The sequence below is a fragment of the Pelodiscus sinensis genome, chromosome 7 (genome assembly GCF_052426305.1).
Source record: "Pelodiscus sinensis isolate ZL-2025 chromosome 7, ASM5242630v1, whole genome shotgun sequence".
Classification (NCBI taxonomy): Eukaryota; Metazoa; Chordata; order Testudines; family Trionychidae; genus Pelodiscus; species Pelodiscus sinensis.
Window position 1 is genome coordinate 54,700,158 of NC_143058.1, and position 72,089 is coordinate 54,772,246.

Genomic DNA, 72,089 nt, shown 5'->3' on the forward strand with positions numbered 1-72,089 from the left:
TAACATTAACCAGGACGTTAAGTGAGGACTTACTTTATGTTATTGCAGTTCTGGTGCTCTTTAACTTGTTACAAGGGATTTATGGTTTTTACATTAATAGTGCATTAGGGATTATTTGCCCCAATAAAAAGATGCCTTGTTTTGGAAATAATACTGTGCGTGTCAATCAGGGATCCCTGTAAGCTGAGCACTTGGAAGGCCGCCCAGGAGATATTCAAATATCACCCAGGTGATTAGCAGAGTACCCACTGCCTCCCACAGCTGGCCGCATGTGTTTCTACTGGTGGAGCACATCTGCACATGTTGGTGCTAACAAAATTTACTCTGCACATAGATGGAAAAAATTAGAGGGAACGTTGTTGTCAATCATTTATTGGAAGGCTATATCCATGTCCTCCAACTATTGTTTTAGCTACCCTGGAGACCATACCTGAGAAAAAGACCCATTAAGGGAGTGATAGGTGGCTTTTCAGGGAAACATGGTGCAAATAGTATGACATGCCTTCCCTTGATGTATGGATTTATGGCTATATGAAAATGGTGTTAAACACAAAATGCAATTAAACATTATTTGTAGGTGTACTAGCCAATTATGGCAGCAAGAGGAACCGTTTAAGTTAGTAGTAACCTCAGAGGGCTCATTGAAAGTGCAGAGACAGCTGGCATAAACTGAAGGAAGATGAAATAGCCAGAAAGCACAGAAGTTCACAAAGGTCCAACGAGCATCAGAGAGAACTGGCAATGGCTGAAGTGATGTGAAAACAAGCTTTAAAGTCTGCACAAGCAGCAGACTGTGCCAGGAATGCCTGAAAGAGCCTCAGAGGGTGCTCTTGGCAGTAACTATAAAGCATTGCAGGAGGCTTCAAATCTGGAAGTGCTGAAGATTTTCAATCTAATACTAAATTCTGATGATAAGGAATGATGTCCTGCCACACACAACCTCCAGTAAAATTCTCTTTAAAGTCCTACATTTTAAATGGAAAGAGATTGAGCACTCATGTATCTGTGAAAACAAACAAGTCCTGCTTTAGTTCAGTCTTGCCTGGCCAAAAGTCATTATGAACAGCCAGATCAGTTATCTACAAAAGTTAACAAAATGAAATGCAACCCTTATCTTACTCAGTGACACTTAACTATATAGGAGAAAAATCAGTAAGCTATATGTGATTCTAATTAAATAAAACAACGTGGCTAATATGTAGATGTATCTGCCTTTGCCCGGATAGATTTAGAATAGTGTAATGGTACTATAAGTGGTAACAGTCTAAACTTTTCAAATTTATCAGAATTTCCATAAAGAAAATGGAATGGAATTTTATTTGCCTATTCCCCTCCCCCTTTTATTGATCAACTTTAATCATTAGCTCTAAAATGTTAATGGATATTAGAGAGCCTTCTTATTCTGAAATAGAAAGGAATCCATTTTGTTTGCAACTCAAAAGAGTGTTGTGGAAATAGAGCAGGAATGGGGAACCTCCAGCCCACAGGCTGCATCCATCCTGTTGCTTAATTTCATCCGGCCAATGTTTTAGCTCTGCACCATGGCCCAGAAGTCCCAGCATGTCCCTGTGGCCCCTAGGTGCAGCGGAGATCAGGGGAGCTTTGCGTGCTGCTCCCTGGTGACACCCAAGACGTTTTAACTGGGCACACAACATACCAAAATACATGCTTCGCAGATATGTAGACATGCTTTTTAAAAATGCATCTCTCAGTGCTTTTGGTAAGAAAGCTTCTTACATCCCACATCCTCCAGCACTTAGTTTTGTGTCAGGCTTGCCAAGACTGAGCCCCAGCACCTTTGGACTTGGTAGTTCGTAACTTCAGCACTTCTGGGCTTGCTGAATCAGTTATGAACGTTACAAAAAAATTGCGCGTGCCCCAGCACATCTTTCACTGCCAAGTAAACACTGGCATCCTCCCCATAGACCTACCTCTTACACAGCCGACATGCAAGATGGCCCATAGGAGCTCTTTTAGGACCATTAAAATGTTTTCTGTAACTCTATATTACAATGATTAAATTATTGCTTTCAGTAAACAAAGTTATAGACTTTGCTCATCTGCAGTTCAGTCCTGCTAGCACTGAAGTCAATGGCAATCAGGCAAATGCATAGTCACATAGAATTAAATGGACCCCTGAGCACAATACCTTTTCATTAAAGTATTTAATAATGCTATAGATTAGTAAAACTAGGCCATCTTTACACTACAGAATTTATAGCAGTGCAGCTGGTACACCACTGTTGCACTGCTGGTGCATACGCTTTAAGCTAACAGCAGAAACCTCAATTTAATTACTCCAGCTCCCAGTTACAATTGTAGCTAGTCAATGGGAGAAACTCTCCCACCAACATAATGCTGTCTACACTGGGGATTAGGTGAACGTAGCTTACATTGCTCAGGGGGTAGCTTATTCACACCTCTGAGTGTCAAAGTTATACTGATGTAAACTGTAGTGCAGACATGGTCTACAGCTCTGAGAGGATAAAAGACTTTTCAGGACGGTTATAAGGTTAATGGCTGGATGGGAAATGAACTCAGGATCCGTTACCTCCAAAGACACAGCACTGTAAAGTACCAGTCTGAACCAGGCTACAGTGCTGGGACCCTTATGGAGATGGCTTACATAGAGCTCTGGGAGATCAGTCTCCCAGCACTGATGCCATGGCCTCACTTTCAGTTTAAAGCACTGCACTTTTAAGTGTAGATAAAGCCTACTGTGGCCTTTATTGACACAAGACTGATTTGTGCTGAAAGGTGGGAAGTCACATAGATGCGAATCAGGATGCCAGTGTGTTTGTTTAATGACCTATCAAGTTTGCATCAGACCTAAGGGTGGGATTCCCAATTTTGTTTCAACAAATTGTATTTCTTTTTAAAGCTGTAGCACAGCTGAATTAGCCACAACCAAGGGACAGCAAAATACCAACCATCTGTTTACCATTTCATCTGTTTACCATTCTATGAGCACCCCTTCTGTTTACCCCTGATATTTTCTGAGGAATATATACATCTAGTTTGACTTATTTAAAATAAAAACTTAAAGCCTTTTCAAAGAAGATTATTGCACAAGTAAATTCTGCAGGATGATCAAGTGCCTCTGGCTTCTGGATACTCCAAATATGAAATATCCACTTCAGTGGAACAGATGCAAAAGAACATGAACATAAGTTTACTTAGAATAAAATTATTGTTGTAATCAGCTAGTAGCTATCATTACTAAAGTGAAACTAAGATATTGACACTTGAGGTTAAACACTATGGGGATATAGTCTAGCATATGAAGTGCAAATTTAAAATAGGCTATTTGTTTATGTCTTGCTCTTTAAGGGTTTCACTTAGTTTAAAAGTATTTATTTGCACAAGCACGTCAAAGAGAAAGGATACAAAATATATCTGTAGGAGTTTATAAATTAGAGTTATACATTGACTAGGGCCTTGAGAGTTAATTTAACTATTTAATGCAAAGTAAATGTGAAGATGGACAGGCTGGTTTTTCAGATTGAATTGGCTATAGAAAACTGAATTATATATTAACACCTTGTACAGGCAGGATAAAATATTTAATTTGTAAAAAACAGATCAGTTTTAATTCAGTTATTTCTCCTATATATTCAGATAAACTTATTTTGACTATATGGGAAGATTTCAGGTTGTAAACTAAAATACACAAAATTATTTATGATGGAATAAGACCAACCTTAGGGCTTTATGTTGTACCGGCTATACACCAGTACTCACACGGCTTGCATCTGACTTTACACAAATAGAAAATTATGTCAATCTCCTGATTAGGGAAAAAGGGTCAAACACTTCTAAGTAGTCCCATTGAGGTCACTGAATTGAGCAGGATTGGTTCCAGGTCTTCGCTTAAAAAAAAAAAAAAAAAAAAAAAAAACACCACTTGCTCCCAGGAGCTAGATGTTTATTTCAACCATTGTCAGTAGAAGTAGAGAATTTATTTTGGACAGAGATGTGTAGTCATTTACTCTAGAATTTATAGCATGAGAAATTAAAGAGGATAAAGGATCCGATGTAGATCCAAGATTAAGGAGCCATAGTCTTCCCATGTGTATATAAAGTAATTTATTTTAATAAAAAATTAAGTGCTTTGATAGCATAGGAATTATCAGAGTAAGACATATTAGGCCTGATTCTAATCACATTTATGCCAGTTATGCTACAGTTTAGTTCTACCGACTTCATTGGAATTGCTTTTTATATCTATCAATGCAACTGAAAGCACAATCAGTCCCATTGAATTTGATCAGTGCAAAAGCTATGGTAAAATAATACAGTTAAAGAAAACCCACAGAACAAGGCCATCTTCATGAACATCCCACTGGTAGGCTCATCATGGGAGAAAATAAAAAGGAAACTTGCAATATTTATGTATGCTCTAAAATAATATGCAATGAGACCTTTCCCATGGTGAAAGTTCTACTGTGATTTGAAATATGGTATTGATAACACAGAAAGGGAATCGGTAATGCTATTTTTTTTAACAACGAAACGTGCTGCTAGTTGGTCATTTCCATGAGAAAACTGGGGAATAATATATTCCCTTTTCCATATGTATAACTTTTCTATTACTCTACAGGAAAAGAAATTTTAAAATTCGTCTTAGCCATATACGGGACAGGACTTAAATAAAATAAAGAATGTCCAGTTTGACTAACAGCCACACCATCAGGGGCGTATCCACCTGCACATATACTAACATGTAACACATACCATCATGTGCCAGCAATGACCCTCTGCCATGGACTTTGGCCAAACCAGACAGTCTCTGCATCAAATAAGAAACCGATACAAAACAGACAAAGAAAGGTAACCTACAAAATATAGCAGGAGAACACTAACCTCCTTAGACACTTAGTAACAGATTTAAAGCTGTCATCCCTTTAATAAAAAAACCTTCAAACTCAAAGAGAAACAGCCAAGCTGCAATTCATTTACAAATTGAACACAAAAGTTAGGATTGAATATGGATTTAGAATGGTTCTCTCACTACAAAGGCAATTTTCCCCCTCTTGGTATTCACACCTCCCCCATTGACTGCTGGGAATGAGCCATATCCATCCTGACTGAATAGGCTTCCATAACACTGGTCCTACATCTAGTAAGTAACACCCTTTATTTGATATATACTAGATTCGCTGCTACTTGGCCATTTTAATGAGAAAACTGAGGAATAAAATATTATATGTATTATAATAATAATATATGTATGCCAGTACATAGCTCTATAAAACTACCTCTGTGATTTCCACGCCATGCATCTGACAAAGTGGTTTTTACTCACTAAAGTTTATGCCCAAATAAAGCTGCTGGTCTTTTAAAGGTGCCACAGAACTCCTCATTTTTCTTAAGGATACAGAGTAACATGGCTACCCCTCTGAGGCGTGTCACTTACTTTAATGAGACTCTTGTAACCCCAGTATAGCATTGACATTGCTTTCCATGAGCATTAGATCAGGCCCCATATTAGGCTGCAGTGCTGAAACAGGCCCTGTTGAAAGATATTTACACAAACCACAGATTTTGGCCAGTCAGTCAAATTGTTAACTGGCCTCTTGACAAAGGGGTAGACAAGATTCGCTATTTGAATGGGATGTTGGGCAGCCCTGCGTGGCCACCAACAGGTTTCTGGGTCTGACTCCTATCTCTCTACAACCCCTTCATGTGTGCATCTCAGATGGCCATTGGGGCCTCAGGGCTGGCAAAGGTAAGAAAAACAGAATTCATCTTTATATCAGAATATTTATAATTGTTTATATAGCTGAAAATTCCTCACTGTGGCAATACATATTTTGCATTATTATTATGTCAAATGCTAGCAGTATGCTGGGCTTCGTACTACGTCATGGGCTTACCTCATAATTCTCCTCATGAAATCTTTGATAATGATTAGTTCAGAAGAGAGGGAACTATAATTTGAGTACTGGCACAAGAATATTAATAACCATAAAAGCAAAATAAAGTTAGATTGAAAAAGCTATTCACTCATGTGATGACTAACTCATAAAAGAAATATTCTAATGAAGTACATTCAGGCACTTTGGAATTAGTTGCATATGTTTTCCATTTAATCATGGATATACAGTCTTTAGATGTAAAACAGCATTACAAACGGTGTGCTGCTCTCCTACAGAGGGCAAAATGTAAGAAAAGACCTATGTTTATTTGTTACAGTTAAGGGAGTATGATTTTTCCACATGAATAATCATAAAAATGGGTAAGGGAAAAAAACTATTAGCTTGCAAAGTAACCTATGTATATGCGAGATAAAAACAGAACTACCACTAAAGAGCATTTCTTCGTCAGGATAGACCTCCTGACAGTGTAGGTAAAGGAAACTTGTATCATACAACTGCCTGAAATACACCTGGTCTACAGAGCAACTGAGAATTTCTGAGGCATTATGTAAATTTATTATAAAGCCAAATTCAGCCTAATGAAAGTAATTATAAGATAATTCATAATTCAAAGAGAAGACATTAGCACTAAGCAGAGAATTTTTTGGTCAGGTTTTCCAGGTTATTCAATTGGGGGGGGGGGGGGGCGGCGGAGAGACATGCAGGAAAAGCAATCCAAATTAACTAAACCTGAAAATTTGAAGTAGGTTAAATGAATACCTAGAGAGGAGATTTTTGCTTTTGCAGATTCAGACTAACACAGCTACCCCTCTGATACTGAAGTAGGTTAGTTAAACCCCTCTATCAAACTCCCTCTTTCATGGCCTTAATTCAGTTTATATATTAAGTCACTTCTATTCACACAGGGTTTTAATACATAGTGGTACAAGAGGGCTGGTAGAGTCCAGGATGCCATACCAGCAAGTTATATGTAGTTGGTACACTGTACCAGAAAGATTGCCTGCCAGTATCCCCATCCACTGAATGCCATATCTCTGTGCTCAAGGCAGGGACCTGGCAATGGGAGGCTGGGAAGAGGGAAGCCGGCGGGAGAGAGAGTGCTGGGAGCACTACAGCAGCTGTGCTGCTCCTTGCCCCACTAGGAGGAACATTGGAGAAGGGGCTAGGAGCTCCTAGCCCCACCTGCAGCCTCTCTAGGGAGTTTTGTCTCTGTGTACAGAACTAGGGAGAAGGGCTGATAGTTCTGCTCCTGTCTCTGCTGCCCTTCCCTGCCCTGTCAGAAGCTGAACTGCCTGCAGCCTGCCCCCCACATTCCAGGTAACATGATATGGGAAGGTAAGGAAGAAAGAGAAGGGTGGAGACAAGTGGGGAGTCAGGTGAGGTGTAATGTGGTTTCTCCTTAGCTGCTATATCTTCCCCTTCCATACTGGTAAGAAATTTTGTGTATGTCCACCCTTTCAAATTCACACTATTATTTAATTTACTTCTGATGTGCTTTTTCTGGTTATGACAGTGTAGACAAGCCCTTCATTTTCATAACAGTCCTTATATTTATTTATTTTTACTGACATGTGTAGCAGAGACTCCAAAACAAACTTTTAAGCAGGAAAATAAACATTAAAAATAAAATTCAATCTAACTTTAAAAACCAAGGACCGTGGCTACTATAATGCATCAAAATAACTGTATCATGTCACTGCATGGAACAGATAAGGTTGTTGGGGATAGGGAGAACTTCATGTGCTTCCATACCTTAACATTTATAGATTTCTTAAGTTCAAACTTTGAATTTGCTGGGTTTGTAATGTCTTTTTTCAAATAACTATGGTAATAGCAATCGTAATGAATGTTAATGTCCATGCTTGTGGGGAAAAGTGTCAAAGAAACCCACTACAGCAGCATTTAACTATATAAAGGGTAACAATGTAAAAATAAGTAGGGCGGTTAAAATGGAAATTGAAAGGTACAGTCACAAGTCACTAGAGTGAAATCTCTCTTATGGTTGTGTTCAGATGGTTCCATACAGAGACCACCAAACTATATGCATACAAAAAACAAAACAGTGAGACGATCCAAAAAATATCACCTTTGCTACACAACAGAATAAAAGATGGTTAGAGACAAAAAGGCATCCTTTAAAATATGAAAGTTAAATCCTACTGAGAAAAATAGAAAGGAGCATAAACTCTGGCAAATCAAAGAGTAATTAGGCAGGCCAAAAAAAACTGAAGAGAAACTAGCAAAAGACAAGAACTAACAACAAAATGTTTTTTTAAGTACATCAGAAGCAGCAAACCTGGCAAACAAGCATTCCTAAAAGAGATCTTGGGAGTTATTGTGGATAAAGAATGGGCAAATATTGGCCCACGGGCTGGGTCCAGTTTGCCAGGGTGAGCCCCTGGTTGGCTGCCACAGCTATATTTACCTGTGCCTCCTCAGGAACTGGTGATTGCGGCTTCTGTTGGCCATGGCTAGCCATTCCAAGCCAATGGGAGCTGCAGGAAGCAGTGTCCCAGTCCACACCACTTCCTTTGCGGCTCCCATTGGTCACGAACTACAATCCACAGCCAAGAGGAGCTACAAACACAAGTACCTGTGGAAGTGCAGGTTATTATAGGGGCAGCAGCCTGCCAGGGGAACCGCTGCCCTTTTATTGCCCAACATTGTTGTGGATTGTTTACAGGAAGATATTGTTTCAAAGTGCAGCAGAAGTCAAAGAGCTAACAGAATGTTAGGAACCATGAGGAAAGGGACAGAACATGAAACAGAAAATATGACAGTGCCACAATATATAAATCCCTGATTGTAGTCAAGATGTGAATCTCTGTGCAGTTCTGATCACCACATTTCAAAAATTATAGAATCATAGAATCATAGAATAATAGGACTGGAAGGGACCTCAAGAGGTCATCGAGTCCAGCCCCCCGCCCTCAAGGCAGGACCAACCTCCGTCTACACCATCCCTGACAAATGTCTATCCAACCTGTTCTTAAATATCTCCAGAGAGGGAGATTCCACCACCTCCCTTGGCAATTTATTCCAATATTTGACCACCCTGACAGTTAGGAATTTTTTCCTAATGTCCAATCTAAACCTCCCCTGCTGCACTTTAAGCCTGTTACTCCTTGTCCTGTCCTCAGAAACCAAGAGGAACAAATTTTCTCCTTCCTCCTTGTGACACCCTTTTAGATATTTGAAAACCGCTATCTTCTTTTTTCCAAACTAAACAAGCCCAGTTCATGAAGCCTGGCTTCATAGGTCATGTTCTCTAAACCTTTAATCATTCTTGTCGCTCTTCTCTGCACCCTTTCCAATTTCTCCACATCTTTCTTGAAATGTGGCGCCCAGAACTGGACACAGTACTCCAGCTGAGGCCTAACTAGTGCAGAGTAGAGCGGCAGAATGACTTCACGAGTTTTGCTTACAACACACCTGTTGATACAACCTAGAATCATATTTGCTTTTTTTGCAACAGCATCACACTGCTGACTCATATTCAACTTGTGGTCCACTATGACCCCTAGATCCCTTTCCGCCATGCTCCTTCCTAGACAGTCGCTTCCCATCTTGTATGTATGGAACTGATTGTTCCTTCCTAAGTGGAGCACTTTGCATTTCTCTTTATTAAACCTCATCCTGTTTACCTCTGACCATTTCTCTAACTTGCTAAGGTCATTTTGAATTATGTCCCTATCCTCCAAAGAAGTCGCAACCCCACCCAGTTTAGTATCATCTGCAAACTTATATCAGAATAGGTAGAGAGAAGAGCGCGCGCACACACACACATACACACACACACACACAAAGATTAAGGGTATGGAATCACTTCTGTATAAGAAGAGATTAAAAAGACTGAAAGAGATGATTCAGGGAGGATGTGATAGAGATTTATAAAGTCATGACTAATATGGAGAAATTGAAAAAGGAAGTGCTGTTTGCCCCTTCATGGAATACATCAACTGTGGGTCACACAATGAAGTTAATTGACAGAAGGTTTGAATCAAGCAAAGGAAATACTCATTCACACAGCCCTGGTCTACACTAGGGAGTAGTTTTTTATATATATAATTCCCTTTATTTTGGAATAAGCAAAGCATCCACAAAAGCTTCATTCTTTTTAAACCAAATTAGACCAATTCAAGGAGATTAGGCCTATAAATGGCTTTTAAGGTAAGATGGCTATAGACCATGCTCTCGGGTTCCCTGTATTTCAGACTTTTAGAAGCTGGGACTAGATTACTCAAATTGCTCTGTTCTAGTCACTCCTTATGAAGCTGCTGGCACTGGTTGCTGTTGGAATACAGCATATGGTGCTAGATGCACCAATGGTCTGACCACTTTGGCCATTCTTACTAATTACACCATTCTTTCTCTTTTTGTTTATCCTTAATTTACTGATATGCAATCTGTCCTAAACTCCATTAGTTTTTAATCTATTTAAACAATTTAATTGTAAATCAAAGGTAACTATCAAGGTTAGTACACCAAATGAGATGAATACCGAGACCCAGTTTTGTGCCACATTGTGTCCTTGAGACTAAAATTGTTTTTATTCACATTACATGGACAGGCAACAGCAAGGCATGCTTTGGAATAATATCCTATTATAATGCATCAGGAAGGAGTTAGTCTAAAGGCAGGAAATGAAATCCTTGTCTCTGAAGTTAATGGGCATTCCAGTAGCCATTCAAACCATGGAGACACTGTACAGTCAAAGGATCAACCAGTTCCAATTAAATTATTATTTCATTTGCTTATTAAAGAACTGGAATGAAACCACAAACAGTTCACAAAGGCACCAAACAGTCACCAGAATGTAAGAGCTTTCACTACTAACTGGAGCTGAAATCAAACTAATGTTGCAGATGTAAAAGGTATCCTATCAGCTAAGTTATTCAGCTTCTTATTAGTGTTAAATCTTTCAATAGACATTTTAGAATGAGCTATTTATAGCAGGCTTTACATTTTAAAATGCTATAATTATCATAGGGCAATAAAATCATTTGCATTCTGAGAGTACTATCAAATTAATACAAGTCATTTTGACTGTCATTGACATTCCTGGGTGAATGGCATAGTTACTTGCAGGCTTATTTACAGTGTTCAGAATTATTAATTAGGATTACTTTGCATTTTCTACCTCAGGGTTTTGCATTGGACCTATGCCAAAAGCTACTACTATAAATGAGATATCAGAGCAAACAATGCTAGTGGAAAACCACACTGAAGTCTCCTTTTGCCTTTTCCATGTCCGATCTCACAGGCCTTGAAAATGAAAAGTGGACAGTGCTACCAGCTAGATGTACAGATTAAGGCTATGATTGCTTGGGAACCCAGGTCTTCAAATAAACTGTGGGTAAGCTGCTCTGCTTGGCCAAATAAAGATGAACAAAAAGACTTAGAAGTACTAGAGGCTATATATTAATTAAAAAATGTGATACAGCATGCTAAATCAGGTCTTGGAACCATCAAAAGCAATAAACTGAAGCAGGAATTAGTTTAATCACCCATGCTAAATACTGCTAGGAAGTCAGTTTATCAGAAGAAAAGAAACTCCATATAAAATTGAATGTTATAAAAAGTAGACTTTTCCCTCATTGACCACTTAAATTTTTCCAACAAAATTTATTCATAGATTTCAAGGCCAAAAGGGTCTATTATGATCATCTAGTCTTATTATCACCTAGTTATTTAAGAGCTTCAGGGGGTAGCCGAGTTGTGTTTTTTTCTGTACAGATCAACAACAAATGGTCTGGTAGCACTTTATAGATTAACAACACATATACAGTAGATGGTATCATGAGCTTTCATGGACACGGCCCACTTCCTCAGATGACCGGAGTTTTGAGTTTAGGATGTGCAGACCCAAAATAAATAGGAGAGAAGGGGAGGGTGGAGAGGAAGGGGAAACAAAAAGAGGGGGTGGGAGACAGGGAGCAGAGGGCGTAGAAATTTCAGGAAGGTAGAGGGAATCAGTGAGTATCTGAAGACTGGGTAGTTAATTGACAGTATCCTTCCTGACACAGGAATCTATCAATTGACTTTGACTCTTATCTGCTTCAGTTTAACTACCCAATCTTCAGATACTCACTGACTCCCTCTGCTCTGTCTCCCACCCCCTCCTTTTTTTTCCTTCCTGCCCACCCCTTCTTCTCTCCCATTTATTTTGGGTCTGCACATCCTAAACTCAAAACTCCAGTCATCTGAAGAAGTGGGCTGTGCCCACAAAAGCTCATACCACCATCTACAGCTACATCTACGCTGGCGGCTTCTTGTGCAAGAATAGCCATTCTTGTGCAAAAAATTGCCAGGTGTCTGCATGCGTGTTCTTGCACAAGTAAATTTACAGTACAGTGTCGGAAACAGGGCTTCTTCTGGAAGAGTTATTCCTCTCCCCACGAGGAATAAGCCCTCTTGCTCAAGAGGACAGTGTAGACAGGCAACATGAATTTCTTGCACAAGAAACCCCTATGGCTAAAATGGCCACCAGAGCTTTCTTGCGCAAGTGAGCGGCCACACTGCCATAGATGCTCTTGCTCAAAAGCACATGCCAACATAGACGCACTCTTGTGGAAGACTTTTTGCGCAAGAACTCTTCCACAAAACAGTTCTTGCTCAAGAAGCTGCCAGTGTAGACATAGCACATGTTTTGTTAGTCAGTAAAGTATTACCAGATCATTTGTAGTTGTTTAGGAGTATGCTTACTGAATATAAATAAATAGGCAATTGTATACATATATCCTAACTTTGTTCCAGAAAGAGTGTGCAGATAAATGGGGAATTTTAAGTAAGTCAATTTAAGGTGGACTGAATAACTGCCTTTTAACTGTCATCTATCCCCCCTCTACAGAAATCCCCACTGAAAGGGACATTCGGAAACCCACGGTTTTTATTTAGCAATGGTTTCTGTACATTAAAGTTGTAGAATTTTTGCTTTACTATAGAACTATGAATTCTGTGGAATAATGTTCCATTCATTGTTATATGCCATCTTGCAGTATATATGGACAGGGCAACACATGGGCTACAAATAAACACTAACAAAACAGTCAGGATCTGGATGACATTGCTGCACATAGAGGCAGTGCATCTTTTGCTCCAGATGAAAGTTAGATCTATTCTTTCCCCATTAAACAGGAAACAAAACGTATGACTTGACTTCAGCCCTGACAGTGAATAACTCATGCACAGAGAAATACTTCCTAAAATAAAAATTATTGTGAGCAGTAAGAGGTATGATTTAGGAAGGCAACACTAATAGACAGATAAAACTAGTAATAACTGGTTACTCTATAGTAGGAGTCAAGGAGGCTCAATCTGGTTCATATACAGAAACAGATAGAACAGATTGAGCCAGAAACTGACACACAAGCAGCATACCGAGCCATTTACATGAATTGGCCAATACACTGCATCTTGCTTTGTAATACAAGATTTAGTTAACCTCCTTGAGATTTATAAACACAGAATAAAACCTTGCATAAAAATACCATGCTAGGGTAGCGGAAACCTCCCCACCCTCTTCTCCTTAGAACTCCTGGAAGACAGCCACCAAACATGCATTTGAGGTGCTCTAGGCCAAGACTGGATTAACAAATCAGTTTTGCAAATTTTGAGGCCCTAGATTGAATCTCAGTGTCATGGGTGTTAAGAGAACTCATGTAGTTGCTCCTGCAATTCTGAAAGGTATGATACCACATGGGCTACGTCTACATTGGCCCCTTCTCTGGAAGAGGCATGTTAATTTCCAACTTCAGAATAGGGAAATAGGGATTTAAATAAACATGGCCGCCGCTTTTTTTCCGGCTTGGGGAAAAGCCGGAAAAAAGCGTCTAGACTGGCATGATCCTCCGGAATAAAGCTGGGCAGCGCAGGGCCCTGAGCCACATGGTAAGGGCAGCAAGTGAGCGGCCAAGTGGGAGGGGCTGGGAGCTGGGCAGGATGGAGCCCTGAATGCTCGGGGCCCCAGGCAACTGCCTTGCTCTCCTTGTCCAAAGATTAGGCCTGCCTTCCCCCAGTTTTGCCCCTCAAAACTGGTGTTAATAGGCCAATTCACATTGAATAGTCCCTTAAAATATGTTGTTAACTACATATTCAAAATAATCTATTCCACCTTGTATAACGCTGTGATGCTTTGAGCACCTTTTCCCAGCAGCCCAGAAGCTCTCCGTGTAAATGGGAAAGCATCTCTTTCACCCCAGCAAAGGTTGGCCCAATGAAAGAGATCCCCTTACCCACCTTTTCTCCCTAATGCCCTAGGAACAACACAACAACATGCCCTATAACTGCTAGACAGCATAGCTAGTGCACATTGAGTGGATAGACACCACTGCATCTTATTGCAGATAAGTTCTCAAAATGTAGTTCTCATGATTTCTAAGCACTAAATCTGTCTCATAAACCAAAAGACAAAGCATGTCCTAACAGAAGACTTTATAAACTTCTCTCAGCTTTCTTTGTATACTCACAGTTGGCACTGAAAACTGATGTCTCCAATTTGTCCCTGAGCAGGCCTGCTGCAGAAAGTGATCAAAAAGTTTTCGCAGAAGGTGGCCACATTTCCATCTCTCAGTAACCACCTTTAGCGGTAAGAGGTCACCTATATGGTTACATTCACTTTTTTATTCTTTGTGCTGACAACAGCTGCTTCTGTTGCTGACAAGAGTAAATCTCAGGTCCAACACTGGGTTCTCAAAGTACAAAGACATGTTACACAGGTATCTGTCAAACACAAGCAGTTTATTTTCTGACAGCTATCAGCTGTGCCCCTTAACTAAAAGAACATGATAGGAAAAGCAGCATTCTTACATCCCTTCTGCTAGCCGGGGAACCCCATTTTGGCTGCGGATGAAGTGGGAGACTGTCTCAGCTTCTGAGGCGCTGGTACCCAAAGGTCATCAGTGAGGTCTAAATTGCTGTGCTCTGGTGCAGCTTTAAATATAGTGTCTTTACCTTGTTTGAGGCAGTTTGGAAGTTTCCAGTGATTACTCATTTCTTGTTACAGTATGGCTCAGCTGTACTGCTTGTCCTTTGACTTTCTTTACATGATCAGTACATTGAGGTAAACAAAATTGTTATGTTCCCACCCTTATCTACAATTTGTTCTTGCTACAATGGTGTATGTTTCTAGAGGCTTGCTACTGGCTTATCAGTAGTAGGGAAGGGGGGGGCAAGAATATAGGTCTCACCACTCCTATACTTTACACGCACAGAGTTCTTCCTCAATTGACCCCTACATTTTCTAATTACGATGATGGTTTTTGTGTGATGCCAACCTGTCTACTGAAAACTAAGCTGAGACCATCAGATTGTAATAATATTAGCTTACTTTTGATTTCTACTGACTTGTCATAGATCCAGATATATAACCTGGAAATGAAAGTTTCCTCATTTCATTGCTAATTGTCAAAGTCATAGTTTAACTGAATATACAATATTTATCACGTGCATTTTAATGCGTTTAACAAAGACCAATGAAGCCAACCAATTATGCTTCATTAAGGACTTCAGTGTTTTAAGTACCTGTATTAATGAAAAATCATAAGATGTAACACAATGTTAACACTGTATTTCTGCTATCCTGTTTGATTAACCTACGACAGAAATCAGTGATCTTGTCTAATGCATAAAAATGGGAAAACCAGTTTCAGTAAATTGCATGTCTATTTACCATATGCTCTAAGAAAGATTTCAAGCAATAGTCATTAACTATGATCACATGTAAGTGGTGACTAAGCTTTTAATAGATAACTCTGGAACACAACTGAAGTAGTAAAAAAGACATTTATTCCTGTATTCTGAGTGTCTATAATAGCAGATTGTTTTCTAAACTAAATATAGCATTCTATAATAGTCTATAAACAGTAGTAATAATAATTTTAAAAGAGAAGTCATAGGAACAGGTATCAAAATGTGCCTAATCAGTAAGCCTAATGAATAAACCTGAAATAAAGCAATTTGAATCTCCCTCATACATTTTCAAAAGTGAAAAAAATGGGGAAATAAATAGAAGTACAAAGGCAGAGTCACTCTGATCTAGTAGTTCAGAAATTGACTGGTAGACTAGGAGAGGTGACTCCAAGTATCAAAGTAGCTAACATTTTCATAAACTCAAGCAACCAATTACTGTCACAGGCTATAGCCTCCATTAGAACTGAGTAAATAATTTATAGTTAATAACTATATATTTGTGGTTTCTGTTAGTAAAATTGTCACAATTCTGGGAGGTTCCAGTGCACCTGATGTTTTAGAAAAGTGTCCAAATGAGGTCCCTGTGAGGGGGGACAGAAACTCATGGTGAACGAATATGGCTCTGTGGCTATGTCTACAGTCCAAGTGAGGGGTGTGATTCCCCTCTCACATACCCACAGGCCTGCCAACAGGTAAGAAAATAGGAGCAGTTGTCCTGGGGCCCAGCAATTCAAAAGGACCCGGGACTCCCGGTCACTGCTGTCATTGCCTCAGGAGAGTTGGCTGCTGGAGCCTCGGGCCCTTTAAATTACCTCCAGAGCAGCAAGCTCTCAGGGCTGGCTGGGGAGAGGGGAAACTAGAGCAGCACACTCTGGGGCTATGTCTACACTACAGTGCTAATTCGAACTAACTTCGTTTGAATTAGTTAATTCGAACTAAGCTAATTCGAACTAACGCATCTAGAACTAAAAACTAGTTTGAATTAGCGTTTTGCTAATTCGAACTAGCGTGTCCACATTCAGTGGACCCTGAAGCGGGGTTAAGGATGGCCGGAAGCAGTGCCGGCAGGGCATCAGAGGAGGACTTAGAGCGTGGCGATGCTGTCTCAGGCTAGCCGAGGACTGTGCTTAAAGGGTCCCGACCCCCACCCCGGACAGACAGTTCTCAGGGGTGCCCCGCTTGCAAAGCAGTCCTGGCTTGGATTGCCCGGAGTACCCACACTGGGCACATCACACCACTCAGCCGTCAGCCCGGCTGCACTTGCCGCAGGCTGCCATCTGGGGAGAGGGGGTAATTGGGGGGCTGCAGGAGAGCTTCCACCCCCAGAAGCCTGCAGAGCCAGCCCAGTCGTCCCCATCGGGGGCTCGTGCCCCATTCCTCCCTCACCTCCTTCCACTTACCCTTCCCTAGCCCCTCTTCTTGATGTACAAAATAAAGAAAACGTGTCTTCCAAAATGGAATCTGTCTTGATTGAACAAAACTGGGGGAGACTGGGAAAAAGAGGTGGGAGAGGGGAAGAGAGAGGCTGGGAGAGGGGAGGGCAACTAAAATGATCAGGGGTTGGGAACAGGTCCCATATGAAGAGAGGCTAAAGAGACTGGGACTTTTCAGCTTAGAAAAGAGGAGACGGAGGGGGGACAGGATAGAGGTCTCTAAAAGCAGGAGTTGGGTGGAGAGAATGCATACAGAAAAGTTCTTCATTAGTTCCCATAAAGAAGGACTAGAGGACACCAAAGGAAAGGAATGGGTAGCAGGCTTCAAACTAGTAACAGAAAGTTGTTCTTCACAAAGCAAAGAGTCAACCTGTGGAACTCCTTGCTGCAGGAGGCTGTGAAGGCTAGAACTAGAACAGAGTTTAAAGGGAAGTGAGATCAAGTCATGGAGGTTGGATCCATGGAGTGCTATTAGCCAGGGGGTAGGAGTGGTGTCCCTGCCCAAGGTTTGTGGAAGGCTGGAGAGGGATGGCACAAGACAAATGGCTTGGTCACTGTCTTCGGTCCATCCCCTCCAGGGTCCCTAGGGTTGGCCACTGTCAGAAGACAGGCTACTGGGCTAGATGGACCTTTGGTCTGACCCAGGACGGCCATTGTAAGCTCAGGGCTCAGGGTCGGGGGTCTCAGTGGACCAGCTTGATTCTCTTGCACACCTGCTCCTGGGTGGCCAGGCTGGCAGCTCTCCTGCCCAAGCCAGCCACTTTCCTGTGCCTAGTGCGGAGATCGTGGACGAGGTCCACGATGTCCGCACTAGCCCAGGTGGGTGCCCGCCTCTTGCGGTCCCGGGCAAGCTCCCAGGAGCCGCCAGCCTGGTCCCAGGAAGAGGGGGAGAGCTGGGGGGCATCGGGTGGGTGGCTCTGTGCCGTGCCAGGTGCAGGGTCTGCTGGCTGGGTGCTGGCAGGCTTGCACCTGGCACGGGCACTGTAGCCATCCCATGCCCCTTTAAGGGGGCCGGGGCCGGGAGGGGGGCAGTAGAATTTCCCTGGTGTTGGCCAGAGTGGCCACCAGGGAAAGCTGGGGAGGGCTAGCCTCCCACTAGTTCGAATTAAGGGGCTACACACCCCTTAATTCGAACTAGCTAGTTCGAACTAGGCTTAATCCTCGTGGAATGAGGATTACCTAGTTCGAACTAAGCGCTCCGTTAGTTCAAATTAAATTCGAACTAACGGAGCGCTAGTGTAGCGCCTATGAAAGTTAATTTGAACTAACGTCCGTTAGTTCAAACTAACTTTGTAGTGTAGACATACCCTGGGTGACACTGAGCGCTAGCTGCCCCTCAGTCCAGTTCTGTCCGCCCAAGATCCCACCCCTTCTGGCAGTGCAGAGCTGTCTTCCCCCACCTTGCCCAGGGGCTCAGCAAGTCTGTCCCCCACCTCCCTCCTCCACATACACATACTCGATGAAACCTATAGCAACTACAGATAGCAATGTACCAGCTGAGGAACTGGGGAGGGACAGGTATGAGCCTGCCCATTGCTAAAGATTCAGCTACCTCCTCATTGTAAAGGATGGCTCCAGAGACCTCAGGCATCAGTCGAATCTGAGGGACAAGAAATGAAAAAACAAAACAGGGACAGTAAGGAAGGTCACAGGGATGAGGAGGGGAATACTGAGCCGAGGATCCCCAGATAGAACCCACTGCTCCACAAAGACATCCAGGGAGGTAGCAGCCACAGCGCAGAACTCTGCCCAGATTCTTGAATCAAGGCAGGATCAGAAGTAGACCTCATGGACCTGCTTGGTCCAGCACCGTCAGGACCAAACCAGTCCTGAACAAGAGAATTTGCCAGACATGGCGAGGTCTGCCACTGACTCCCAAGCCCATTTCCTGCTTCTGGCAGGCTGCCCCAAGCAGGCACTTGCCTTGTCCTCTCCGCTCCTCTCCCCCAACCTGGCTGGGCTGCTTGCCCAGCTGCTGCCGGCTCCCTGGGCAGCAGAAGCTTTGACTCCTTCTGCGAGAATCCAGCACATCCAGGGGCAGTCATGGGGCTCCGGCCCCGTGCTCCAGAGGAAATGGGGTGGGCTCTGGCCTGGGGCTGCTGTGGGACTCAAGTGCACTGCTGCAAGGCTCTGGCCCCACACTGTCGCAAAGATAAATTCCAGCCCCACGCTGCCACAGTGCCCTGGTCCTGCACTGCCAGGGACTACTGCAGGGCACTGGCCCTGACCCCATGGCCCAAGAAGCTGCCAGAGGACTCTGATCTTGCATTGCTACAGAGCTCTGACCTCAGCTCTGAGCTCCTGGAGACATAGTCTGCCTTTTTCAGCTTGTGGCTTCCCTCATCTTAGCTCTCCTATTTCCACTGTTGGGGAAAGGGAGCAGTGCAGGATTCTGGATTTCAGGCAGGGAACCTGAGCTGGACTGAAGGTGAAGAGGAGCCAATAGCCTTCCCACACACTCTTAAATCTGTTTTCCCCCAGGATCATTGGTGCCCAATCAGGGTATATCTACAGGGCACCATTATTTTGGATTAAAAACTCCAAAACAGCTCATTTTGAAATAGTGTAGTGTCTGCACTGATTGGAGGCTGAATCGTATTTAAGACCACCTGAAAGCACTTCAGGCAGGGCATCGGGACAGCAGTCACCTCATGGAGCAGCTTCCTGAAGCTACCTGAAGAATCCTTGATGCTTCTGCCATGGAATCAGACCTGCTGCAAAGCAGTCACCAGCTTTTGGACCTCATGCTGCACCTCCTGGTGCAGATTTTGCACACTGTCCTTGTGGCACTGTAGAACCAGAACCAGCTCCCTGTGGGGCACCTCCTCACTTCACTCCACATGCTTCTCATGCAGCACAGCCCGTCCTACCCGACACTGCACACCATGCAGTGCCACTTCTGGCAACTGGACACCAGTTCCAACTGGTGGAACTGGATCATCATGGTGGGGAGACCAGCAGTGGCTCTAGAATTTCTGCATGCAGAAGGACACCTTCCTGGAGCTGTACGAGTGGCTCATCCCTGCCTTCCGACAATGGGACATCCACGAGACCCGCCATTCCCCTCAAGAAGGAGGGTGCCATCGCTATTTGGAATCTTGCCCTGCCAGATAGCTGCTGCTCCATCAGAAACCACTTTGGTGTAGGGAGATCGACCATCTTACTATGTTCTTGGGAAGGTGCTGAACTGCTGGAATGGGGTTCCTTAGGGAAGAGGTGGTTGTAGTAGAAGCTCCCTTCCCAGGAGGTTTTCCAGTCCAGCTTCACAAAGCCTTGCCGGGATATGGGATTAGTTGAGGTTGAACCTGGTGTGTGGGGCAAGAGGGGTTGGGCTCTGTTTGTCTCCTTTTCCAGGTGGTGAGGGCCATCAACACCATCCTGCTGTGCAGGCTCACCCTCCTGGGTGACGTGGATGCCATTTCATTGGCTTTGCCATCATGGGCTTCCCCAGCTGGGGGGTGGGGCATTGAGAGCACCCATATCCTCATCTGGGCCCCCTACTATTGGGCATCCAACTATATCAACCGGAAGGGCTACTTCTCCATGGTCCTGCAGGTTGTCATGGACCACGGTGGCCACTTTACAGACATTAATGTCAGGTGGGCAGGGAAGGTGCACATTGCCCACATCTTAACTCCAGCCTCTACCAAAAGCTGCACGCCGGCACTCTTTCCCCCAACCATACCATCAGGGTTGGGGATGTGGACATGCTGATGTGCATTGTGGGGGACGCAGCCTACCCTCTGTTCCCCTGGCTTACAAAGCCCTACAATGGACATTTGGACCCCACCAAAGAACAGTTTACGTCCAGTCTCAGCAGAGCCCACAATGTGGTGGAGGGTGCCTTCAGGGGCATCTGAAAGGGAGATTCCGCTGCCTCCTCACCTTCCTGGACCTCAGCCAGCGGAACATCCCACAAGAGGTGGCAGAATGCAGTTTCCTCCACAATATTTGTGAAAATAAGATGTTCCTGCCAGGGGGAGGGGAAGGAGGCAGAGGCTGAGCAGTTCACCAGGGCTTATGAGGAGATGTGCATGGCTGCCATCTGGGAGGCCCATTGGGGGCTGTCTGCATATGAGAGGTCCCGAGGGAACGTTTCAGACAAGGACTCCCCTGAGACTCTCCTCTGGGCCTCCCCACAAGGGACATCTGCAGTGCCCCAATGTGCCTTTCGTCCTTCACCCAGCCCTACCTCACCCCTGCAGATACAATAAAGCAGACTTTTTAGTTTGGAACAACGAAGTATGTTTTTTTCATTTGGGGTAGTGAAAACTGGGAAGGGACTGGGGAAAGTACCTGGGGGGGAGAAGGTAGAAGAGGAAGGAGAGGCTCAGGGCTGGGAGTGGCATCTGCCTTGCGTTATCCCACCACCTCTTGTGTGGGGCTCTCAGTGACCGAGGGGCGAGGTTAAGAGGAGAAGCTGGAGGAGTGGGAGCAGGAGCAGGAGGGCAGATGCTCAACCACTCAATGGCAGCAACCATGCGGTTGATGGCGGCTGTGTATGCCAGGCACATACTGCAGGCCTCTTGTGCAGGTGGTGTGGCACAGTTTCTGGTCCTCTTCCCACTATTGATCTTCCTGCTCCAGAGACTGCTGGAGGCCATGCAGACAGGCAATGTGTTCCTGTTCCAGGTCCTCATGGGCATGTTTGCGGCGGCAGCTCTCACGGGGTAAGGAGGCTGGTGCAGGAGATGTTGCAGGCACCTCACTCACAACTGGTCCAGCTGTGAAGAACAAAGAGAAGGTCAGTCATTCCAGGAGATGGGGTACATGAAGCCTAGCCCTCATCTCTGAGGTGACACGAAAGGTCTCGGGTCAGACCAAGACAATGTACTTGGAGCAAGGCCATCTGTGGCCTAGACAGTGGGCCCCTTCCTGCAGGGGCACAGATGGCCCCAGGGGGAGTCTCGCTACCTCCATGTCCCAGGGATGAGCAGACATAGGAAGGTGCCGGCCAGGCCAGGAGCCTGTGGGTGGGAGGGGGGCGATGGCTCGGCTTTCCTGCATGCCATACACATGCTGGGTCTGACAGTGGTGGCATCCTGCAGGGAGAGCACTTCTATCCCTGCCCACTGGAAACTGTGTGTCAGCAGCAGATGCTGCTTGCCGGGAAGAGTGCTACTAGGATCTCCTCTGCTTCCTTTCCCTCCCAGCAGGCTGCCCTTGCAAGGTCTCAGTGTCCTCTGCCTCACCACACATTTACCCGGGAGCATGGGCTATCCTGAGAAAGCAGCATGCCCATGTGCCATGCGTGGCACTGCTGTGTGTGTTTGTCCATGACCCCAGCCTCCTTAGCTGTGACTTGTGGTGGGAGGGTGTTCTACCACAGTCGGGAGGAAAGCAGGCCTCTCCAGAAACCCTGTGAGCAGGAGCACAAGGGTCTTCTGAGATATCCTTATAGGAGCTGTGTGCTCTAGACTGGTGCTCCACATGCAGCCACATGCATAGACTGCTGAGTGATAGGCCAAGCAAAGTGCACGCAGCCCCTCACTGCCCACTGCTTCCTGCCGTGTGTGTTTAGGGAAAGTAATGGAGCTCACCTGTTGGGCCTTCCCTGGCTTTGTCCAATCCCTGGGCAACATCCTGGGGAAGTCATGGTGCTGCCTCCAGCGTCCGAGCTCCTGGCTGGCAGGAATCATGGTGTCAGTGGCCTGGTCCTCCTCCTCCTCCATTTTGGCCACAGGCATGTCCTCCAGAAGGGTGACAATCGGCATCTCCAAACCCAGAGTCCACAAGAGTGGGGGAGCTGGTCAAAGTAAGAGCAGGTCTGGAGCGCCACCCCTGAGCAGGAGATGTTCTCCCTGGCCTTAGTATAGGGCTATCTGAGCTCTTTTAATTTCATGCGTACCTGCTCCTGGGTGCGTATGTGGCCCCTCTGGCCCAGACTGTCAGCCATTTGGCCGTAGATGTTGGTGTTCTTGCACCTGGTGTGGAGATCCTGGAGGCTTTCCTCATCTCCCCAGATCTCAGTGAGATCCAGGATCTCCGCACCAAGCCAGTATAGGACCCACCTCTTTGGGCTTGGCAGCTGCGGGGTGCTCAGGTGGCATGCTTGGATCTACTATAGCAGCAGGGAAGTCAGAGCTGGGTGCCGCTGTGTGGCACGGTGCTGGCAGGGTTCACGTCATGACACAAACTTTTCCCGCTGAGGCTGTAGCTTTAAGGGCTGCAAGGGAAGGGGAACTATAGAGTTCTGATGAGTATGGACAGAGTGGCCACCAGGGCAGCTGTGAGAATCCATGGAAGCTACTTATTTTGAAATAAGCTCAGCTGCCCCATCTACACACACCCTATTTCAAAATAACTATTTCAAAATAAGCGTTATTCTTCATAAAATGAGGGTTACAGAATTGAGAATAAGACGCCCATTATTTCAAAATAATTTTGAAATAATGGGCTTGCTGTGTAGATACTCACTAGTTATTTCGAAATAATGCTGGTGTGGAGACATGCCCTCAGAGTGGCACTGGAACTTTATGACTTCTGAGGGGTAGTTACCCCATCTGGTTAATTGTCTTAAAATTGCAGTTTGTGCATTTGGCCAGATTGGATGTTTATCTCCCATTATTTCCACAGTCACTTCAATTCCTGACAACTGATTTTTTTGTAGTGGTTTCTCTTGTTAGGTAGGATCACTTACATGAGCATTTTGAGGCGACTGACTTTAATTTCCCCTCATGTGTGGTCTCTTTTCTTTTTAGTAACTAGATAACAAGGCTTTGACACACAGGAATACTGTATAGCAAACAATGAACTCTTTTTCCTGAGTGGGGTTGGGGCTCTAAGACCGACAGCAGTTTTACCATCCTTAAGCATTCAAAAAGCTATGTACCTGGCTTTCAAATCAGGAGATTTTAATAACTGATATATTTTAGGTTCTTTGAATCTGCCTTCTGATTCCTGAGACTTCAGAATACACTTTGGTCACATATGTTTTCAGGCCTATCTCCAAAACCACAAGGGCTACAACCCTGCCTTTAAAAAAAGAAGAAATAATCTTATAATCACGTGCCTTTAGGAGCGGGGATTAAAAAAAAAAAACCCACACAGCTAGATTGTGGGTCTCATGATAAAATCCAGAGAGTTGACAACTCAGAAATAGCATTGCAATGGGATAGGAATCAGTATTCCTGAAGTTTATAAGGACAAATGCAAAGTACTCCACTTAGGAAGAAACAATCAGTTTCACATATACAGAATGGGAAGCGACTGTCTACGAAGGAGTATAGCAGAAAAGGATCTAGGGGTCATAGTAGACCACAAGCTAAATATGAGTCAACAGTGTGACGCTGTTGCAAAAAAACCCAAACATGATTCTGGGATGCATTAAAAGGAGTGTTATGAGCAAGAAACCAGAAGTCATTCTTTCACTCTACTCTGCATTGATTAGGCCTCATTTGGAGTACTGTGTCCAGTTCTGGGCACGACATTTCAAGAAAGATGTGGAGAAATTGGAGAAAGTTCAAAGAAGAGCAACAAGAATGATTAAAGGTCTAGAGAACATGACCTATGAAGAAAGATTGAAAGAACTGGGCTTGTTTAGTTTGGAAAGGAGAAGACTGAGAGGGGACATGATAGTAGTTTTCAGATATCTGAAAGGATGTTACAAAGAGGATGAAGAAAACTTGTTCATCTTGGCCTCTGAGGATAGGACAAGAAGCAATGGGCTTAAACTGCAGCAAGGGAGGTTTAGGTTGGACATTAGGAAAAACTTCCTAACTGTCAGGGTGGTTAAATACTAGAAGAAGTTGGCTAGGGAGGTTGTGGAATCTCCATCTCTGGAGATATTTAAGAGCAGGTTAGATAGACATCTATCAGGGATGGTCTAGACAGTATTGGGTCCTGCCATGAGGACAGAGGACTGGACTCAATGACCTCTCAAGGTCCCTTCCAGTTCTAGTGTTCTATGATTCTATAACTTGGTTAGACTTTGAATGTTCTCTCTATCTCCTTCACCCATTTGCGGGCATACACTGCCAAGAGTCTAGTAGTCAAACATTTTCCAGAAGTGTTTGGCTTGCTGAATAAAGTTAATATTCATGCTGTCTGACAAATTTACTATTTGATTCCTCTCATCCTTGCTAATTAGCATGTTGAAGTAATTACTTTTTTCAGCTGACTATACATAAGTGCGTTTCTCCTCTTTGGGAATTAGCTATAGATATGTGTTTGCTTTCATTTGTTTCTGTTGCTACACTTCATGTGTCTATAAACAACAAACCAGGCTGATTTTGTAGGTTACTGGTGGATTATCCTAATGTATTGCTCTGTTATGATGGGACAGTTTCTGCCTGATGAGACACTTCAGCTCAAGACAAGTAAATGTGAGGAGAGGAATTGGAAACATGCAGGTTTAATTGACAAACTCCATTAACAGATTGTTCACCTGCTGAAATAGCATCAACTATCCATACTATACTAAGCCTACTGCTTATGACCCAGTAAAGAGTCATATCATCTAACAGGTGTAGGGAAAGGAATGGAACTTTGATTCTCAAACTCTCCCAAGCATCGGTGGATCTGTGAACAAAATTGGTCTAAGACTTAGTTCTTCCCTGACTCTTCCATCACTAATCACTCCTGATACAATTTATCTTGAATTACAAATTTTGGGACACTTGGAAATCCCTTCTAAAGTAAATGGGAATAATGGAGGGTAGGAGGAGGTTATTTGGTGTCTTAATTCCTATTTTACAGTGGAAAGCTTTTTATGTGAATTAGGGGACCTTTGTCTATTAAAATCTCTATTGTAATTTTGCACACTTATATTCTAAGGGATGATTGTGAGTTCAGTTGCAAAACTCCTGCTTCATTATATTACTACCATAATATTCTGGCACACATTCATTGGAGAATAATCAGTCTACAGTAGTCTCAGCAATTAAATATGATTAATCCCAGCGATAAATATAATTACAGGTAGAGAGCTTCTCTCAGTCTTCCACTTTCCCAGCTGTACAACATCATAATAATGAGACAAAATGACAACATTAAATAATTATTATTCTACCTAGACTAGTCACACTTGCCAAATTTTAAAAATGGCTGCTAGGATATCGCTCATTTACTTTCAAACAAATACAAGAAAAGTTTATATTAGCAAAGGCTAAGCATGGAAAATGTTCCCCCAAAAGGGAATGCTTCTGAGAGTTAACAATATATGAAAATCATCCCTAATTATAATTGACACGAATAAGCATTGGCTGTACTACTTCTGTATATTGGAAAGGGATCCTCCTTTCCCTTTCCTTGTTCCTCAACAGCAGCTTCTAAAATGTGTTTGCTTCTGGGTTTGTGAAAATTTTCCAAACATTGTTTCTAAATGGTTTCATTTATTTGTTTTCAGTTAAAATTTTATATATATATATAGCCAATTCCTTTCTTCCCTCTTTTTTCCCTCTTCTATTTTTCTTCCTCACCCACTTTTCTCAATATGTAGCGAGTTTATATGGGTTGGAAATTTCATAAAAGACCCTCTTAAAGTAATAAGCACCACCCAGCTTTATTTTCCTAGAACAGGATAAATGTTAAGGGAGGCAGAGGTTCCACAGTCCAAGTCTGACGAAGATTAAAGCGGGTTAACATTTTTATCAATAGAAACATTTCACTGAAAGAGAAGACAAGGAGTTTTTCTCTATTTCCCAGGAATGTATCTGTTTTAATTAATTTTTTGTCAGGGCGCTTTGTCAGGTCCAGGATAACATTTGAGTTGGAAATGGATACACCAGAATAGTAAATAGATCATTGGCTAGGGCTAACACCTGAGATGTCGAAGACCCTGGTTAAAGTTCCTCAAAACAAGTAGGGCAGGAACTTCAATTATATTTTCATGTTTATCTTTCATGTTTAAACATTTAAATGTTTTCATGTTTAAACATTTCAAATCTCAAAGATTTTCATAGGATGAAAAAATAGTTTCCTGTCCAGCTCTGCTGAAGACAGTTTGCTGTCCCAGGACAAGATGATGAGGCATCTACATAATAGATCAAGAATGACCACAGACCTTGAACAAGGCTTTAGAAGAAAAAGGAAGAAAAAGGTGTGTTGTGTCTACACAGAGAGATAGTTACTTCAGCTGTTTTATTAACTACCAACAAAGGGCGAGATAGAGAAATTTCAGACGAGCATGCTTCATATTGAACAGTTGTTGTGGATTCTCAACAAAAAAAATCAATAAATCTACTCTTTTTTAATCAAATCTTTAAACTTTAATGCTCAGCATCTGTCTTACTTCAACCTACTTTGCATATTTAATTTAAAAAATAGCCTTTGCTGAATTTAATGAAACATCAGGACTCCAATGCTTTTCATTTACTATAAATCCACCACGAATGAAATTTTGCTGGAGAAATTAATCTTTGCCTCCTCCTCTTGCACAGATAATCCGTAATTAATTGAAGTGATTGTGTAGAACATAATAGGCAAGAAAGCCGTAGAGCTTTTGAAGGGTGGCATTTAATTGTACCAGAAAAAAAAAATTTTGCACCGCCCTCAAATCCTGATGTTTTGCACTTCGCAGTAAGGATGTTAAGAGGTGGGTAATTGGCTAATTGTGTAGTCGACAGAATTTTTATCAACTACACAATTAATCGATTAGGGAAGGCACTCAGTCCCAGCTTGCATCTGGTCCAGGAGCTACCCCCACTGTGGCTATGCAGTTTAAATGTAGTAAGAGCCGGACATGCAGGCAGCCCCTCTCCTGCTATATTTAAACTGCAGAGGCATAGTGGGGGTAGGTCCCGGACCAAGTGCAAGCTGGGACTGAGTAAGCCTGGGTCAATTCCAGCTTGCGCTGGGCCCAGGACCTACCCCTAGTATGGGACCCACCGCAGACAGGGGCTGCTGCTGGACCTGTCTCTGCCCATGGTGAGCTTAGCCCACCGTGGGCAGAGGCTGCCTCATGGAAACTTCCCCTGCGCCCCACCATGCTACTGCCTCTGATAGAAGTAGCAGCGAGGAGAAGGGCAGGTGGCACCATGGAGATGGTATAGGAAAGCAGCTTTTAAGCCAGCTTCCCTCAGCATCAGCTCCTGCTCTCCTCTCCTCCCCTCATTACTGCATCTGATACAGAGGTAGCGTGGAGGGGGGACAATGTGAGTAGTCGACTTGATTACCCAATAAGCCTAGGTTTATTGGGTAGTCGACTACTCGCTTACATCCCTGCTTCACAGTAACTTACCATCCTTAATTTGAATAGAGTTGACCAAAACTGGAACCTCCAAGCTGAATTCCTTCAAATTCAAACAAATAGGCTCACAAGATGGTGATTCTATTGATCCTCGCCTAACTATGACTGAGCCCTTAGACCATTACCTAAACTTCATCCAGATCCAAACACTGCCTCTCCTCAGCCCACAACTAATTTTGAAAGGAAGAATTTATGTTATATCCATTAGGTGATCTGCATTATCATCTGCTAATGAGTTTTATCAATGAAGTGGAAATGTTACTTTAATTATGAGTTTATTATTTGTTGCTTGGTCATTTCCCTTTAATTAGAAAATATCTGAAGTTATTAGTTCTTCCAGATTCTCTCAGTATGAGTCATGTGCTTCATTTGGGAATTTAGCAATTACATAATTTAGTTTATATATGGCATTATACACACCACCTGGATATTAAATGACTAGAAATGTTTCGGTGCCTATAAATAATGCAGGTTCCTGATGCTACTCTGATTATGGCATCTTCATAATTGATTGCTACTAAAACTGGTAGAAATCATACTTTGCCACAAAATGCAAGCATTTATTGTGTTCATGGTAATTTTGAGGAAAATTGTTATAGAGATCAAATCCCGCTTTCCTTAATCAGTTAAATCTGAGAGTTAATGGGAGTTTATACTGAGGTCTGATATGACAGACCTTTATCAGTTTAACTACATTGCTCAGGGATGTGAAAAATCCACACACTGGATTGGTAGTTATAACAATCCAACTCCCCATGCAGACGGTGCTATGTAGGCAGGACAGCTTCTTAAGGAAGTTGGATTAACTAAACTGATGGGCAAGCTCTCTCCCATAAGCTTTCAGCATCTTCATTAAGGTGCTGCATCCATGCAACTGTGCCAATGCAGCATTGTAAGTGTTAATGTGCCATAAGTTTATGACTCAGAGCCAGATTTTTAAGTGATTTAGGCACCTAAAATGCATTGATTTCAATGGCAGCAAGGCTCCTCGGTGCTTTTGAAAATGCCAGTTGTCACCAATCTGCATGTTTAGGCACCTTAATCTAGCCCTTAATCCTATTTTCTCATGTAGAATTGCATTTACTGTCATGAGGGAAGCTTTTTCAAAGGCACAACCAGCAGTTACATGCCTAGCGAACTGACATTTTGGCTTCAGAAAAATTCTCCAATGGTGATTTCAGTTGTCTCATTTGTAATGCTAGTAGCAAAAAGGAAATGCCTAGGATGACTTAGAAGAAATGTGAATGGTTCCAGTTAATTTGCCTTCTGCGAGTATCATGCTTTAAATCCTAATTCAAATAATCACAGATGAGAAAGTGGCTGGTTTGTTACATATATATCTCAGCTTCACTGCACAGACACATACCATTAGCCAGCCACCAAAAATGTAGGTGTATATTGCCTTAGGGGGTAGAGTTGTAGAAATGCATAAAAGAGCTGGAATGTGAAATGTGGTTAAGGGGATTTATACAGAAGCATAAATTCATATACTAGACCCCTGTTTCTACTGCACTCAATAGTATTTGAAAGCATTACAGAGAATGAAATGTAAAGTAGACAAACAGGCCAAGATTTTCATGAGGCCACAAGCTCTATATGAGGGGGCAACGTAGAAATAAGGCATGAAACTCCAACTACATGAATAGATCGAGTTACCACAGCATCACCACTGAAGGAGGGTCAACGGGAGAAACTCTCTTGTCAACTCCCCTTATGCTTCTCAGTTCAGTGGAGCGCCGGAATTGACAAGAGCATAATCAGAAGTTGATTTAGCAGATCTTTAGTAGACCCACTAAATTGACCCCCCAGCAAATTGATCACAGCAAGTGTACGCAAGGCCTGAGTAGCGATGAATGTCTGAATTTTTGAATGCCTATCTTGAGAAATATATAAACAAATTGATTTTTTTAGAGAATGGGTGTTCAGCACTTTCTTAAAATCCAGTCCTTTTCTGGTATCTCACACTAAAGCACTTAAAAAAAATCACTGCTCATTACTGAAAAAAAACTTGGCTACACGTTATTTCTTTTCTCCCTTAAACTGCTAGGTGTTGCAGGAGTAGGATGGGTAAGTTGCTATTAAAAATATTTTTGAGCACTGCTTAGTTAACAAAGTGGTTATATATGTGATCCGTGGTGTTACGGGGTCCGTGAGCCCACCCCGTCCTGGGCAGTCACACTACCACGGCTGCCGCCCCGAAAGGTCCCAGTCTCTGTGCCGCGGCGCCGGGTCGGCCCTCCCGGAGGTCGCCCAGAGGATCCCACGAGCGAGGAGGTGAGGGGGGTCCGGGCCCTCCCTCTCTCCAGACCCCAGCCCAGGGCCCTAAGGCGGGGGAGATGCTCTTCTCTCCCCCGACCTGGCTGATGGGGCACGGAGCCGCAACACATCAACCCTCGGGCTCCAGCACACCCGCCCTGGGCTGCTTCCTCACGCCCTCGCTCGTCCACTCACCAGCCGGCTGGTCCCGCCGCCTCCTCGGTGTCTCTCCGTCTCTGCCTCCAGCGTCCTCCTTCTCCTCCCCCCTCTGCTTCTGCCTCTCCTGACTTTATACCTGGGGAAGGTGCCGCCCCGCCCCTCCAGAGCACCCACACCTGTGCTCGTCCACGGCTCCAGCTTCTCCTCCCCAGCTGTTTCCCCTCACCCCCAGCGTCCTCTCTATCTCCTGCAGCTGTGGGGCATAGGGCTGGCTGGGGCGCCCGCGGGGCGGCCCGCCCCGAGGCTGGTGGGGTGCCGTTCCTGCCCTGTTGTCCCCACTAACCTTGCCGGGGGGGGGGGGGGGGGGGGGGGGGGGGGGGGGGGGGGGGGGGGGGGGTTCTTCCCCCGCGATGTCCCGGGCTGCGTCCCTGGAGCCGCCAGCCTGGCGGCATGTCCCGGCTGCCCTGCTGCCTGCGTCCCCGGCGGCAGCGGGTCCCGCCGCGGCGTTTCTCTCTGCCCCGCTGGGGGGGCCCTCCTCGGTGCAGGGTTGCCTCACCCCGTCACCGCCCTCCCCCGTGCTGCTCGGGGTCCCGCCAGCTCGACCACCTGCCGAGCGGCGCGTCCCGGTTACCCCACCGGACGCGTCCTCGGCGGCGGCGAGACAAGCCGCGCCGCTTTCCCCTGCCTCGCTGGGGGGGGCCCTTCTAGTGCGGGGTTGCCTCACCCCGTCACACGTGGTAATCCCCAACTCTCATGGAAGTGAACCTGCACTCTTGGACAGGAAAAAGCTCTGTCTCTGACTCCCACAAGTTTCATATCCTAAATGTTAGCAAAATTGCATCTGCATATAGCTGTTGCTTATTTTCAATTTATGTGACAATTCTCCTTCATTTTTTCCCCAAGGTAAAATGTGTTATAAGGAAGAAGAAATTATGCCACATGAAATCATTCTAATGTTTAGGTGCCACCCCATGTGAGCATTATAACAAACAAGTAATCTGAACATTTAACTTGGTTTGTTATGCAATTTATTTTTTTCAGTTTATAAATTCAGTGAATATTCAGCTTGCATGTACCTCAAAACATTTAGAATGTGCTTTATATTCCATACACATTAGGCATCTCAACAAGGAAATTGCTGCTTAGCCTCATGTTAACATCACAACAATCTGAGCTATGGAAAGCCACTATTACAAACAAGATACACATTCATAACACGTAGGTGTTTGCAGTTAACGAGAGTGAAGGGAACTGAGAATCCATTAGAAATTCAGTACATGTTATATATATATAAAGATGCATAATGCTCTGGGATTAATTCAATGAACTAAAATTTTCTAGTTCATTGTAAGAAAATAGAACAGTAGAAAGAATGATATTACAATACTTATAAATCTGAAACATTATGACATAAATTGTTGCATTTCTTTACCCAACAACATGTAAATAGCTGGAGATTTGAAGCTTGTAATAACCAGATGCAGCTTGTAAACACATAGCTCTTGAGCAAACCAGAAATACCTTTTTGGTAACAGCTTTACAGTTCTAACTTGCCGACAGGTTTCTTTGAACATATGTTTTGTTTCAGAAAATGTCACTGCTATTGAGTTTCTGCTGCAGCAAAATTGTAATGAGACATTCTTTTCCTTTGAAATTCTTTTAGGACACACAGCAGCATGTCAAATTTGTTGACAACTTTCTGCAACAAGATGTCTTTTTAAAAAAGAAAATGGGTACAGAGCTGCACTGGAAGGCATTACTCAGGCATTTAAAACAGATTAGCCTCATCTTTAAAAAACATGATGCTAATTCTCAAGAGATAAATGATTACTTTGAAGCTGCATGACTTGCTTAAATACAGATGACTACAATGCAGATAATAATTCAATGCATTTGAAAAGCAGTTTATATCTCCTTCATATTTTCATTAAGGCTCTTGGATATATTAAATTATTCTTTTTTGTAATAAAATAAATGAATGATTTAAGCACCCATTATTTAGATAGAGTATAGTACAGGGTCCCTTCAGCAAAATAAACATCACCTCTGAACAGGAACAACTTAAGGTAGTTTTTAGAGTGACACTATTCATGTCTAAAGTACTTGTACAGAATGGCAATCACTACTGAAATAATAAGTATAATTGTGTATCTTAACTGCTGACCTCCACTAGATGAAATGAGATAAGGTGGGCGAGGTAATATTTTTGGCCTACTCTACACTACAGTGGGAAGTCAAATTAAGATACGCAATTCCAACTAAGTTAATTACATAGCTGCAGTAAACATATCTTAAATCACGTTTTCATGCCATCCACACAGCGGGAGGCTGACAGGAGCAAACACTACCATTAGTTTCCCTTACTCCTCACAAAAGGAAGAATACTAGATGTAAGCTGGCACTTCCCTCAGTGTTCTATTTACAGGTCTATACTAGACCCGCTAAATCGAATACTAGAAGATTGACCTCTGGAGCATTGATCCTCCGGTAAGTATAAACGTGGCCTTTTATTGAGGCTCCATCCATGTATGAGAGACATGCTTTCCAGTTTATATAGATCTCTTCACCTAGGCTGGGAAATGTACTCAGAATATCATAGCTAAACACAACACGGAACAGATTTTTTAGCATAAGTAGTTTACTGTACTAAGCCATAAATCCATGGTCTCTGATAAGTCCATGATTCTTGGTGTCTTGGAAAGTTATAAGTTTAAATGTTTTTTGAAAATTTTGTGCAAGTGTCTTTTGTGGAGGACCAAGAGCTCAGATATATACTGAAAAAGTGTTCATTCAGAGGTGATATTTTTATCACCATTTTCCTGTGTGAATTTATTTGAGAGTGTAGTGCTTGTCTGGTTCACTCAAAAAGTTATTATTGAAGCATTTAGTGCACTGGATGAGATACACAGCATGTTGTGATAGGCATGTTAGAATGCATGAGTCATGAAAGTTATTTTGTGGAGGGTTGTGACGGGGTGTGCCTATCCCGTACTGGGACACAATGGGTTAATACACTGTGGGCAAAGGACATCCTGCCTCTTCCAGCCATATTGGATATGGCATGCTCCAAGTGCTAAGCCCCAACAGCAACATCAGCAGGCTCAACTGATTCAACAGATGGCCAGCGAGCACCAACTTCAGATGATCTAGTATGAGGAGCAACAACAGCAACTGCTCTGCAACATGGCCACCTAGCACCAGAGCCAACAGGATCACCTGGTCCAGCAGCTGGCAGTGATATTGCACTTGGTGGGTCTGCCTAGTTGTCTCATAAAGACGGAGCCAGGTGCCAATACGGAGCAGCTTTGCAAAGAAGGATACCCCTTTCACTCTCAACTGCTGGCTGTGTCAAAGGAATGGGTACAATGCTACCAGTCAGGGACACTGTCAGCTGTGGTGGGACTAATGGAAATTTACCTGGCAGAGGAAGAAACAGGAACTGGTGGTCAGAAAACTCGAAGAAGCAAGAGGGTTTGAGGTGTGAAAACTCATGGTGGATGGAGCTGCAGGGTCTCCAAGCATATCCTACATGGACTACCAAAGCCCCCAGTGTTGAGCATCAGCACCAACAGCGAGTTAGACATGTCCCCATTGGGAAAGAGAGACACATGCAACAAGAATGAGGCCCAAGTAAAGTAGGCATACGGCCCACTGGACCTCGGGATTGTTGCTGTGAGTGTGGCAAAGAGGGACATTTTTGGCAAGACAGCAAATGGACCAGTAAATGGACAGCACCCTGGCCAAGTGTGGATCACTCATCACTGGATACGAGAGCCCAGTCCTGGAAAATTAGTGATTGTAGTGTGAGTGGAAGGAATTACATCAACTGCCTTAGTAGACTCAGGCTGCAGACAGACATTATATGGGAAGGATTGGTCTCTGGCCTTAAACTCTCTAGAGATATGATCAAATTCCACTACATAAACCAGGAAAAAGTCCTTTTCATGGGTGCGGCCCCCCAGCTGACCTATCCAATGGCATTAGGCTGAGACTGGCTGACGTTCAAGGAGATTTTACAGAATTCTAGACCAACCCCTAGAAGTCCGCAGTCTAGTACCGAGGGCAGAGACCACTTGTGTTCTCAGTAGAAATGGATCCTGAAGAAAGGCCATCTAACCCCTGGAATCAACCACAAACTCCAGCCCAGATATAAATTGGTCAGGGACAGAGACTTCCTACGAGAACAAAGGAAGGACCAAAGCTGCCCCACCTCTGTCTTCTAGCAACAGTCCCTATCGTGCTGGCATTTAGACCATGCTATGTTTAAAAATGGGTTAATCACCTTTAAGTCCACAAAATCATTTTGAATTAATGTTTGAAATCAAATTAATGTAGCGCTCATTTATGGCTCATAAATCCGAAGATCTCCATATAACTTTAAAGATAACCCTGTTTAAATTCTAAAATATTTCATTGGAAAATTTTAGAATAGCATAGCTCAGTGCACAATCCACTGTATAAATTTCCATCTGTTAAGTCACTGTTTAACATTACATAAGATTCCAGTGACTCAGCATATCATATCCCTTTTTATAGACCTTTTTATACACAAGTTATCAGAACTAATTTATTATTTATATTATAAACACATACACACACACTCACCATTCTTTTTATAGACCTTAGACCATATAGCTTTACCCTGTCTTCTCAGGCTGCTAATGTTCCATCACTCCCTTAACCAAACTATCCTCACAATCAGCTATTACAAATATCCACAACTACAGTTCTGTATCTGTGTATGTATATATTCAAGATGGAATCTGAACCTTATTGATTGTTCTACCATTCCTTTATTGTAATTCATAGGCTCTACATATATATTTCTTTTTTTCTCAGAAGCAATCCGGCTTGCCCTTTCCAGATTCTTTAATCACTAATGAGCAGTACAATTAAATTAAGTCATACCAAACCAGTGATTCAAATCCCCAGCATACAGACTTAAGTGTCAAAGCTCTGTTTTTTAAAACTGTACAAAGCTGGTAGGAATATCAAAAGCTGTTGGCATTGGTGTAATCAGTTGCCACTGATATCAATAGGATTTTTAACATTTTTTTAAAAAGAAAAGTGTGGGACCAGAATTGAGCACTTTTGAATTAGCACTAAATTTAACCCTCCCCCACTTTTTGATACTGAGGGTGGTGTTTTCTTCCCAAAGACTCGTCACTTGTTTGAAGGCATTTTCTTAAAACACTTGTATTTGCTCCAACCTGTTTCAAAACATCTCCAGAAAGCCCTTCTATAAACATCTGTTCTTCCCAGTGCTATTTCCAACTTGTTTGGTGAAATTATTGCTTTTGAAATAATAAATTGCTTTAGACAACACATAATCTCTCCATTATGATTTACAGCGGGAAAACCAACCAAGTGAATAGTATTTAATTATTTGTAAATGTCTTTAATAAAGTATATGTGTATTTTACACTAAAATTTTACAACAATATCAAATCTAATTAAATGCCTCATAAAGCAAAACATTAAATAGATGTCAAGCAAAAGTGACAAGTCATTCTTCTGCCCTTATTGCCAAGAATCCCTGCTTTTGTTAACAAATGGTTATTTGTCCCATGGGATGGAATAATGATATTAGATGTGCTTTTAAGTGCCTGGAAAGGTCAAATGAAAGTTGCAAAATCCTCTCCATTTATAATGTAGAGTAGATGAATTCTGAGTCCTGTTTGACATAATCCCTAACTCAGAAATGGTCAGACATTTCCTATGACTACGTTGGGGCTGCCCCATCCCAGCACAAACATAATTTTATCTGTATTTTGGAATCATTTTACCATTTGTTGAGAACATTTACAAGCATTCAGTTCCATTCAGAAGAAATCAAAGGTAACAATTATAGACTGAATTGATAGCTCACCCGGTAACAAAGATCTCTTCTAAAATATTGTCTGGAACAGCATTTGACTAGTTTCAGATTAGTATTAATTTGAAATATGCTGCTATACTTGTACCATTAAATGCCCACTGAAGTCAGTAGAAATCTCCCTACTCTCATCAGTAAATTTTGGATCAGTCTCAGTGATCATACCAAGCTAGATACTACCTAGATATTTTTAGGGTCACATAGAAAATATGGTGTCAGAGAGGTAGCCATGTTGCAGCTCACAAAAGCTCATGCTCTAATACCCTAATACATTTGTTAGTCTTGAAAGGGCCACTGGACTCCTTTTGTTTTAATGGAAAATATGGATTTGCTCTTGAACAGGCACATGAGAGGAGTTTGCAGTGTGACTTAAGAACAGACAAGCAGTGTGTTTTTTGGCAGCATTCAGCACAGAGAATCCAGATTATCACTTTATGAAGCAGAAAAGATAATTGTCCCTTGCCCTTATTTGCCTGGCAGGCCTGTACCTAATATGCAGCTTTCAGCGCCAGCCTCTCATTACCAGAAAGATGTGGACAAACCAGCATGAGGTCAGAGAAGAGCAATGGAAATTATGACAAGGCTAATTAATGGGTTAATTAAAAGCATAGCTTGGTAAGTAACAACTAAAAGATGACATAGCTATCTACAAATGTATGAAGAACCAAGGAAGGAAAGGAACTGTTTAGCATGGTTTAAGGAAGATATCCTTTAATTAATGGAATTAAGTTAGGAAATGAGGAAGCGATGGGAATTAGAAAAGTGAATCCCCTTACAGTTTAAGGAAAGTAGTTAACTCTCTAGTGCTACAATGGACTGCACATTTGAAAAATTGAGGAAGTATTCTGCAATGGGAAGATTAATCAACTTATTGGTTGTTCTTTGTTTACAGTTATTACTTGGTTTCATAAGAATCAATGCTGATCCTTCCTGTTGCCCACTGCATACTACCATTCAGCCAAGGCCTCAAGAATCTAATTCTTCCCAAGAGTACAGTTCCTGATTTGGGAACAAGAAAATGCCTCTTGATGGTGTTTGTTTTATCAAGTAAACCACATCAATATAAACCCATCTTCAGAATAATGATTGTCTTGAAAAAAACATGAATGCATCATAAGCCTGTCACTTTAAAACATCCCCAATCCATTTTGACACTAATTTGGTGCAGTATCAGAGACAGGGATAGAAACCTTCCCAAAGCAGCATCAAAGTAGAAATCATCAAATCTTGAAAGAGATGTTGGACTTTCTAAACACAATTACTGTGTTTTGTATCAATGTTTCTCAACCTGACACATGGGTACACAGATGGGTATTTAACACTAGCTTTGATAGGATCAAGAGCACTGGAGACACCATCTGGGATCAGGACGGAGAAATCACAACTGGGAGGAGCTAAGGCAGTGTTTTTAATGCCCTGTCCTTTCCTTTGATGCATGTACATGGAGGGAGGGGGAGTTGTTTCCTTTCCCAGTCTTCTTTCCTTATGCTTGATACATTGGAAGGGGTCATTTGTTGATCTGGCGCTAGAAGCCTGTCCTAACTTGTGTTGCTATCATTGGGTGGTAGGTGGGTTGTTGAATTCGTGTGGTTGACTCCCATTCGGTAGCGGGGTGGGTGTGGGTATGCAGGGGGTGGTATAATTTGATCACTTCTCAGGGTAGCCATTCAGGGGGAAATAGGGGTGGGGAGAGTGTTAAATAGCAATTTTCCAGAAATTTGGCTTGTTCCACTGAGGTCCCTGTAACTCAGGGTGTGTCTAGACTACAGGGTTTTGTGGACAAAAGTTGGCTTTAGTCGACAAAACTATACCTGCATCTATGCTACTACTGTGTTCTGTCGACAGTAAGTTGAAAGAACATGGCAGTTTTCTTGACAGCATTAAACCTCATTTTACGAGGAATAACGCCTTTTTTCGAAAGTACTTTTTCGAAAAAAGGCGCTATTGCATGCAAACTGCTTTTTCAAAAGAGAGCATCTGGACTCTCTTTCAAAAAAGCAGTTTGCTTTGTTGACAATACTGATTGTCAGGGCTCGCCAGCCGCGCAATTTCGTGCCATTCTGCGCATGCGCAGATCGTTATACTCATGCGCAGATTGCTCTGCGCCGGCTCTTCCGGGTTGTAATCTGTTCACCACGGGTGAGTAGATTATATTATTTGTCAAGCCCTGCTGCTCGTAGTCTAGATGCTCTTTTTCAACAGAGGCTTTGTCGACAGTATCTGTCGACAAAGCCTCTGTTGAAAAAGGCGAGCAGTCTAGCCATAGCTTCAGTGGGCTACAAAGGTATAGGACAATGGTACAGCAATGCCTCTGTCTCATGCAGCATGAGGTTCACCTCATCTTAACTCTTCTGCCTCCAACATGGGAAAATGGTTGGGACTGTGGCTTCCAGACAAGATCATTTGGCAGGATGTAGAAAGAGTATAGCTTTTATGCTCACCCTTAGCTTTACAGTCTGCCGGGACTGTAGGGAACTGCTCAAGAAGAACACAGTCTGGTAGGTGGAGGTGGCTACATGAGTTTGGTAATCTACAAATATAATCAAAGCCTCTAAATTTAACTAAATAATCATATAATTATAGAATCATAGAACACTAGAACTAAAAGGGACCTCGAGAGGTGATCGAGTGCAAACCGTTACCCTCATGGCAGGACCCAGTACTGTCTAGACCAGTGGTCCCCAATAATTTGAGGTTGCCAGGGAGCATGGCCGTTTGCCCGCCAGGCACCAGAGGACTGGGACACTTGCGTGCCTGGGGGCGGGGCCCCTCCATAGCCACGCTCCCGGGGGCGGGGCCCCCCATGCGCTGCGCGCCCGGGGATGAGGTCACCCAATGTGCCGCGCACCCAGGAGCGGGGCCCCCTCCAAGGGCTGCACGCCCGGGGCCGGCACCCCTCCCAAGCACCGCGTGCCCAGGTCCAGCGCTCCACCCTCCAAACGCTGCGCTCCCGGGGCTTGCGCCCCCTCCAAGCACCACACGCCTGGGTCTGGCGCCCCCCGCCCCAAGTACCCGGGGCTGCCGCCCCCTGCAAGCGCCGTGTGCCCAGGGTTGTTGTCCCCTCCCAAGCGCCAAGCGCCGGGGGCCAGTGCTCTTCCCATGAGCCGCGCGCCCAGAGCGCGGGCGGCCAATCCACGGCACTCCCGGGGCTGGTGCTCACCGTGTGCCATGCGCCCGGGGCCGGCTCCGGCACCGGCACCATGCATGCGCCACGTGCCCAGGGCCAGGCCAGCCCGGAGCACTTGGCGGGGGCACACAAATGCCCCCACAGGCGCCATAGCACCCGCGGGCACTGTGTTGGGAACCACTGGTCTATACCATCTCTGATAGATGTCTATCTAACCTTCTCTTAAATATCTCCAGAGACGGAGATTCCACAACCTCCCTAACCAACTTATTCCAGTATTTAACCACCCTGACAGTTACGATGTTTTTCCAAATGTCCAACCTAAACCTCCCTTGCTGCAGATTAAGCCCATTGCTTCTTGTCTTATCCTCAGAGGCCACGATGAACAAGTTTTCTCCCTCCTCCTTGTGACACCATTTTAGATACCTGAAAACTGCTATCATGTCCCCTCTCACTCTTCTCCTTTCCAAACTAAATAATCCCAGTTCTTTCAGTCTTCCTTCATAGGTCATCTTCTCTAAACCTTTAATCATTCTTGTTGCTCTTCTCTCAACCTTCTCCAATTTCTCCACATCTTTCTTGAAATGTGGTGCACAGAACTGGACACAATACTCCAACTGAAGCCTAATCAGCTCAGCGCAGGGTAGAGTGGAAGAATGATTTCTCATGTCTTTCTTACAATACACCTATTAATGCATCCCAGAATCATGTTTGCTTTTTTTGCAACAGCATCACACTGCTGACCCATATTCAGCTTGTGGTCCACTATGACCCCTAGATCCCTTTCTGCGGTATTCCTTCCTAGACAGTCACTTCCCATTCTGCATGTGTGAAACTGATTGTTCCTTCCTAAGTGGAGTACTTTGCTTTTGTCCTTATTAAACTTCATCCTGTTTACCTCAGACCATTTCTCCAGTTTGTGCAGATCATTTTGAATTTTGACCCTATCCTCCAAAGCACTTGCAACCCCTCTCAGCTTTGTATCATCTGCAAACTTAATAAGCATACTCTCTATGCCAATATTTAAATAGTTGATGAAGATATTGAAAATGGTTATTCAGCCAGTTATGCACCCACCTTATAGTAGCCCCATCTAAGTTGTATTTGCCTACTTTATTGATAAGAATATCATGCGAGACGGTATCAAATGTCTTATAAACTGTCTTACTGAAGTCTAGGTATACCATGTCCACTGCTTCTCCCTCACAAAGACTCATTATCCTATCAAAGAAAGCTATCAGATTGGTTTGACATTATTTGTTTTTTACAAATCCATGCTGGGTGTTACCTATCACCTTGTTATCTTCCAGGTGTTTGCAGATGAATTCCTTAATTACTTGTTCCATTATCTTTCCTGGCACAGAAGTGTAACTGACTTGTCTGTGGTTTCCTGTGTTGTTCTTATTTCCCTTTTTATACATGGGCATTATATTTGCCCTTTTCCAGTCTTCTGGAATCTCTCCTGTCTTCCACGTCTGACTCATAGTTTTCATGTCCATGTCAACAATTCAATTTGCAGTACAGGCACTCCCAGAGTTACAAACATCTGACTTACAAACATCTGTACATATGAATCAAGTTCCATGGGAAAGCACCTTGATCTTGAAATGGAGGTTCATGATGTGTTGGACTCACATGCAGATGATCTCTCTAATGATGACCTTGTACAATCTCAAAAGGTTGCAGAAGAGGATGCTGCAGAGGAGTTGGCTGCGATGCCCCCACCCAAAAGATTCATGACTAAAATAATGTCTGAGGCCTTTTGGATGACTGAAAGGTCATGGCATTTTTTGAGGGGCAAGACCCCAACTCCTCAAGATTGCATCCATCTCCAGAGCTCACAAATGGCCTCACATTTTACACACAAGTTTAGAAAACAGAAGGTAACTGTCCAGGCTTCCCTAGAAACATTTTTAAGAAAAATGCCCCAAAGGAACTAATGCCATAAAAGTTTCCATCAAGCTCCTCATCCTCTTCTATTTAATTTTGCATCAAATTGAAAGGGTGGGGTGTGATAGCAAGGACAGATATGCTCATGATTGACCAGAGGGGGGCAGCAAGAGCAAGGACAGTTATAGTCACAAATGACCACAGGAGGCAGCACAGCCCCACCACCCCTGTCTGTCCCAGGAAGCAGCTGCTGGCTACTCTGCAGCGGCTGGCCAGCCCCAGGGAGAAGATAGCAGACTGTTCACCCATCCCCACCCCGGAGGGCCAGCCCCGAGAAGAAGCTAGCAGGCTGTGTGCCCACCCCCGTCCCTGGGCTAGCTCCAGAGAGAAGCTGGTGGGTGGGCCATGTGTATATCTTCTAGTATAAATTTAAATATGCATATTAAAAATGTAAAACAACTAGAAGTCCTGTGGCACTTTAGGGTGCACCTACACAGTACAGTTATTTTGAAATAACTGACGTGAGCGTCTACACATCAATTCCTTTATTCTGAAATAATTTCAAAATAACAAACAGCTTATTTCAAAATCTGTAAACCTCATTCCATGAGGAACAATGCTATTTCAAAATATCTGTAGTGTAGATGCACCTCTGATGCTATTTCGAAATAGCTCCTCCCCAGGACCATTCAAAGTAATTACTCCCCAGTGCCTCTAGGGGCTCTAAATTGAGGTAGCATGTCCACATTAGGTAAGTCTGCCTTGCTCTAATTTTTAGGCTTCCCTGTAGCGTAGATGTGCTCTTTTGAAATAAGCTATTTCAGAGTATTTCTGCCAGAATACCTTATTTTGAAATAAGTGTGCAGTGTAGACGTACTCTTAGGACTTGTCTAGAGTATGGGGAAGATTCAAAAGAGGATATGCAGATTCCACGGGAATTTGCATATCTTCTTCCAATCTCACTTTTGAAAGCGGAGCTTTCGAAAATGAAAGTAGTCTAGACACAGGTTTTTTTGGCAATCCCCCCCTTTTTCAAAAAGCCACTTTTCCTCCAAAAATGAGGTTTATGCAGCTTTTCAAAAAAGGGGGGGATTTGAAAAAAAAAACCGACGTCTAGTCTACTTTCACTTTAGAAAGCTCCGCATATCCTCTTTCAAATCTTCCCCATAGTCTAGAAATAGCCTTACAGACTAACATATAGATTAGATTGTGGGCTTTTGTGGGTAAAACACACTTCATCAGATGAGTTGGAGTTGATTCGATAATTTCTACTTCCTCATCTGATGAAGTGGGTTTTACCCACAAGAGCTCATGATCTAACACATTTGTTATTCTCTAAGGTACCACAGGACTGCTCGTTGTTTTTAAAGTTGCAGACTAATACGGCTACCTCTCTGAGGGTATGTCTACACTACAAAGTTAGTTCGAACTAACAGACGTTAGTTCGAACTAACTTTAATAGGTGCTACACTAGCGCTCCGCTAGTTCGAATTTGAATCGAACTAGCGGAGCGCTTAGTTCGAACTAGGTAAACCTCATTTTACGAGGACTAACGCCTAGTTCGAACTAGCTAGTTCGAACTAAGGGCTGTGTAGCCCTTTAGTTCGAACTAGTGGGAGGCTAGCCCTCCCCAGGTTTCCCTGGTGGCCACTCTGGCCAACACCAGGGAAACTCTATGCCCCCCTCCCGGCCCCGGACCCCTTAAAGGGGCACGGGCTGGCTACGGTGCCCGTGCCAGGTGCAAGCCTGCCAGCACCCAGCTAGCAGACCCTGCACCTGGCATGGCACAGAGCCACCCACCCGATGCCCCCCAGCCCACCCCCTCTTGCCGGGACCAGGCTGGCGGCTCCCGGGAGCTTGCCCTGGACCGCAAGAGGCGGGCACCTTCCTGGGCTAGTGCGGACATCGTGGACCTCGTCCACGATCTCCTCAATAGGCACAGGAAAGTGGCCGTCTAGGGCAGGAGAGCTGCCCGCCTGGCCACCCAGGACCAGGTGTGCATGAAAATCAAGGTGATCCACTGAGACCCCCGACCCTGAGCCCTGAGCTTACAATGGCCGTCCTGGGTCAGACCAAAGGTCCATCTAGCCCAGTAGCCTGTCTGCCGACAGCGGCCAACCCTAGGGACCCTGGAGGGGATGGACCGAAGACAATGACCAAGCCATTTGTCTCGTGCCATCCCTCTCCAGCCTTCCACAAACTTTGGGCAGGGATACCACTCCTACCCTCTGGCTAATAGGACTCCATGGACCCAACCTCCATCACTTTATCTCACTTCCCTTTAAACTCTGTTCTAGTTCTAGCCTTCACAGCCTCCTGCAGCAAGGAGTTCCACAGGTTAACTATTTTCTTTGTGAAGAAGAACAACTTTCTCTTACTAGTTTCAAGCCTGCTACCCATTCCTTTCCTTTGGTGTCCTCTAGTCCTTCTTTATGGGAACTCAGGAAGAACTTTTCTGAATGCACCCTCTCCACCCAACCCCTGCTTTTAGAGACCTCTATCCTGTCCCCCTCCGTCTCCTCTTTTCTAAGCTGAACAGTCCCAGTCTCTGTAGCCTTTCTTCATCTGGGACCTGTTCCCAACCCCTGATCATGTTAGTTGCCCTCCCCTCTCCCAGCCTTTCTCTTCCCCTCTCCCACCTCCTTTTCCCAGTCTCCCCCAGTTTTTTTTCAATAAAGACAGAGTCAATGTTGGAAGAAACGTTATCTTTATTTTGTACATCAATAAGAAGGGGGGCTAAGGAAGGGTAAGTGGAAGGAGGTGAGGGAGGAATGGGGTACGAGCCCCCGATGGGGAGGACTGGGCTGGCTCTGCGGGCTTCTGGGGGTGGAAGCTCTCCTGCAGCCCCCCAATTACTCCCTCTCCCCAGATGGCAGCCTGCGGCAAGTGCAGCCGGGCTGATGGCCGAGTGGTGTGATGTGCCCAGTGTGGGTACTCAGGGCACTCCAAGCCAGAACTTCTTTGCAAGCGGGGCACCCCTGAGAACTGTCTGTCCGGGGTGGGGGTCGGGACCCTTTAAGCGCAGCCCTCGGCTAGCCTGAGACAGCATCTCCATGCTCTAAGTCCTCCTTTTATGCCCTGCCGGCACTGCTTCCGGCCATCCTTAAGCCCTGTTCAGAGTCCACTCAATGTGGACTTGCTAGTTCGAATTAGCAAAACGCTAGTTCGAACTAGTTTTTAGTTCTAGATGCGTTAGTTCGAACTAGCTTAGTTCGAATTAACTAATTCGAACTAAGTTAGTTCGAACTAGCGCTGTAGTGTAGACATACCCCGAGATATTAAATCTTAGTTCAACAAAAATACCTTAGGGTATGTCTACACAGCAAAGTTATTCAAAATAACAGCTGTTATTTCAAAATAACTTTACTAGCGTCTACACAAACCAATAGTTATTTTTAAATTAATTCGAAATAGTGAAGGGCTTATTTCGAAATTGGTAAGCCTCGTTTCACGAGGAATAACTCCAGTTTCAAAACTGCTATTTCGAAATAAGCACTGTATAGACGCTTATTTCAAAATGGAGGGCCTCCAGCCCTTCCTAGGGTGCCCTGCTGGCCACTCTGGCCTCAACCAAGAAAACTCCTCTTTCTCCCTCCCCCACCCCCCCCGGAGCCCTTAAAGGGGTAGTGTCTGGCCACAGTGCCTGTGCCAGCTCCAAGCCTGCCAGCCCAACCAACAGTCTATCCTGCCCCTGACCCAGTGGCCCCAATATGAGCCAGCAAGCCACAGGCAGCCAGCCCTCCACAACTCCCCAGGAGCAATCTTCCAGCTCCCAGGAGCCTGCTAGAGGCCAGGAAAGGCGGGCACTTTCCTGGTACAGTGTGGAGATCATGGACCTCATTCAGGTTTGGGGGGAATCCTCCAATGTCCATGATCTCCGCACTAGACAGGAATGCAGCTGTCTATGGCAGGATAGCTGCCAGCATGGCCAGCAAAGACCACATCCGCACCCAGGAGCAGGTGCGGATGAAAATAAAAGAGTTTAATTCCTGCCCCTCCCCCAAGTGTTGTTAAATAAAGAGAGTTTGTGTTCATGAAAATACGTGTATTTTATTTGACATCAGGGGGTTAGGGAGGGGTAAGTGGAAGGACATGAGGGAGGAATGAGGCACAAGCCCCCAGTGGGGCAGACCAGGGAGGCTCTTAGTGCTCCTCAGGGTGAAAGCTCTCCAGCAGGGCCTCCTAGATACTGAAAGTCCCCCGATGAACCTCCCCGATTGCAGCCTGCAGAAAGTGCAGCCAGGCTCGCAGCAACGCTTCCAAGAGAAGCACCAGAGTGCCTGAGGCAGCTCTGGCTCCATGTTGCAGAGTGCTGTGGTGTCCCGAGTGAGGGCAACCAAAGCACTCAGAGAAAAAAATGCTTTGCTGTCCCTCATCGAAGTAGGCAAGCAAGCAGGGAAACCTGAGAACCAGCTGTCCGAGGGGATGGGGTGAGGTCCCTTTAAGCACAGGCCTCAGAGTAACACACAAAGTAACTCCTGACCTGATGTCCTGCCTGAACTGGTTCTGGCCGGCCTTAAATGCGATTCAGCATCCACTCAATGTGGACGCACTATTTCGAAATAGCAAAATTCTATTTCAAAATGCACTTTGGCTGTGTCTAGACTGCATCCCTTTTCCATAAAAGGGATGCAAATTAGACACAGCGCAATTGCAAATGAAGCAGGGATTTAAATCCCCTCTGCTTCATTTGCATAAACATGGCTGCAGCTTTTTTCCGGCTCGGGGCTTTGCCGGCAAAAAGCACCAGTCTAGACGAGGATCTTTCGGAAAATAAAGCCTTTTCCAAAAAATCCCTTTTCCAAAAAATTTCAGCTTTATTTTCAGAAAGATCCCTGTCTAGACTGGCACTTTTTTCCAACAAAGCCCCGAGCCGGAAAAAAGCGGCAGCCATGTTTATGCAAATGAAGCGGGGGGGTTTAAATCCCCGCTACATTTGCAATTGCGATGTGTCTAATTTGCATCCCTTTTATGTAAAAGGGATGCAGTCTAGACACAGCCTTTGTGTGTAGATGCATTATTTCAAAATAAGATATTTTGAAATAATACTGTAGTGTAGACGTACCCTTACTGATTCAAAAGTTAGATCCACAAATAACTTTTGAGAATAAGTAAAGAATTTTCTTTGCAAGCTGTAAAAGCATAGAAAAAAGTAAATGTTGTCTGGAGGCACAGAGCAGTTGTGTGACAATAGAATGACAATAAATATATTAGTTCTATGCATAGCTATTCAGTCTGATAAAATCCAGGAAGACTAGAATTTAAAAAGTTGATAATTCATCAGAAAATCAATGATATCTTCAATATAAAAGCACTTTGACCTGAAGTAAGGACCATTGGAATCAGTGAAAATAACCCCATTGATCCATAGCCCATTGGAATCAGACCTGTTATAAACAAAAGGTAGAAATGGCAACTAAGGAGGTGGGTGGCAATAAATAAGGGGAATAAAAGTGACTCTGGAGTCACTTTCAAATATGGCCTCTAAAAACTGCAATTTTATGTGTGTTTTTGTTTGTGGAGCAACTAGTTTGATGGTCACTCTATATGCAGTTTGCACCTGCAGATAGATTTGTAGAGGAACCTAATAGAATTAAGTACCCAGCTCACAGTGAAGTTCAGCTGGAGTTAGGCATCTTCCTCACTTGAGCTCCTTTCAGAAACCTCAGCCACAATCTGTTGCACAGGAAGAACTGAATGTGGGTTGAGGTCACTTCATTGAATTTAATCCAAGAGCCTCTTTCCTGAATGCAGAAGGTAGTCTCCAAAAACAAACATTAAATCCTGACAGAAGGAGCTTGGAGATGTTAACTAGCATGCCTTTTTCTAAAATAGAAAATAAGGTCTTAACCTCCCTTTTGCTTATGAGCTTGGAGTAAAGGTGGGACATGTAACTTTGAAGAGTTTGAGTACTTCCAAATACAGGTGGTACCTCCTTCAACTGGGACTCTCTGGTTCGGCAACATCCATGGTCTGGCAGGACCATGGATGTTCCTGGACTTCAGAGTCCAGATATAAGGAGGTCAGGCCACAGGGCAGGAGCGGTTGGAGGGAAGGGGGCACAACTTAGCCAGGAACCCCATGTTGAGGGAGGTGTGGGCAGTGCAGCAGAGAGTTCTGGCCCATGTAATGGGGGCTGGCAGCGGCTACAGAGCTGCGGCAGCCTCAGAGCCATGGCAGCCCCAGTGGGTAGCCACAGAGCCCTGGTCCCAGCAGCCACACAGCTCCAGCATGGGAAGCCACAGCCAGCCAGGCAGCAGTGGGGTTCAGCTGGTGTCCTAGCTGGGGCCATCACAGGTCATGTTGGGAAGGACCTTCCCTCGTTCAACAAATCCCCTTGTTCAGGACCAGTCAGCTCCTGAGGGTGCTGGATGAGGGAAGTCCAATGTGTATTAGGGTGAAGCACTGGCTATATGGGTATGTCTACACTACCACCCTAGTTCGAACTAGGGTGGTAATGTAGGCATACCGCACTTGCAAATGAAGCCCGGGATTTGAATTTCCCGGGCTTCATTTGCATAAGCCGGCCGGCGCCATTTTTAAATGCTGGCTTGTTCGAACCCCGTGCCGAACTACGTTCCACGAGGCGTACAGATAGTGCGGAATGGCTTGCTAGTTCAAACTATCTAGCCCGTGACACGTGTAGCCGCGCGGCACGGGGTTCGAACAAGCCGGCATTTAAAAATGGCGCCAGCTGGCTTATGCAAATGAAGCCCGGGAAATTCAAATCCCGGGCTTCATTTGCAAGTGCGGTATGCCTACATTACCCTGCTAGTTCGAACTAGCGGGGTAGTGTAGACATACCCTATGTGAGCACATAAAGCACTGTAGAAGAAACTCAGAGATTGTCCTCGTTCCCCCCAAACGGGCACTGGTTATCAGTTTAGCTAATGGCATTGTTGACAGCACTGTTTGATACATATTTCAAGGGCAAATGCTGGTAGTGTACTTCTATCCTATGCAGACTTCTTTCATAACAAGCAGCGCTGGAAGTCTATCATCTTCCTCTTACCAAACCACATACCACAAGGTGCAATAGACAGCAACTCTGAGCATGCATCAATCCTGAGAGAGAGAAAGCCAAAGAGAGCTCTGAGGAGAACTTCCCTTCTCTCTTTTTAATGAATTCAAGATTTAATTTAAAACAAATTATTTATACTTAAGAAACAAAACCTTTGCTTCCATGAGCGAAGCAGACAGGAGCTGGAGACAGGGGAGTTTTAGAGGTACCGCAAGAGATCCCACCACTGAACAGGCTACCTGGTGAGAGTGAGAGTACTCGCTTTTGGTGTGAGTGAGTTTGCTCGACTGTTTAAATTTTGTTTGTTGAATTCTGATTCTGATTTCAGGTGACTGCAATTTCAGTTTCAGCTGCTGTGGCTGTTGGGACTGAGTGCCTAACCTTTTGTTCCCTTAATTGCTCTTTTGATTGCATCTGGTTAGCCTTCCCCTGTGTGACTCTAGAGGGAGCAAGCCTAGCCTAGGCAAGCAGGCTTTAAAAGCCAGAGGCAGAGCGACCAGGGGAGCGAAGCTGACAGAAGCTGCAGACAGGAGAGTTTTAGAGGGAGTTTGACAGAGGGAGGCCTATGATGGTCAGGAAGACCCACAACACTTGTGCCAGCACTGCTTCTGTCTCCTCCCCCTGCACCTGTAGTCAGACAGAGCTCCTGAGCATGTATGCCTCTACCCAGATCCTGGTGTGGTTTTGCAGGGACTGTGGCTTGCAATTCTCACTTACTGATATTCAGGCTGGGGAGATCATCCAATGTGAAAGGTGCCTGCTGGTGGAATCTCTCAGGCAGCAGGTGGGAGAGCTACAGGAGGAGGTGGCTAGGTTGAGGAGCAACCGAATCCACAACCAATTCCTGGACAGTGTTCATGAGGAGACAGCTGAGGTAGTTGTCCCAGTACATAGGACTGCGGACACACCACTGGTGGAGGAGGAGACGGCTCAGGGTGGACACTGGCAGCTGGTTACTTCTGGCAGCAGGCACTGCTCCACCCCTGCTCCGAACTCTCCCGCCATGGTACTAGGAAACCATTATGCTCTTCTTTATATAGGAGATAAGGAATCACCCCCTACAACAGAGGAGGAGAAGCCTCGTACCCCCAAGGCTGGGAAGTCTGCTGCCACCACTGTGAATAGGAAATGTAGAGTAGTGGTGATCGGAGACTCTCTTCTGAGGGGGACGGAGGCGCCCATCTGTCGCCCTGACATTTCATCTCGGGAGGTATGCTGTCTTCCGGAGGCCTGTGTCTGAGATGTTAGAGGTATTGTCGAGGATTATCCAGCCCTCTGACTACTACCCCATGCTACTCATCCATGTGGGCACAAATGATACAGTGAGGTGTGAGTGGATCAAGAGTGACTACAGGGCTCTGAGAGTACAGGTGAGAGAGTTTGGAGTGCAGGTGGTATTCTCTTCGATCCTTCCTGTCGAAGGTAGGCGCCCAGGCAGAGACAGGTGCATCCTGGAGGTGAATGCCTGGCTACGAGGATGGTGTCTCCAGGAGAGCTTTGGCTTCCTCAACCACGGGATGCTATTCCAGGAAGGACTGCTAGGCAGAGATGGCGTTCACCTTTCGAGGAAGGAGAAGACCCTATTTGGACACAGACTGGCTAACCTAATGAGGAAGGCTTTAAACTAGGTTCGACGGGGACAGGTGAGCAAAGCCCCCGGGTAAGTGGAGAACATGGAGACATGGGAGATGGGTCGGAAATGGGAGGGAGCATGGGCTATAATGGCAGAGAGAAAGGAGGGTCAGGGCAAAACTCGGAGGCCAGGTCAAATCAGGATCTTAGATGTCTATATACAAATGCAAAAAGTATGGGTAATAAGCAGGAAGAACTGGAAGCGCTAATAAATAAGTACAATTATGACATCGTTGGCATCACAGAAACTTGGTGGGATAATACACATGATTGGAATATTTGTATGGAAGGGTACAGCTTGCTCAGGAAGGATAGACAGGGGAAAAAAGGAAGAAGTGTTGCCTTATATATTAAAAATGAACACATTTGGAGTGAGATGGAGATGGACATAGGAGACGGAAGTGCTGAAGAGTTTCTGGGTTAGACTAAAAGGGGTTAAAAACAAGTGTATGTCATGCTAGGAGTCTACTACAGGCCACCTACCCAGGTGGAAGAAGTGGATGAGGTTTTTTTAAAACAACTAACAATATCATCCAAAGCCCAAGATTTGGTGGTGATGGGGAACTTCAATTATCCAGATATATGTTGGGAAAATAACACAGCGGGGCACAGACTATTCAATAAGTTCTTGGACTGCATTGGAAACACCTTTTTATTTCAGAAGGTTGAAAAAGCTACCGAGTGGAAGCTGTTCTAGATTTCATCCTAACAAATAGGGAGGAACTGGTTGAGAATTTGAAAGTGGAAGGCAGCTTGGATGAAAGTGATCATGAAATCATAGAGTTCACAATTCTAAAGAAGGGTGGAAGGGAGAACAGCAAAATAGAGACAATGGATTTCAGGAAGGCAGATTTTGGTAAGCTCAGAGAGCTGATAAGTAAGGTCCCATGGGAATCAAGACTGAGGGGAAAAACAACTGAGGACAGTTGGCAGTTTTTCAAAGGATCATTGTTAAGGGCCCAAAAGCAAGCTATTCCGCTGCGTAGGAAAGATAGAAAATACGGCAAAAGACTGCCTTGGCTTAACGACAAGATCTTGCATGATCTAAAAATACAAAAGGAGTTGTATAAAAATGGAATGTAGGACAAATTACAAAGGATGAATACAGTCAAACAGCACAGGAATTCAGGAGCAACATTAGAAAGGCAAAGACACAAAATGAGCTCAAACTAGCTATAGGAATAAAGGGAAACAGGAAGACTTTTTATAAATACATTAGAAGCAAGAGGAAGACCAAGGACAGGGTAGGCCCACTGGTCAGTGAGGAGGGAGAAACAGTAACAGGAAACCTGGAAATGGCAGAGATGCTTAATGACTTCTTTGTTTCAGTCTTCATCGAGAAGTCTGACGGAATGCCTAACATAGTGAATGCTAGTGGGAAGGAGGTAGATTTAGAAGATAAAATAAAAAAAGAACAAGTTAAAAATCACCTAGAAAACTTAGATGCCTGCAAGTCACCAGGGCCTGATGAAATGCATCCTAGAATACTCAAGGATCTGATAGAAGAGGTATCTGATCCTCTAGCTATCATCTTTGCAAAATCATGGGAGACAGGAGAGATTCCAGAAGACTGGAAAAGGGCAAATATAATGCCCATCTATAAAAAAGGAAACAAGAACTACACAGGAAACTACAAACCAGTTAGTTTAACAACTGTGCCAGGGAAGATAATGCAGCAAGTAATTAAGGAAATCATCTGTAAACACTTGGAAGGTGGTAAGGTCATAGGGAGCAGCCAGCATGGATTTGTAAAGAACAAATCATGTCAAACCAATCTGATAGCTTTCTTTGATAGGATAACGAGTCTTGTGGATAAGGGAGAAGCGGTAGATGTGATATACCTAGACTTTAGTAAGGCGTTTGATACGGTCTTGCATGATATTCTTATCAATAAACTAGACAAATACAACTTAGATGGGGCTACTATAAGGTGGGTGCATAACTGGCTGGATAACCATACTCAGGGTATGTCTACACTACCCCGCTAGTTCGAACTAGCGGGGTAATGTATGCATACCGCACTTGCTAATGAAGCCCGGGATTTGAATTTCCCGGGCTTCATTAGCATAAGCGGGGAGCCGCCATTTTTAAATCCCCGCTGCTTCGAACCCCGTGTAGCGCGGCTACACGGGGCTCGAACTAGGTAGTTCGGACTAGGGTCCTATTCCGAACTACCGTTACTCCTCGTGAAACGAGGTGTACCGGTAGTTCGGAATAGGCACCCTAGTCCGAACTACCTAGTTCGAGCCCCGTGTAGCCGCGCTACACGGGGTTCGAAGCAGCGGGGATTTAAAAATGGCGGCTCCCCGCTTATGCTAATGAAGCCCGGGAAATTCAAATCCCGGGCTTCTTAGCAAGTGCGGTATGCATACATTACCCTCCTAGTTCGAACTAGGAGGGTAGTGTAGACATACCCTCCGAGAGTAGTTATTAATGGTTCAAATCCTGCTGGAAAGGTATAACAAGTGGGGTTCCGCAGGGGTCTGTTTTGCGACCAGCTCTGTTCAATATCTTCATCAACGATGTAGATATTGGCATAGAAAGTATGCTTATTAAGTTTGCAGATGATACCAAGCTGGGAGGGGTTGCGACTAAACTGGAGAATAGGGTCATATTTCAAAATGATCTGGACAAATTGGAGAAATGGTCTGAGGTAAACAGGATGAAGTTTAATAAAGACAAATGCAAAGTGCTCCACTTAGGAAGGAACAAATAGTTTCAGACATACAGAATGGGAAGTAACTATCTAGGAAGGAGTATGGCAGAAAGGGATTTGGGGTTATAGTGGACCACACATTGAATATGAGTCAGCAGTGTGATGCTGTTACAAAAAAAGCAAACATGATTCTGAAATGCATTAACAGGTGTGTTGTGAGCAAGACAGGAGAAGTCATTCTTTCACTCTACTCTGCGCTGGTTACGCCTCAGTTGGAGTACTGTATCCAGGTCTGGGCACCGCATTTCAAGAAAGATATGGAGAAATTGGAGAGGGTCCAGAGAAGAGCAACAAGAATGATTAAAGGTCTAGAGAACATGACCTATGAAGGAAGGCTGAAAGAATTGGGTTTGTTTAGTTTAGAATAGAGAACATTGAGGGAGGACATGATAGCCGTTTTCAGGTATCTAAAAGTGGTGTCATAAGAAGGAAGAAAACTTGTTCATCTTGGCCTCTAAGGATAGAACAAGAAGCAATGGGCTTAAACTGCAGCAAAGGAGGTTTAGGTTGGACATTGGGAAAAAGTTCCTAACTGACAGGGTAGTCAAACACTGGAATAAATTGCCCAGGGAGGTTGTGGAATCCCCATCTCTGGAGATATTTAAGAGTAGGTTAGATAAATGTCTATCAGAGGTGGTCTAGACAGTATTTGGTCCTGCCATGAGGGCAGGGGACTGTACTCGATGACCTCTCAAGGTCCCTTCCAATCCTAGTATTCTATGATTCTATCTAATCTTTCTAAATGCCTCACAAGCTTTGGCATTAGGCTTTTAATCATGGCCCCTAGGGAGGCTTTCTTCCAGCAAACATACTACCCACTCTTAGGCTGTGTCTAGACTGGCCACTTTTTCCGGAAAATCAGCCGCTTTTCCGGAAAAACTTGCCAGCTGTCTACACTGGCCACTTGAATTTCTGCAAAAGCACTGACCATCTCATGTAAGATTGTCATTGCTTTTGCGGAAATACTATGTTGCTCCCGTTCAGGCAAAAGTCTTTTTCCGAAAAACTTTTGCGCAAAAGGGCCAGTGTAGACAGCAGAGATTTGTTTTCCACAAAAAAACCCCGATCGCGAAAATGGCAATAGTGCTTTTGCGGAAAAGTGTCCTGCCAATCTATACACGCTTTTCCGAAAATGCTTTTAACTGAAAACTTTTCCGTTAAAAGCATTTCCGAAAAATCATGCCAGTGTAGACATAGACTTACACTCTTTCCCTTTTGTTAAGGAGAGTCTCTTTCTGGATTTAGGCTGTCCTTTTATACTCCAAGGAGGCTGGATTCCAAGCCTCATGCTCCCGTCATGTGATCACTTCATTCTCCTGGGGAAATGGACTAATTCTGGGTCAGATCAGAGTGAGCCCTCCTTTTAAGGTACCAGCTTATAATTTGACAACTATTAAATGCCACTGTAACTCTACTGAAGTCACTCAGTCCCTCATATTCCTGCTTTGAAAGCAATGGAGAAATGGACATAAAACTAGAGCCAGGCAGTGGTGAACTGGGCCTTCATTTCATCACGCTGTCCTCCTCATCTCTCTAAAAATATGGAGTTGAAGGGAGCACTATCTTACTTCACTGCTGCAGGTAGCAGAATTTTGAAAACATGCCACCAGTTGATTGAATTGGCTTGTGGCACTAATAAACTTTAAACTTTGAAATTCCTTTTCAATTTCTAAGCCTTTCAAAATGAACAGCTATAAAGATAAAAGGGTAATTTGAAGCCACAGTATGTCAGGAATATTCTGTAGGTACATTAGAACATTTGATTGAGCATCCTTGTTAGCCAGTGAGTTTCATCTGGTTATTTTGATAACAATACAAGAAAATTATCATATTTCAACATCCACTTGCCTGAGGACATGATTTAGGTTACATAGACCAAACTCAGAAAATGCTCCCAGCATTCCTTTCTCCCATAAAAATTTAGTAACTACCTAAATTCAGGGTCTTCTTGTTTAACTTTTAGTGTGCATAGAGGCAAGGGGAAACACTGGTTTTAATTCTTGATAATCCTGCTAGGTGTGGATTTTTCATGGCATTCGTGATTTTTAAAATCTGACAGTACATTTATATTTAGGAGATTCTCAGCACATAGTAGCATTCAGCCCTGTACATGAGAGCAGTCACCATATCATAGCAATAGCCTGACTTTAGGATAATTTTCCCTATCTTTTTATACAGTAGTACCCCAGAAACAAACAAGTGAGTGGTAAATGCTAACTTGGTTATTCACATGCCATTAAATATCCCATGTTAAGTACTCCAATCTTTTAATTCTTATTCATATATGACTATGAAAGTTTCAGCCAGACTCTTCAAAACTTTACCACATATAATAGTACTAAATATTATAATATCTAAAGGCACATCTACCCTATAGGGCAAAAGTTGAATTAAGATATGTAACTTCAGCTACATTAATTGTGTAGCTGAAGTTATAGCTGAATTCGTCTTTTGGCACTGTCTGACAGCAGGAAGTCGAAGGAAGAACACGCTTCCTTTGACTTCCCTTACTCCTCGTAAAATGAGAGTTACAGGAGTCAAGAATAAGAAGTTCTCCAGCTTGACATTATTTCAAAATAACAGCTTGCTGTGTAGACGTACACTGTTATTTCAAAATAACATCAGTTATTCCGAAATAATGTTGTTGTATAGACCTACCCTAAGGATGAAAAGCTGACATGTTGATTCATCCAGAATTTGGAAGATTTTGCCATGATCAGAAAGTGATTATGAAGTAAAACTGCCTTGATTTTGATATATCTGCTAGCATGCAAGTCTGCTATGTATATCAGCTTGAGGGAAAGAATGCAAGAAACTGGAAGCTTGCGTTAAGTAAATGATAACTGTTAGCTGCATGCATTTTAAGTGATTGCCACATCACTGATCAGTGTCATGTTATGAAAAGTTCTCTGAAAGAAGCAGTGTTTGTTTTTTAACTATTATGATCATTTAGGAGGCAGAGGGAATCTCAGTGAAAAGCGCCATTATAGTGTATAACTAAAGGCTTGTTGGAATCCTGACTTACTTGACAGCTGGAAACACACGGTCTTATGGACATTTCACATCTGTAGAATAGGCCAGTTGCATATAGTAAAATGTGAAATAATGGATTGTTTTGCCCAGTGTTTCACACAGGACATTTTTTCTCCTTGGGCAGTTGATAGGGCCTGACAAATATGGATGTGTCACAATAATGAAGATCAGTTGCTGACATTTTTTTTCTGAAAGAAATGCTCGTTTCATATCGGTTGCTGCACAACATAAAAAAAGGTTTGATTTTGGGAGTGAAGAGGAGGTTTGGATTCCAAGAAACAGAAGATCAGATTGCAATTTGAAGAGAAAGACAATCTTTATATTTACACGTTTTTGTCCCCAACACAGTCATGCATGAGTCTTGACAAAGTGCGCTGAATCAGCAAATGTCAGTTATGTGATACCTTAAATTAACTGGTGAAAGCACTCATTAAGAAAAATATCCTGGACTAGATCTTAATTCTGCCCTTAATATAGTCCTGTCCTGAACATACCACAGCAATGTGCATGGTAGGGATGAGGGAGATTTCTAAAGTGTGCTGATGTGTCGTGCTCTAATTGGCGCATGCAGACCCTGATGGTGCAAACTGAACGCTAACACTGTGGTAATGTACAATAGGAACTTTTAGTTTGCATCAGCAGGGTCTTTATGGGCCAGTTATTGCAGAACACACCAGTACATTTTAGAAGTCACATCCTGGTCCTTTGTGTGCATTGCTGTAGTGGGTAGATAAGCCCTTATACTTTTAATTAGGAACTTTGCCCATGTAACAAGCCAAATATGTTTTTTTTCATTTCCCAACATTCCAAAGCACATTTATCTTGCAAAGTATTATCACTTTCTGGCCTATGATTCTAAAAGGTAATGATGACTAGCTGGCAATTAGTGCAGTAAAGAATGAATGAAAATTGCAAAATCATGACTAGAGCTTGTCAGAAAAATTTGACATTTCAGCATTTTCTCATCTTTTTGTTTAATTGATTTTTGTGAAATATTTCATCTTACTCTTATCCCCCTAAAATCAGGTTTATTTGTGACAATGGCTATGGATTCTGCCCTCTTAAAGATGTTCATTGGTTCACTACATATGGGACCAAAACTTGAATGTATTCAGATTATTCCCATTAGAGTTTAGCCTATTTTGTTAAGCACATTTTAACAATGTTCTTCAATGGGAGCTTAGGCTGAGTAAGGAGTTCCGGATTTGACCTATAGCACTGAAAACACAGTATTTCATTGTGAATTTAGCACTTTTATTTTAACATGAATGACTGTACTATGGGGATCTTTTCAGGAAATGCATTTACTCATTTATGCTGTAAAAGTGTGAGAACAGCTCTTGATCTGTTATGCTAAAAAATGCTCTTTTATGATCTACATTCCCCTTCCTAATGTTTGCTCTCATTTTTCTCCTTTCCACCCCCACACCTTTCCTTCCCATCCTGGTCTTGTCATCTTTGTTTAGACATATCACATTAGCTATGCCAATTACATTAAAGTGTCATACTATGGAACAATAGCAGTAAATAAGCAATAATGAACCAATTATCTCTCAATTATCTTTTTTGGAATAAAAATCTCAGGAGATGTTTACCAAATTAATTTACATTGTTATGTGATCTAGAGCTACTATATATGCATTCTTTTTTTCTAAACTTTCCTAGAATCATAGAATACTAGAACTAGAACTTTTAATTTGGCTATTAAGATAGAAAAAGATAAAAAAAACAACACATCAGAAGCTATTTCCATACTAAAATGCTTCAATTAGTTTCAACACAAACCCTTCAGTCAACTTGCATGAGGTTTTTCTTAGTCAATGGGTTAGCCTAAGAAGATATATACCTTCTTGAAACTGGTCATTAAACTGTCGCTTTAACAAGCATCCATTAGTAATGCAAAACATTATAGATAATAATATAAGAACAGCCATACTGTGTCAGACCAAAGGTCCATCTAGCCCAAAAACGTGTCTTCTGACAGTGGCCAATGCCAGGTGCCTCAGGGGGAATGAACAGAACAGGTGATCATCATGTGAACCCTCCTTGTTGCCCATTCCCAGCTTCAGACAAACAGAGGGCAGGGACACCTTTCCTGTTCATCCTGGCTAATAGCCATTGATGGTCCTAATATCAGATTAGCAATATTGGTGATAAAGTGAAAAACTAGCTGGTTACAGTCGTCTGGGAATCATCAATGTGTTTCAAAATTCCTCAGTTGTATGTTTCCCCATTTCTAATATTAATTTACAATGACAACTTCAGGCTGAAATCCTGGTTCCACTGATAGTGGCAGGACGTTCATTGACTTAGGCGGGGCCAGGATTATACCCCCAGGGAGCAGAAAGGCCATACACAAAAATAATTTTATATCTAACTTGAGTCATCTCCCTTAATTTGGTATTCACTCCCAGATTGTTCCTGTGTAACAGTACTGTTCTTATGCTGAGCTCTCTGACTTTCACCTGGAACTGTGGATGTACTTTGCACTCTCTAAACTTTGGCATGGATTTTACAAATCCTGTAAATTCATTTTTAATGGACAATTAAAGACTTCTCATCTCAGAACCCTCACTGCTCTGCTGAATTGGCAACTTTGGAAACCCCTCATCCATCAGGTGAAAGATGCTGAAATGCTTACCTAGCTCTGCAGGATGCAGGAGCATGTCAGAGAGAAGAGTATAGGCAGGAGGAGAAATGAGAGAGAGAAAGCAAAGCAGCGGGGAAGGATGCCAAAAGGAATCCATTACATCACATCAGATGTTTGAGTTTCAAACTGTTCTCACTGTGTGATTGCTTGGTAGTATTAAGTATCTGAGAAATTATGTATTTATATTAAAGCATACCCTGTTCAAAAGGGAATGAAAACACTGACATGAAAAGGCTTATTTGAATGTGATGGCTATCCACCACAAAAACTGCATCTATTCTGCAAAATCTTGAAAAATAACAAATATTTTAATGGACAATTAATTAGAACAAGTTAGTCTGTGTAAATTCATGTGTGATATGGGCTGGAACTAGACTGCCCTAAACTACAATGGACTAGCAGATAACTTCAGTTGCAGCTGCATATTCGTCTACATGAAAGTAACTAAAAATTACCAATATTACCAAACTACTAGCAAATAACTAGTTAACTTGTGCAATGCTGCATTCCATGATAAGTCAAAATATCTAAAAATATGGGTGCATAAGATAATAACCAGAAATATATGGGTGCATAAGGTAATGTTCTGAATTTCTAATTCTAGGGGATGGAAATGTGAAAAGATAAATTGTAAAGAATTACATTAGTTTCTTAATCCATCTAGGAAGCCAGAAAAGGACCATGGTATGTTTTATTTTCCATTTATGACAACATGGGAGCTGAAGAATAGTGTTTTTACTGTGCTTCTCATAAAAGAATTTAATTTTATATATTTTTTGTTTAATTTGCAAACAATTACTTTGTCATGATCTGATTTGTATAGATTCTTCGCTCCTGCAACTCTTATTGATTTTAAGCAGTCTGAGAGAACACACTCAGAACTTTCAGAAAATCAGCCCAGTCCCATTGGCATGATTGTCAGTTTAATGAAAGCCTCCTTATTCTGCTTTGTGACAGAATCAGTAAGTGGATATATACAGGTTCCTGAGCATACTCACTGTGCAGCTTCCCTGCTGATGCAAAGTAGCCTGTGAACTCTGGACCAGACTCATTTTCAGCCTTTGGTTAGTTTGTAGCCATGCCAGCATTCATCCAGAGTGCTACTGGGGGGGGTATTCTTTGCTTCCTGATGCTAACAGGGTCCGGAGGAATCCAAATGTGAGCTATAGCAGCACAGAATTTGCTGTAATTTATACCTAGTGGTGGGCAGAATTCAGAAGCACAAAGGTGGATTAAAGCCACCTTTGCCACCCCCCCCCACCCAATTCTCTTCCTCCCCTAAGTGCTGAAGTGGAATAACTGAGTTAAGCTTTGTGTGTATGGAGTCCCATCTTCCTTTATATTTGTCCAGCAGTCCAAGACGTTGATTGAGCATGATATTTGTTGTCATCCAGCTCAGTCCTAAGTGAGTAGTTTAGCTTGTGCCAGCTGCAGTGCATAACAAAGATGAGTTTTGAAGATAAATGGTTTGCTATACTCCCTAGTACAATAGGTTCCTGGTCCATAACTGGGGCTCATGCACACTACAGTAATAGATATAATAAAATAAATTTGAAACACAAAATGTACGTACAAGTAAATACCACGTGTGTTGGCTATTGTTAAACACAACAATGGCAACAGTCATCAGTGTTTCTCTGAATCTAGAAAAAGGTGTAAGTGTAGTAACTGTGTGCCAACAGTTGGCAAAGGGGATCTCTTTAACAGCATTTTTACCTTAGAGATTAACTTCTAAAAAAACAAACCCTTTTTTCAACTACAAGGTCACCTTCTCTTTTATGTATCTGAATCTCAAGAATTGAACTCCTGTCAATGTGTATCCTTTCTTTTTTAATAATTTTTAGTCTAGTTAATAAGAATTGGCCGTAGTGTATATTTGGGATAAGGTCTGAAATATGTATTGACTTGGAAGGGAATGTGCACAGTTCTTTGGGGATGGTAGAACTTTGTTTGACTGAGGTCTCTGAGTGTTGGCCTGAGGCTGAGTACTTCAAGCAAACTGCGTGCTTTTGATTTCTGTTTGACCAATAAGGTAACACAGAAGCTGTGCTGTGCTAACTCAATAAATATAAATATGGGACTATTACCAGCTTCTGGGGATGGGCCATCTCATTTCTTGCAGTGCACCCTAACTGAATCGCTTCAGCCACCTGCCCTAGGACCCAGTTATCGCATGAGTTTTTGTGACAGAAAAAAAAAAATATAACAAACAAAAACCCCATATGTCTGTTGGATGTTATCTCAACAGCTATCACTTTTTTAAAAACTAAGTTAAAATAAACTGATTATTTCAATGTTTAAACTAAAGATTTTTTGGTCACAATTTATTATAAATTTCCATTTATACATAGGTTATAAAGGGCTATAAGTCAGTGTTCCCTCTAAGCTGTGCGGCAGCACAGCTTCATAGCTGATTAATCAACCTCGCTCAGCATGGAGCCCTGTGAAGCTGATTAATCGCCTGTGAAGCTGTACTGCCATGCAGCTTAGAGGGAACACTGTTATAAGTGATTACTATCTGATTTAGTGCATGGTCAGGGGCTCACGTTGCACTCCGCATCAGTACCCTGCCCAAGCCAGGGACGCTAATGATCCAAGTAGCAGACAAAATTTAGTGATGAATCTTGGTCACATGTCACCTAAGGCATGTTGCACATATGCAAAGAAGAATACTTTGTATGGGGCTAATATATCCTATCCCTCTTTGGGGCAAGAGAAAGGCATTGCAGTTAAGTCTGCCTGCCTGCCCTTAGCTTCAGAGCAGTGCAGCTGCATGGCCTGAGACAATGTATTTGCCCTTGTCATCAGAGCAGTATAGCCTAATAGCCAGAGTTAGCCTTTTCTCCTTTGATATCAGGGCAGTGTGGTCTAATTGCCAGAGAACATGGCTGCTCTTGTTGTCAGGGCCGTAAAACCTAATGTCTGAGGTTAAAATAATTTCCCTGTTTTTTGAGCTGTATGACCTACTGGCTACAGACAGTATGGCTGATCTCAAAATGCTTGTGCAGCCTCCTGTCCAAATCAGTACCAATGCCCTCTCAGACTGTATTTCCTAATGGCCAGAGTCAGTATAACTACCCTCTCACCTGGGCTGTATGGCCTAGTTGCCAAAGTCAGTACAAATGCCCTCTCATGTAGGCTGTATGGGCTAGTGACCAGAGGCAATAAGGTTGTCCTCTACAGCAGTGTCATGCAGCCTAATGGTCAGATTTCAGCGAAGTGGCCCACTCCCAGTAAAGAGATGTTGGCAGCCAGGATACGGAACAAGGGCCCTCCCTCTTCTCCAGGTCCCAGCCCAGAGCTCTGGTAGTAGCAAGTGTGTATGTCACTGAGTAGGCAGAGACCTGACAGAAATACACCATTTAAAATTCAGTTCACTGCTGCTTTTTCTTACTGTATCCCCTGGTACTGTTGTCTGGATGTCTTGAGCTACTCAGTCTCCACAGGGTATCCACAAGTCTCCAGGCATCCTCTTGGGTCTTGGCATCTCCAGCTCCACAGTCTGGGGCTTCAGCTTCTCCTGGGCTGGAACCATCCTTCCTCTCCAGATATCAGCCTCGAATGAGCTGGACTGCTCCTTTGCATACTGCAGCAGCACTTGGCGCATATACAGGAAGAGTAAGGGGGTCTAGATTCCTCTGCCCAGAATGTGAGGATTACTCCTTCTTGTCCCATGCGGGGCCAGCACACTCCATCACAATATGGTCAATCAATAGTTGAAGATTGTTCGATACCTTTCTTATTATCATAGGGCCAATACATAATTATCCAAGGCATTATTCCAGGCTTTCCGCCCCAGTCATCCTCACATACTTTTACCCTTGTATCTGGAGAAGTTTAACACCATCTTCCTTGGTGGCCAGTACAGGAACCCAGGCTGCCTTTCATTGTCAGTTCCGGTCAAGTCACCCTGCAGCAAACAGCTAAGGTCTGCTTATCCAGAGTCTCTGCTGCCTCCCTGGACTACTTCCTATCTCTCCTGGACCCCTTTTTGGACTCTGCAGGGCTCTCTTTCTGGAGGTTCAGCTTCTCTCCCATTGTTAGGGATCACCACTGTGGTTGCATCATCCCCGAGTCTCCCAGTATCTCTGTTGTCCTTACACCAGTGCTCTCTTGTGGTAAGAGAAAAAAAGAGAATAGGCTTGAAGGCTTTCTACCTGCTTCCCACCCTACCCCGTTTTTTTCTCTTTGGTTAGTCAGCTCCATCCATCACAGCTAGAACTCACGCTTAATTCTTCTAGCCCACCTTCCTGGTGTACTAATTGTTCTCTGGTTCCAGTTTTCTCTAGTTCCAGTTAACCATTTCACTGCCACTCTGGCATGCACACTCCATCACCACTTTCTTTTCCAGAAAACAATACAAAAATGCTCTCCCCTCACCCTCCCCCACCCCACCCCACCCCCGTCACTCCAACGAATTCCACCTTCTTCAGATGATTTCAGTGACAATGTTAGCATAAGGTGAACAGGATTTGATATTGTCTAATACATAAGAGGTGGTGTATTCTGATATTTGTTTTCTGCACCATAAATGTGGAAAATAACCATAATGTGAGCACAACAGAGTTAAATAAAAACATGTTGTCTGAGAGTAAAATATGATCAAGAATGATAATTAAATCTGAGTGGTAAATTAATTAGGTACTACATTCTCTTCACTTTTCATTCTCATTACAAATCTATACAAGTGAAACATATTAATGATCCTGCTTGAAACTCCTGACATTGCTGATTTATTAAAGCATGGAAGATAGATACAGAATATCTATGTCAGCACTGTAGTTGGCAGATCTTATGATTCACTCAAGATGCTGTCAACATAAAATAAAAAAGCACAGATGTTACAGTATCAGTAATGTTACAATCTCAGCAATATACTCAGTACTTGTCCTTTGTAGTTATTACAAAGCTTGTGAATTTGCATTAACAAGAATGAGATCTTAAAGAGCTAATCATCATATATATATGGTACATTACATTCACTATTTAGACTGTGCCCTTGCCAGCCCTCACTGGCTGTTGCATGTTCACTAAAATTAAGGCTCTTTTTAGCAATATCCTGAGGATTTTAATGGGAAGATATATTCCTGAGTAGTTGAAAGACTTCACAGTAAATGCTAGATTGAAGAAAACTGCAGATGCTGCACAAGTAGTTCATGCCATTGAAAGTCCAGTTGCAGAATCTTTCCTTCTTTTGGCCATGTATCTATTTCTGTTATCACCTTATACCCTACTGACAAATTCATCTTTGTCCATTTTTAAATAGGATCTGGGATGCAATTATATTTCTCATGATTATTCATGGATTACTTTTTAGTTGGTCCCAACAAGAGAAAATATTCTGCATTTATTTTATATCTGCCTTTTGGGCTTTACAAGGAGCTGTCATTAAAAATCAAAATGTGCTTCTAATTTTGAAAAAACCCCCTAAAATTAGGGGGATTTTCAAAATGATAAAAACAAGAAACTATTCAAATAGCTCTAGTGTTTAGTGTACACATCTTTCTATGTATCAGTTTAAAGGTTCAGGCAAGAAGCAATTTAATCCATTGTCTCAAAGGCTGACAGTTTTTGTAATGAATTAACATGGCTCCCTTTTTGTTAGCAAAACAACCCCAAATAGACTGAGGCTGACTAAGGACTTGTCTACATGGGGAAATTGACTGGTTATTCTGCTGCAGCTATGCTGATTTAATTCTCCTGTAACTTTATTCCAGAATCATTATTCTGCAGTAGCTATGTCAGTCAATTTCCCCCTGCAGACAAGACATGGAAAGGTGGAAAACTTATTTGCATATCTCCCAGGACCACACAATCAAGCCAATATGATATCAGTGATTTTTTGAAAGATTGACAAATCACCCTTTCTTACAAAAAGAAGATTAATGTGAAATAAGACACAAGCACAGCTGAAAGCAGTGCCTGGGAGAAGTAGGGAGGAAGATCTGAAAACAAGACATTCTCTCTCACTAATAGAAATGTAGCCGTGTTAGTCTGGTGTAGCTGAAACAAAATACAGGACTATGTAGCACTTTACAGACTAACAAGATGGTTTATTAGATTATGAGCTTTCAAAGTGGGTCTGGCCCACGAAAGCTCATCATCTAATAAACCATCTTGTTAGTCTTTAAAGTGCTACATAGTCCTGTATTTTGGTTCATTCTCTCTCACTGTATGCTATGATGCTGCTTTTCCTGCTAGTCTTGTTAACAACTTCAATGAGTACTATATAAGTTGTTTTTAGAGCCCTGCAAATCTGCAGTTATCCACGTTATACCTGCAGGTATCCGCATCCATGGATCTGGAGGCAGATGTCTGCAGCTCATTTTTGTGGATACAGATTTGGATACAAATTTTGTATTCACGCAGGGCTTTCGTTATTTTTACCCTCTCTTCTGATGTGCTGTTTTCAAATCTGGCCACCTTATTCTATTATAGAAAGGTGCAGAGATGGTAGCAAAAATTAGGAGAGTCCTAATTAAGTGAGACTTGGCATGTATGTGGAGGGATTGAAAAAACAGAGACTGTTTAGAGAGACATCAGACAGGACATGATAGAGGTATGCAAAATGATGAATGGCAAATAAAACTAATTGGTAACTTTAGCAAACAATATTGGAGGAGCAATCAGCAGATTCTAAGTTATATGATATATGAATCATGTTTGTGAGATGTGGGATTATGAAGGCAAAAGAGGAATTCTTTTCAGACTTCTCAGAAGTCTTGTGATGCAAAGGGATTTTGAGACAAAGCCAAAATGGAGCATCTCTGATCTGCATTTAAAGCTTATAACACATATGATGCTGCACTAAGAGGGACTTCAAAGCCAAAGGTCATTTTGGATCTGTTTATAGTGCAAGCCTACCCTTTTCTCTGGTAGCTGTCATTCCAAAACCTAAACCTTTGCATTAAGAAAAAAAAAAAAAAAACAAGGCCAACAATTTAAATTTAGGCTCTCAAATCCATATTTAGGCAAGTAAATATTATAATCCAAGTTTCTCAAGAGCTCTTAATCTAGAAATCAATACTGCAGTACTGAGGCTAGATAGGAAGATTCCAGAGCTATTGATCTGATTAATTATATTTACATTGAAAAAGGCTTAAAATGTGCTTCTATCTTTCCTTTCCCTTTTCTCCCTCTCTTTCCCTCAGCAGCAATTCATGTCCTTAGCCAGCCAAAGGCCAAAAGATCCCAAAACATCTCAGTGGAACTGAACAGTCATTAGAGTATGTTTTGGAACTCACCCTGCTCCCCCAAACCACTCTGAAATTAATTTTATGTATTAGTTGTGCTGTGTGGTTTACAAACAAAGGAGGGGTTATATGGACTCACAGGTATAAATGCAATGTAATTTGGAGGCTATGGGTAATAATGCACTAACATTGAGGTAGGACCCACATATTTGTTTTTCTTTTTGACTTTACAGTACAATATTTTCTGTATTGAGGATTGGAGGCAGGAGCCCAAAGGCTGCACCTAATCTGCATCTATATTTACACAGAATTTTAATGAAAATATATACACAATTATTTTATTAATATAGAGTGCTGCACCCTTAGAGGAGCAGCACTTCACATATTGTAGATACGATATGTTTTGCAGACTTCATGATGTGGAATGTTCATAAAAAGACTAAAGTCAACTTCTGGAGGTCCAGTTCTATTTTAGAGGTGGCCTGTGCACTGCAGATGCAAATCCAAATCTTCTAGATTATCATGTTCAGATTAGCTGCCTTCACTTATAACTCTAATGGGCAGTTATAGAAATCCAAAGGGTTTCCTTCACAAAACTTGTACTGAAGCATTGTGAATCACTTAGCTCTAGAGAACTTTGGACCTGCAAAGAGACAGTTTGTCTCTTTGAAACCAATGATGGAAAAAGGTTTGACATGAATATAATCACCTATAAAATATTTCACACTCTATTTAAATTAATAAGAACTGTACATACTATGATGGATCAGGATGTCATCTGAGGTACTTAGACACCAACAAGCTCCCCTTCCCTGCTGGCCTGGGACTCTTATTATCTGGTCTTGGCGAGCCAGAGTTGCCAGCGTCCTCCAGCAGAACCCACAGGCAGGGGGACATTCGGCTGCAGATACAGATGCTGAGATCAGCTCAGGAAAGACTTCGCTAAAGGGGTTTAATCCAGAACCCAGACATTCACCCCCCATTTGGGGGACAAACACAAAATGTAATGAAGTTTCCTTCCTTTCTCAAGGTGAAGGAAGACATATACAGCCTCTCTCACCCCTACAACTATAAATAGCATATACTGGGTTATATTATAAATGAGAAATAAATCTATTAACTATGAAAAGTGGTCAAAGGGATAGCAAATAGAACAAAGCAAGTTATTGAGAAAATAATTCAAACCACGCAATCTAAGCTAGATTCACTAAAAACCGGTTACAAATACTATTTTCCCACTCTTGTTATTACTGTAGGTAACTTCTTTCACAGGTTAGGTGTCTCTTGGCCAGAGTCACAAGCCTCCCTCCTCCCCCCTCCCAGATTTAGCTGCTGTCCTTTTGTTTCCAGGTGTTTTCAAATACCTCTTTGGAGTGGGGAGACAGCAAGGGCACCATTTTGGGTGCATAGTGGGGGCAACAGCCATGAGGTCCGAGACATAACTAGCTTTTTATCCCATTCCCTGGACGCTAAGGGAGTGAGGGGAAAGTGCTTATATTTCGTGCATTTCTCTCACACTTGGATGGTGAAGGGATACATACATTTTGCAGAAACTGACTTGGGTTTCTAATGGCCTGAAATTTGTGGAGCACTGTTTCAGAGATATGTATGTATGTAACACTTTATTTCTAATGGACAATAAAAATTAATCAGAGAAATAAGACTAAGCATTTTAACTGTAAGTAGAAACGGAAAACATAACAAATAAGGATGAACAAATTAATTAGGGCAAATGAAAGCAAAACCCTGAATAAAACCAATATTATTCTGATTCAAAGTATTTTGGATATTCTACTGCATCTAGAACAGAGCTCCTAATTGTGCCTCCTCTTCATACATTCCATCCAGATTTTCCTTTTTTTCTTTTTTTTTTTCAAAATGTTATTGTTCTATCACCATACAAATTATCATTATAGATTTGTGGGTAATTTTACATCCTGTTCCCTTATGTGTGGATTTGCTAACTATTCTACCCAAAGACTTAAGATAGGAGTGGCCCAGCTCATCCTCGCAGCAAGAGTTGACAGCTGTCAGTGTCTACCCTTTCAAGTTTCGGGAATGAGAGGATAAGGACTCTGTGGAAGACTAAGTCGGAAGTGAAGAGAGAAGTGCTTGTTGGGGCCAGTTAAAGAATTGGAGAGAAAGGAAGGTTCTGAAGGGGAAGTAACTGAACACAGGGATGGCTATAGAAATTCTCAGAAAAAACACTGGAACTACACTGAGCTGCAAATTAGCACTTATTATGTAGTAAATTTAAAAGAAAATAATAGCCCTACAAAGCAGGGATAAACTGAAATAAGCTACGCAACTTCAGCTACATCATTTGTGAAGCTTAAGTCAAAATAGCCTATTTTGTCTTTTGGTGCTGTCTACACAGCAGGAAGTGTGAGGTAGAGCACTTTTCCTCCAACTTCCCTTACTCCTTTGTAAAATGAGGGTTACAGGAGTCGGAGTAAGAAGTCCTCCAGCTCACCATTATTTCAACATTATGTTGAAATAACTGCTTGTAGTGTAGATGCGGACTATGTTATTTCGGAATAACGATAGTTATTCCAAAATAACAGTGTTGTGTAGACGTTCCCTTAGAGACTATTAGAGACTAACACACACACACACATATATCATCATGACATTTCGTTGGCAAAGTGAATTGGGTTTTGATAGTGTCTAAGGTGCTAAAGGACTACTCATTTTTTAAATTACAGAATAACATGGCTCTGAGTCTAGTAAATTTAGAATTTTTTATACCTATTCCATGTGTGAGCCCACTTCCTTGAATGAAATTTGAACAAAAGCAATGAATTTACAAAATACCACTACTGCCCATCAAATCACACATACTTCCCCAATGACAGGGATCCAACATTTTGGCTAAGAGTGCCATATCGAGAGGGTTGGAAGTTTTGTGAAGGTTAAGAGGTTTTTATATTCTTTATCCTTCACACTAATTCATTTCAATGAAAGCTCTGTGTTTCATAAATTTATCATGGTCTGAATATCAAGTTGTAAAACCAGTCCATGGACTTCATGCTTAGAGATTTCTCAACTGGTTCAGGTTATCTCTAAAGACAATAAAATTTCAGAAATCTCCGTTCCATAAAGGGAACACTCACCCAAGAGAATTATATTAATCTGCACATCAATTAAGCTAAATGTGAGTCAGAATGTGAATATATGTATCCTGAAAGAACATGGCAAGTGAAAGTGTCCTTTGCAAAATTAATGAAAAGTTTGCACAGTTGTAAAAATGTCCAAATAGGGAGACAAAACTCAATTAACAGAATGAAAAGGGAATCCATTGTTAGCTGAAAATAATTGCTAAAGCTTTCGGACAAATTTTTATACAGACACATAGAAAATATGTGTGTAAGAAACATGGAGTGTTAAAAAACTGCCAACAAAAAATACTTCTTTTGCTATTGCCACTACTTGGTTGCTATTGTTGTGGAGAGTGGAGTTTTCAGTTCCAGCAGAGCACATTGGATACTCACAAAGGATATTTGCCTGGGGTGTGTCTAGACTACAGGGTTTTTTAGAAAAAAGTGGCTTTTTTTTATTCAAAAAAACTTCCCCTGCATCTAGACTGCTGCTGTGTTCTTTCAAAAGTAAATCAAAAGAACACGGCAGTTTTTTCGACCACAGAACACCTCATTTTACGAGGAAGAATGCCTTTTTTTCGAAAGTGCTCTTTCAAAAAAAGGCGCTATGTAATGCAAGCTGTGCTTTTTCGAAAGAGAGCATCCAGACCGCATGGGTGATCTCTTTCAAAAAAGCGGCTTGTTTTTTTTGACAGTACTGGTGGTAATCTAGACGTTCTTTTTCGAAAGAGGCTTTTTTCAAAAGTATCTTTTAAAAAAGCCTCTTTTGAAAGAGGCTTGCAGTCTAAATATAGCCATAGCATAAAGGTATGTAGGCACATGTATAAGTCTTTGAAGAATTAGGGCCTAACTACCTCCTGATGAGCAAAATAAAAGTAACCAGAAGAAACAAGAGCAGTCCAAGGGCACATCTAGACTACATGGCTCCGTCGACAGAGCCATGTAGATTTGTTTACTTGGCAAAGGGAAATGAAGCGGCAATTTAAATAATCACCACTTCATTTAAATTAAAATGGCTGCCGCACTGTGCCAATCAGCTGTTTGGCGGCATAGCGCTGTAGTCTGGACGCACCATGGTTGACATCAAAGGCTTCCCACGAGGCATAAAGGGGAAGTTGACAAATGCCTGTGATGTCGACCGCGGAGCGTCTAGACTACAGCGCTGTACCGCCAAACAGCTGATCAGCACAGCATGGCAGCCATTTTAATTTAAATGAAGCAGCGATTATTTAAATCACTGCTTCATTTCTCTTTGCCTACAACCCTAATCTACATGGCTCCATCGATGGAGCCTTGTAGTCTATATGTGCCCTAAATGAAGCGCAGTTCTAAAACATACAATCCTTTCATAATATTCAGTATGCATTTTATTTAATACATATGCACAGACTGCCATTGAGCTATCAGGAAATGCCAACATCTCAGAAACCACAGTATTAAGGTTTAGAATATCAAATAACTATCCTTGATGCCACTCTATTAAATGTATTACATGTTGACTTGTTATAGGATAACCTGTGCAAGCACTTCTATCTGCCTTTGTATTGTTTATAAGATGCCTTTTTAGTAGAATTTGAAACAAATGCATACAGTTAGGTATATTGGTAGTATTTGCAGGATCAGAACCTGAGTTTGTTCTTTTTCTTTGGTATGTGACCAGAGTTTTCTTAAGTTAAAGAAACTCTGTCAAATTCTTAGCTGGCATAATGGACTAAAACTACTCTACATGAGCTGAAGATATGGACAACTGTGCCCCACATTAAATTAATTATAACATTTATGATAACACTTAAACTGTGAGCCACTTCTTCCTATTGAAATAAATGGGAATTTTGACATTAATTCAGTGAAAGAAGGATAGAGCTATGAAACTGGAGAGAGATGTAAAACACCAGTATTTGCAGGTTTGGCACTGCATTTTTATTTTAAGCTGTAAGTCCATCCTTTAGTGAAGTTTCATGCAGTAATGTAGTCAGACTTATATGATCTTTCCATCAACTTTACATTACTTTTAATGTGTTTTACCTACAGAGTTATAATAGGATGCATCACCTATTATAATACATCTATGCTAAAAATCTACCACATTTTTTAATACAGGCAGTCCCCGGGTTACGTACAAGATAGGGACTGTAGGTTTGTTCTTAAGTTGAATCTGTATGTAAGTCGGAACTGGCGTCCAGATTCAGCCGCTGCTGAAACTGATCAGTTTCAACAGCAGCTGAATCTGGACGCCAGTTCTGACTTACATACAGATTCAACTTAAGAACCCCAGGCATCCCTAAGTCAGCTGCTGCTGAAACTGATCAGCGGCTGATTCCAGGAAGCCCGGGGCAGGGGCTTCCTGTAGTCAGCTACTGGTCAGTTTCAGCAGCGGCTGACTTGGGGACGCCTGGGGCGGGGCAGAGCAGCTGGGGTGCTGCTGTGTTGGTCCAGTAGCGCAGCCGCTCCTCGGCGCTACTGGACCAACCCAGCAGCACCCAAGCTGTACTGCCCCAGGCGTCCTGATTCAGCCGCTGCTGAATCTGACCAGCAGTGGCTGAATCAGGACGCCTGGGGCAGAACAACTGGGGTGCTGCCCGGTTGGTCCAGTAGCGCCCAGAGCGGTGCTACGGGACCAACTGTCAGCGCCCCAGCTGCTGTACCACAGGTGTCTGGAGCAAAGCCACGGAGCACGGGGGCAGCGGGACAGCCCAGACGCGCCGTGGCTGTCCGCTGCCCGCGTGTTCCGCGGCTTGGCTCTGCTTTGCCCCCCCCCGTCCCCCTGGTCTGCAGACCAGGGGGACGGGGAGACGGGGGGGGCAAAGCAGAGCCAAGCAGAGCCAAGCCGCGGAGCGCGCGGTCAGCTGACAGCCCAGACGCTCTGGGCTGTCAGCTGGCCGGGCGCTCCGCAGCTTGGCTCTGCTTTGCCCCCTCCCTCCCCCTGGTCTGCAGACCAGGGGGATGGGGGGAGGGGCAAAGCAGAGCCAAGCTGCGGAGCGCGTGGGCAGCGGACAGCCCTGTCCGCTGCCCACGTGTTCCGCCGCTTTGCTTCCTCTCCCTGGTCTGCTGGAGACCAGGGAGAGGAACCCCGTTCGTAACTGCGGATCCGACTTAAGTCGGATCCGCGTAACTCGGGGACTGCCTGTATGTGTTTCTTTGTTAGGTCATGGCCATTGATACTTTCCACATCAATTTAATAAAACAACTGGGAGTTTGTCTGCTCCTTTCTGGTAATAGCTCCGAGCTACATGAAACATAAATTTTCTG